This window comes from Euphorbia lathyris, chromosome 4 (assembly GCF_963576675.1).
Source record: "Euphorbia lathyris chromosome 4, ddEupLath1.1, whole genome shotgun sequence".
Classification (NCBI taxonomy): Eukaryota; Viridiplantae; Streptophyta; class Magnoliopsida; order Malpighiales; family Euphorbiaceae; genus Euphorbia; species Euphorbia lathyris.
Genome location: NC_088913.1, coordinates 59666835 through 59738923, shown reverse-complemented (window position 1 = coordinate 59738923; position 72089 = coordinate 59666835). Strand labels below are relative to the sequence as shown.

At 36.6% G+C, this 72089-nt stretch overlaps 3 protein-coding genes and 1 long non-coding RNA gene across 4 annotated transcripts in view; 3 read left to right on the top strand and 1 right to left on the bottom strand.

Annotated features, from left to right (window-relative positions):
• Positions 1-17310: 17310 nt before the first annotated feature.
• Positions 17311-21778, top strand: LOC136225711 (phenylalanine ammonia-lyase G1). Its single transcript, XM_066013819.1, has 2 exons — positions 17311-17789; positions 19895-21778. The coding sequence occupies exons 1-2, from the start codon at positions 17413-17415 to the stop codon at positions 21642-21644; spliced, it is 2127 nt and encodes a 708-aa protein (XP_065869891.1). The 5' UTR covers positions 17311-17412; the 3' UTR covers positions 21645-21778.
• A 16396-nt stretch (positions 21779-38174) lies between these two features.
• Positions 38175-42546, top strand: LOC136226361 (adenosine kinase 2). Its single transcript, XM_066014809.1, has 12 exons — positions 38175-38344; positions 39215-39268; positions 39403-39449; positions 39558-39589; positions 39688-39789; positions 39870-39937; positions 40731-40807; positions 40898-40995; positions 41074-41144; positions 41221-41287; positions 41370-41553; positions 42123-42546. Exons 1-12 carry the CDS (start codon positions 38262-38264, stop codon positions 42263-42265), a joined length of 1026 nt encoding a protein of 341 aa, XP_065870881.1. The 5' UTR covers positions 38175-38261; the 3' UTR covers positions 42266-42546.
• Positions 42547-56171: 13625 nt separating this feature from the next.
• On the bottom strand, positions 56172-57631 carry LOC136227613 (uncharacterized). The gene is made up of 2 exons (XR_010688146.1): positions 57382-57631; positions 56172-56324 (listed from the first exon to the last, which is right to left on the bottom strand). It is a non-coding gene; the product is annotated as an uncharacterized lncRNA (long non-coding RNA).
• Positions 57632-68866: 11235 nt separating this feature from the next.
• LOC136226354 (ABC transporter G family member 24-like) overlaps positions 68867-72089 on the top strand; it is an 8356-nt gene continuing 5133 nt past the window's right edge. The window contains exons 1-7 of the mRNA XM_066014803.1: positions 68867-69381; positions 69531-69607; positions 70571-70840; positions 71142-71205; positions 71295-71441; positions 71632-71666; positions 71826-71899. Of these exons, the coding sequence (XP_065870875.1) occupies positions 69149-69381; positions 69531-69607; positions 70571-70840; positions 71142-71205; positions 71295-71441; positions 71632-71666; positions 71826-71899 (900 nt within the window). The 5' untranslated portion in view covers positions 68867-69148. The remainder of the gene's footprint in view (positions 69382-69530; positions 69608-70570; positions 70841-71141; positions 71206-71294; positions 71442-71631; positions 71667-71825; positions 71900-72089) is intronic.

Genomic DNA, 72089 nt, shown 5'->3' with positions numbered 1-72089 from the left:
CGATGTTGAATTCTGATAGAAGCAACAACCATCGGGCCAGCTTTCCGGTTAAGGACGGAGTTCGGTACAGATACTTCACGGGGTCCATCCGGAAGATGATGATCACCTTGTAAGATTGAAAATAGTGCCGCAGCTTTTTCGTTAGCCACACTACTGCTACGCACGTCTTTTCGATCATATTATACTTGAGCTCGTATTCCAGGAAATTTTTACTCAGATAATACACTGCATGCTCTACCCTTGTGTCCCCTTCTTGGGCCAGCATTGCCCTAATTGATCGCTCCTCGATCGCTACATACAAGAGAAACGGTTTTCCGAGTTTAGGTGGTCTTAAAATAGGTGGATTAGTCTGATAAGTCCGGATGCTTTCCAATGCTTGCTGGCACTTATCGTTCTAGACCGTCGGTTGATCTTTCCGTAACAGTTTAAAGATTGGCTCACGTATCGTGGTGAGTCGTGCTATGAACGGACTAATATACTGAACCTGCCCTAGGAACCTCTCACTTCTTTCTCATTCTTCGGTGCCGACATTTCCTGTATGGCTTTTACTTTGTCAGGATCCACCTCAATCCCCTTGTTACTGATCATATAGCCTAAGATTTTCCCTGATGAAACGCCAAAGAAGCACTTCTTCGGGTTCAACCTTAGTTTGAACTCTTCGATTCGGGCCAAAAACTTCTCAAGTGCCGCGAAATGCCCCTCTCTTGTATCTGATTTGACCATCATGTCATCCACATAGACCTCCACCTCTTTGTGTATCATGTCATGGAACAGTGCCATAGCCATTCGCTGGTAAGTTGCCCCGGCGTTTTTCAAACCAAACGGCATAACTCTATAGCAGTATGTTCCCCACTCAATAGTGAACGCGATTTTTGCTTTGTGCTTATCAGCCATCTGAACCTGCATGTAGCCCATGAAACCATCCACATTTGTGTGTAAGACACTTGATGCCGCGCTGTCAATCAATACGTCGATGTGAGGTAATGCAAACTCATCTTTGGGGCAAGCCTTGTTGAGATCTCTGTAATCGACGCACATTCGCACTTTGCCATCTTTCTTTACGATTGGCACTACATTTGCCACCCACGGAGGATAGTCGATTACTTCGATAAAACCTGCCTCTAACTGTTTCTTCACTTCCTCTTTGATCTTATCTGCCCACTCTGGCCTCATGCGTCGGAGCTTTTGCTTTACGAGTTTAGCATCGGGGTATGTTGGAATACGGTGAGCTACGATGGATTTATCAATTCCTAGCATGTCCTCGTATGTCCAAGCAAACACTATTTCATATTTTTTTATTATTCTCTCAAATTCTTTCCTCTCTTCAGTAGTTAATTCTTGAGCAATTTGTATAAGTTTAGGATTTTCATTCGTGCCAAGATTGAAAGTTGACATTTCTATTGTATTGATTTCAAAAGTAGGCATGTTATATGAATGAGAATGCATGGAATGATCAGAATCAACATCAAGCAAGTAAGCAAAATCAGGATTCATTTCATTGATAGTTTTGGCGAGTACATCATCAGATTCAAACAAAGCGGTAATATAGTTGTCAACATCGGGGTTCTCGGGGTTCTCATGGGCCTTTGAGGTGCTTGGTTCATCCACGGCAAAGCCATCAATTACGGACGAGGATACGCTAAGGCAGCGAAGCTGGCTATTAACTTTTTTTTTCTTTTTAATTATGAATAACGAAAAAAAATAAAAAAAGAAAAAAAATCGCTCCCACGGTTGCCTCTGCAGTGATAACTTGCTCCTTACCATTCAAATCTAACATCATGATTTCCTCTATGAAGCAGCTTGCCTTTCCTTTGCCCCAGTCGGTAACATCATTGAAGATCTCAAAGCCTGGCAGGATCTTTCCTTCGGCCCCTCGGTCTGACCTCGTCATAACAGCGATTTCCGACTCTTTATCAGACTCATCCCAGATATTGATTGGAGCTCTCTGATTGATACCTTCCTCATCTGAGGAACTTCCCCAAATATCCACGACCATCAGATCCATCACGTGAGGGACGTTCGGATTTACGTAGGAAGGGTCTGATGATCCATATCGAGCCCAGCCTATAAGCTCGTCATAATCCTTCAAGAACACCCTGCTCAACCTCTTTGCTACAAGTGGAATAACACCCTTTCGGATGCACATGAGTTGCTCCTGATCGCTCAAGGTGACCTGACACGAGGCATACTTGAACCTCCATCTTCTTGCGTAATCCACGAATGCTTCCTCGGGAAACTGTTTGATCCTTTCTAATTCTTCCAACGACCCTGTCCACGGAATTTATGTCTCATATCTCCGTATAAAGGCCTCCATGAGGGATCCCCAGTCCCCTTTTGTCTTCCCCGAGAGCATTCGGTGCCACATCGAAGCTTCCCTCGTGAGTGCCTTTGGGAAATGCTGAATCAACTCACTTCGATAGAGTCCTGTGTCATACATGTAGGCCCAGAAATGGTTTATGTGATTGATGGGGTTCTCATCTCCCTTGTACTTAACCATGGTTAATATCGCCTCAGGTGTCTCCTCATCGGGTGACTCAGGCATTTCCTCCGGATGTCCCCATGCAGTGTATTTCTTGATGAACCTCTTAGTCATTTCAGCCCAATTCACCTTAACGTTCATCGAAAGAGACATATACCACACCAGTGATTCTCCTGCCAACGAGTTGCAAAATAAACTCCTACTTTCCTCCTTTTTGAAGCCCAAGGGACCCATAACGGACAGATAAAAATGCAGGTGCTCCATGGGGTCCTTGCCTTCATTATACTTGCTGACAGTTGGCAACAGGCGTCTGATAAGTCCAATTTGCATCGTGCTATGTTTCACCACCCATGCTTTGGCTTTTCTATACTTCATCAAAAACAAGCTTGACATCAATGACCAATCATGCTTAGTCGATTCAGGTAGCAACTGAAACCACCTCAAAGGTTCGCCCACCAGTGACAGATAGAACCAAGGAGCGACATCTTCCACCTTGTATGGCTCCCTAAACATAGCGCACATATACCCGAACAAATGGGCTTCAGGGTCTTCTATCCCACTGAACAAACTTAACACGGGCCTGACCCTCTGAGATGACACCTCTTCGGATTTTCCTTAGTCATTTATAACTTCCTCGGTTAGTCCTTCTCCTAAGACGGATACATACAACCCACTTCCCACATTTGTCTTTTCATCGGAGTCCAACAACTCCTCTTCTTCCTCCCCGAAAGGTTCTACTATCAAGCTTCCTTCTAGCCCAGATCCGATCATGCTTACCCTATGATTAGGCAATGGATTACGCCTAGTGGAAGGGTTTGCTGATGATGGATCAGCTGTCTTCTTTTCCTCTCGCTTTCTCTTTCCCAAACTACTTGTCACGTAATCCTGATAGTCATCCTCGCTCCTAAAACGGGGACCATTGTTCACACCATTCTTGACACGTTTACTACCACTCTTGTCATCTTTCATTGCCAACCTAGCTAGCTGGACTAAAATTGCAGTCAACTGATCGTTGATGTCATTTACGACTCTTTCCAACCCCGCTATTCTCTCATCTGGCGTAGACATACTGCCGACGGGGATGATTCAGAACTGACTATCTGTAGCTGATCAAACTGTCTGACTAACCGACTATTCTCACGGAATCACGATCTATTAATGGTGACGTCTGCGCGAGCGATACCCATTAGCATGTATGCATGATTTTATATGCATGATTCGTGGTGTGTGCGTTTATTATTTACGGATATATAAGATAAGAAGAACAAACGTTAGTCTAAGTACATGTATCATAACATCTCTCTTCCACCCTTATTCCTCCACGCACTCGATGGTCCAAGTCTCTTTCCTAGGATTTTGGCATGGGCTCACATTGCGGTCCATGGGATGCGTGATGTCGTCGATTATTGCGAAAAAATAAATCATTCATCAAACAATACAATTCGTTTTAAAGTATCAGCGTTCGGTGACTAAGGTGCTGTTTGATATAACTGAAAATTAAGTGCTGAAAAAATAAGTACTGAATTTTAAGTGCTGAATATTTTAAGTGCTGATAATATTGAGTGATATAACTATTATAAAAATATTAGTTGATAATGTTTAACTTAAAATGTTAAGTTAAATATTTTGACTTACCAAAATAAGTGATTTTTAACTTAATTTATTAATTTAAGTGGTGGAGAAATAATTGTTATCAAACACATTTAAAATAAATAAGTGCTTAATATCTTAATTTAAGTCATTAAGTGGCTTATCAAACAAGACCTAAGATATCGACCAAATTGGATTGCCCTTCCGAATAACTCGTCTTTTGTTATTTCGCGAGACGCATTAGTCCGGGTTTTGACTCCCTTTCGAGCGTATCTCGGATTTAGATGTGGTACGAGTTATTCTTTTGGTTGAATCGTTCGTTATTGACAATGATTCGTCCCCCTTTTATTTGCGTGGGTTCGTGTCTCGATTTTTGGATTACGACGGGATCTTTTGGATCTATCGAGAGACGTAACCACGTGTTTATCTAGTGACGGTATCACTTTTGGATTTTATTTTAGGGAACGGAATCATCACGTAACGTGTTTGTTTCTAGCGTCAAAAATCCGCTTGCTCGTTTTGGCTACGTGAAAAGACGGCGAATCTTATTCGAGCGCACGACAATCTTTCGCTAACAACAAATCTTTATCTCTTCCAATTTACGGGATATAACATCCCAGCGTGGTTATAGAAAATCAACGTTTCGTTTAATTGCATGCTTATTCGAAGCAAGGATATTACCGTTTTTTTCATTTAGCCACGAATTAAGCAAACATATAGATCGGGCCATATTTCTTCTAGTTTTGGTAACGGTCGAAATGATCGAGCCATTAGTCAAACCCATAGTCTTGTCCATATGGTGCAATTATGCGGTTTAGCTTAATTCGGCTTCGTGATTTTGAGCGGCGTATATACCAGTTTGAGGCACGTATTTAACGACGTTGGTTCATTTTCTTTAACTACTCTCGGGATTGACATATATCATAGATACTGAATGACTTTGGTCGTTTTTATTCTCTTTTATTTTTTTTAGTCACTTTTGCGGATACGTCCATTTCTCCTTAGAACAACGCAAGGTGTAACGTAAGAGCTTGTTTTTAATTCGGAAGGGACTGGCGACGTTCACGAAACTCTTTATGTTACAACGGGGTCGTTCAAAACAGAAATGTTCTTCGTTTTCGTTTTCTCATAATCTCGTTTTAAACCAATGTATTTAAAGAATGTGATTAACGGCTACCGTTAATATAGTCTTTTGAATCGAGATATAACTATCCTTAATACCAAACTGACTTGTACTAATACGCGCTTACATCACAACGTATTTCCTGAACATGTGCCTTCTTCGGGACATGAAAAGGGACCAGGCGGGCCGCACAAGTTCATTCATACGAGATGATTAAGTCGTCTTTAGTTCAACTCGTTTCGATGTTTTGGGGTAGTTTATATATTGGTTCAAGAGTATATATTAACGTATCGTTTTGTTTTCTTTACGTATTTTAGGATTAGACACGTATCATGGCAATTTGAAAACACGAATTGATTCATTCATCACATCACAAATGGTAACGGGTAATCCTAAGGAAAACTTCTAAGGCTACTATATGCTGACACGGCTGATCGCGGGACCTCACAGGACCGCACGAATTCACCCCTATCGAATGGATGGGGACCCTTTGGCGCCTTACTGTAAGGGGGAACTTACACTAGCCTCTTTCGAGCGACGAATGGACTCTCGCTAGAGGTTTCGCGAAAATTACCCAAAACGTTTGCAATAATGCTTATGAATGCATATGAAAAGAAATAATATGATTCGTCCCTGTTATGGGCTTAATACACGCCTTCCGAAATTAAATTTCTCTACTTCCCCAGCAGAGTCGCCACTTGTAGGTGCCACGGCCTCGCCCGGAAGACCCGGGGGGTGGACACTGTTGACGAAAGATGCTGTGATTGGCGCTGAAAGCAACCAATCGCGGAATCAAGCTGCTCGATAGGGCCGGAGCTCGGAGTATGGAAGAGTCGCCACCCACAAATGGGAAATGAACACTGATCCCTTACGGGAGACCGGTGAGGGTTCGGAAAATTTGGGTACGAGCCGAGAAGGCTAGCTCCTTTCCGGAGAAAGGCTACTAGGCACCCCGACATCGCCCGGTTCTGAACCACCGGCCTCCTACTTAGCATGTTAGGCGCTAACGGACTAATCGCATATTTCTTTAAGTTTAAAATTCATTTGAAACCTTTTCTTTCTTGTTTTGAAAACCGTTTTAAGCATATATTATTGAAAGCCACTTTAGTAAAGAATCACCCATTTGCATAAATTTAGAATATGTAGAAGAAGGAGGGAGGTAGAAGAATTGAAGAATTACAACATGAAATGTACTTTGAGCTACACACTAAGTCTAAACTAATCTTCACTCCCCAAAAACGTGTTTATTTACATGGTTCGTGCCTTAATCGTCGTTGGAACGATTTAGGTACGTTTCAAAACCCTGTTGGCTAATTTGCTTATTACTCGAATCGACGTTGGAACGACTCGAGTGCTTGAAAACATGCAAAATGTACATTCAACCGAAAACATGATTAAGCATACAAGTCCATTTTATTCTTGTATAAAAACCGTTTAAAGCACAAAACGATTCAAAACTCTATCCTTTACAAAAATCGATTTTAATTACAAGGTTCGCTTGATCCGTCGTTGGAACGGATTAAGGTTTCAAAACATGACGTTTAGAAAACCATTAGGAACCGAAAAGAAGTTAAAAAAAACTCCTATTTACATTTTTGAAAGTCTTCAAATGCCTTTAATTTACATAATCTAATTGAAATCTTTTTTATGGCTCATTTTTCCCATTTTCACTCACTTTAATCCTTACTTGGACATAATTACAACAATGAACAAATTAAATTCAAAAACCCCTCACCATAATACTTTTGAAATATATATACATTTTGGTAAAAAATTGTATTTATACCTATAGATTAAAAATGAGGTAAATAAAAGACGCATATACTATGATAGTTAATAAGTAAAAATAATAATGAAAACAATACTTTAATTAAGAACAAGTAAAAACAATGAAAAAGGTTCATAAAGAATAAGAAAATAACTTTTAATCCCAAAATAACTATTATGATAAATATATAGAAAATAACTCTCCCCAAATATACATTAAATACAAATAATAGAAAATACTATTTAATGACCCAAAAGTATCTATTAATTAATTATCCCCCAAAGTAATAACTAATATAATTCTAATAGACCAAAAAACTATATATATATATATATATATATATATATATATATATATATATATATATATAATTTTACAAAGCTAAGTTAATACAAACAATATTTAAATAGGAAATAAATAGACTTATGATAACTAATTATTAGTTATATACCCCTAAAAATAATTTTAATAAATATATTACATAACCATACATATATATATAAGGGACCAAATATCAAAAAGTTAAGAAAAATGGCTTAAAAGGGGATTTTTAAGTTTCAGCAGCTTTACCGACGGAAAATCCGTCGCTAAACTGCTCTTAGTGACAGAAAAGACAAATTTACAGAAACAGTCATTGAACTTTCCAGATTTATTAAAAAGCTTTGGATCTACTCTATTCTATCGTTTTGGTCCCCGAACTACCCAAAGCGGGTCATAGTCTATAGCGGAGCCTCCCAAAACGATGTTTTTATATCAAAACGTTAATTAAGAAAAACACGTTTAAATTCTTTATTTACAACGTTTTAGTCCCGAACTACCCTTAAACCGGGTCACGGTTCGTATTGGGACTCAAAACGAGGTTTTCTATTTCAAAACAAAACCAAACGTTTATTTAATACGAGACGGAAATTAAATAAATACGAAAGAATAAATAAAGGTGAAATAAATAACTAGAATTATAAATAAAATAAATAAATAAACAAAACTATAAATAAAATAAATAAATTAAACGAGTCTAATCATCGGATAATACCTCAAGATCGGTATTGATAGTCGAAGTCGGTTGATTCCACGAGTTTTCGGTTTTTTGTGTTTTTTTTTGTCCAAAATTTAACTTTTATCAAAATTTTAATTTTTTTAGATAAAATTTTTTTTCCCAAAAAATTTTACTTTCTCTCTCTAAAAATCCAATTTTTAGTGAGAGAGGCTCCCCCCTGAATGCATGGGGATCCGTGCCTTTTATAGGCACGGATCCCTAGGTTGAGCGTACATGCCCGAAGGCGTCGGGCATGTACACTCAACCTCGTTGGGCGATGCTCAACATTGGTTGAGCGTCGCCCGACGTGGGTTGGGCGACGCCCAACGCGGGCTGCGTGTCGCCTAGCCATCGTTGGGCGATGCCCAACGACTGTCGGGCGATCCCCCCACGACGTTGGGCAACGCCCAACCCCGTCGGGCGAGCGCTCGATTCGTCGGGCGTCGCGCTCAGCGTTTGCGGGATTTTTCTTACGAAAATTTTTATTATTTTTTAAATAAATGGAATCAACTGCTTTGACCTTTCATCACGGGTTTTCGTCACAGGTCCTCCGACTCGGTGTCTACAGCGGGCATCATTATCGGATTCAAGGGTAGGTTGAGAAGCTCCAATGGTTTGGCTAGAAACAACTTTAGTGCACCTTACCCCGCCATCTTTTCCGCCTAGTCCACCTTAGCGTCACTAGGCTCCTCAGTGACCTCCTTCCCGTTCTCCTATACCAAACAAGGCACGATCATATCCTCATCATGTACGCTAGATGCCTTCCTCGACCTCTTAGAATACACCTCATCCAACTTCTTCTGATGCCTTATTTTCCTCTTCTTCTTCTTCTTCCGCTCCTCTCCACCATGTAGGGATATGAGATCATCCTCGACATATAATGATGCCCCTCTAGAAACAATCAGCTTTTCCTTATTCCCCTTAACTTTTGAAGTTATCACATCTTTATTTTCCTCGACAGCATTATCACTATCCCCTAGATAAGCATCCAGTAACTTCACATCATCATCATTATCATTATCATCCACCACTTCTCACTTTCTCACCTTGGTCCATACCAAAGTCCCTACAGTAAAAAAAAAAAAGAATCCATAGTTCAATGGGAGAAAGGAACATACCATCTTCAATGTCATCATCACTCTCGAAGCCCTCACTTGGGGATTCCAGCATCTCCCCAACAAAGTCTCCTAGATTGGGTTCCGGGGAAAAAGCAATAACCCCCCAGCTAGGTTCTCCAGCCCAACTAAATGGCTCCCATTCTTCATCCAACTATGCACGTCAGTCGGCCATAGTTGACCTCTAGGTAGGCATGCGTCCCCCTAGGAGGAATTGCCAAAACATTTGACTCTTCACCCATTTCAATATAAAGGATTGGTCTGGTTGAACTCCTCTCTCCTTCAAATCAATCATGCACTCTGCCTGGGGAGTACGGTTGCAAGACCGAAACTCAAAGGAATTTATGACTTGGTCCTTCGATGTAGCGACGTATACGGGTTTGCATAATGTGATAAAAACTATAAAACCAAACTGAACCACTTAAAAATTCAGTTTTTGGTTTTATTATCATTCGATCCAAAGTTGGTTGATTTTTTAAGATATATCGATGTTCAATTTGGTTCGATTGAAGAAAAAATATTTAAAATCCAAACCAAACCGATTATATATACAAATTATACCATGATGTCGTTTATAATAGATTAGTAAGATATGGTTTTTTCAAATAAAGTGTAAATATAAATTATTCTTAAGTGAAATTTATTTCTATCTCTATAAATTGATGTTTCCTAAATGCTTATTACGCACTCTTACTAATCCTAGAGGCTAGACCTAATGAAAAATTATAAAGACTTTCCTTGTTAGGTTGTTATTTGCTTGGTCAATAAAATCCCTAGTTTTAAGGGATATTTTCTATTTTAAATATCTTAGTTGTTCCATGTGTTTAGGGTTCTTTGTTTCATCATATTCCTTATTTTACGTTAGCTTCAGTTTCTGTAAGAGCTATTTATTTAGCTGCTGCTTTATTATTCAGAGATCAATTAAATAACATAGCAACAATTCTTCTCTTTTTTATCTTTTTTTTTAATTATCCGTTCTCAACATTTGGTATCAGAGCCTCCTGAAAGGGCCTAATTAAAGTGTGAAGCAGCAGTCTTCACAAAGTATGACGGCAGAAAGTTCATTTGTGCAAGCAGCAGTCCCACGTTTTGATGGACACTATGATCATTGGTCGATGCTCATGGAAAACTTCTTATGTTCAAAGGAGTATTGGGGCTTAATAGAGTTTGGAGTTCCTGCAGCAACAGAACGTGGCGTTATTATAGATGGACAATAGAAAAACATTGAAGATCAAAAACTGAAAGATTTGAAAGTTAAGAACTATCTATTTCAAGCATTAGATCGTTCAATCCTGGAGACAATCCTTAACAAGGATTCAACAAAGAGCATATGGGATTCTATGAAACAAAAATATCAAGGATCCACTCAAGTCAAGCATGCATAGTTGCAAGCACTTCACAAAGAGTTTGAAGTTCTCCATATAAAGGAAGGAGAATCGGTGACGAGTATTTTGCACGAACCCTCACCATAACCAATAAGATGGAAGCAAATGGAGAAAACAAATGAGATGTTGTTGTTGAAAAAAAATTGAGATCTATGACTCCAAAATTTAACTATGTCATAGGTTCATTTGAGGAGTCGAAAGATATTGACAACTTAACCATTAATGAATTACAAAGTAGCCTAACATCGTATGAGTCCTCCTGTTAAAGAAGAACATACTTTGCAAATCACTCATGGAGAACAATCAGTAGGAAGGGGTCGTGACCGTGGAAGTTTCAGAGGCAGAAGTCATGGAAGAGGCAGACAAAACTTTGACAAAAGCACAGTGGAATGCTACTATTGTCAAAAACTGGGGCATTTCCAATGGGAATGTAAAAGCAAGGAAAAGGAGACCAATTATGCAGAAGCTCAAGAAGAGATGTTGTTGATGGCATACCCTTTGAACAGCAGCGACAAAAGTGAAGATTTATGGTTTCTTGACTCTGGATGCATCAATCATATGTGTGGGATAAAAGAATACTTCTCATATCTAAATGAGAATTTCCGAGATTCAGTGAAGTTGGGAAACAACTCAAGCATGGTTGTAATGGGAAAGGGTAATGTCAGGCTACAAGTGAATAAAATGGCACATATCATCACTGGAGTTTTATATGTTCTAGAGCTGAAGAACAATTTGCTAAGCATTGGGCAACTGCAAGAAAAGGGGCTTGCTATTCTCTTTCAACATGGAATGTGCAAAGTGTTTCATAATGAAAAGGGGTTGATCATGGATACAAACATGTCTACAAATAAAATGTTTGTGCTACATGTTATATCTCAGCCTTTAAAATCAGCTTGCTTCAACACAATTACAGAGGATATGGGGAAGCCTTGGCATTGGAGATATGGGCACTTGAGTTTTACAAGGTTGAAAACTCTCCAACAAAAAAATGGTGCAGGATTTACCTCAATTTTAGTCCCCCTCAAGGTTGTGCAAAGACTATCTGATAGGAAAGCAGCAAAGAGATTCTTTTCCAAAGGAGTAATTGGCGAACTTCACAAATTCTTCAACTTTTACATTCTGATATTTATGGACCAATCAAACCTATGTCCAACAGCAAGAAAAGGTATCTGCTCACCTTTACTGATGACTTTAGTAGAAAAACATGGGTTTTCTTTTTGATAGAAAAATCAGAAGCTTTTGATGCTTTTAAGCGATTCAAAATTCATGTTGAAAAGGAGACAAACACATATATTAGAGGCCTGTACACAGATCGAGGAGGGGAGTTTACATCACATGAATTTAATAAATTTTGTGATGTAAATGGCATACAAAGACAGTTGACAACCGCATATACGCTGCAACAAAATGGAGTCGCGGAGCGCAAAACTAGAACCATTATGAATATGGTACGTAGCATGCTATCAGAAAAGAAGATCCCAAAGACCTTTTGGCCTGAAGCAGTCAATTGGACGGTCCACGTCTTGAATCGAAGTCCCATATTAGCTGTAAGAAATAAGACTCCTTAAGAAGCTTAGAGCGGATTCACACCTTCTATTGCATATTTTCGATTTTTTGGTTGTATCTCTTATGTTCATGTTCCTGACAGTAAACGAACAAAGTTAGATGATAAAAGCTTGGTTTGTGTTTTGTTGGGGGTTAGTGAGGAGTCAAAGGCTTATCATCTTTATGATCCTACTTCATAAAGGATCATAATAAGTAGTGATGGTGTGTTCAAAGAAGATAAGAGCTGGGATTGGGACAAGAAATATGAAGAAGCAATCGAGTGCGACTTGGATTGGGGTGACAAAAAAGATGATCCAGCTACAATGAATGTCAATGAAGATTAAAGTGAGTCTGAGGTTGATACAGCTGAAGAAGAAGCAGAGGAAGAGGATAATATTTCCTCTGAATCTTTGCCTGAATGTTCTTCTAGTTCAAATGAAGTGAGGAACAGGAGACCACCAGCTTGGATGCAAGCTACACATCAGGAGATGGAATTTCAGAAGAAGATAATGAAGTTCAATTTGCCATGTTTGCTGTTGCTGATCCTATTTATTTTGAAGATGCAATACAAAATGAAAAATGGAGAAAGGCGATATGGATGTGGAAATTGAAGCAATAAATAGGAACAACACATGGGTATTAATGGAATTACCTGAAGGAGCAAAGAAAGTGGGAGTGAAATGGGTCTACAAAACAAAAAATTTAGAAAGTGGAGAAGTGGACAAATACAAAGCACGACTTATAGTGAAGGGATATTCTCAGCAGTATGGGGTAGAATACTGAATTGAAACAATCTGTTTGGTGGTGGCTGTTACAGCTCAAAGAGGATGGGCCATTTATCAACTAAATGTAAAGTCTGCGTTTCTTTATGGTGAGTTGAAAGAAGACATTTTAGTTGAGCAACCTTGTGGTTATGTGCAAAAGGGGAATGAACATAAAGTTTACAAATTAAAGAAGGCACTTTATGGGCTTAAGCAAGCTCCACGCGTTTGGTATAGTCGTATATAAGCCTACTTTATGAAAGAAGGATTTGAGAAATGTGATGATAAGCATACACTTTTCATCAAAGTTGGAGCAGCGGGTAAAATCTTAATTATTAGTTTGTATATTGATGATCTTATTATCACTAGAAATGATAATGTGATGGTTTCTGAGTTTAAAAACTCGATGAAAAATGAATTTGAAATGACGGATCTTGGCAAAATGAGATGTTTTCTTGGTCTTGAAGTCTTACAAAAAATCAAGTGGTGTGTTCATTAGCCAGAAGAAATATGCTTTGGAGGTGTTGAAATGTTTTGGAATGGAGAAAAACAATTCAGTTCTCAATCTGATTGTTCCAAGTTGTAAACTCGGCAAGGATGAAGGGGGTATAAAGGTAGACAAGACCTATTTCAAGCAAGTGGTTGGTAGTCTAATGTACCTCACAGCCACCCGACCCGATATAATGTTTGTTGTGAGTCTTATTAGCAGGTACATGGAGAATCCCACTGAACTTCATGTATTGGCAGCAAAGAGAGTGTTGCGGTATGTGAAAGGAACACTTGATTTTGTCATCTTCTACAAGAAGGGAGGAAATAATGAATTGATTGCCTACACGGACAGCGATTATGCAGGAGACTTGGAGGATCGTAAAAGCACTTCAGGTTCTGTTTTCATCTTAAGTTCAGCTATTGTGTCCTGACTATCAAAGAAGCAAGATGTTGTCAGTTTATCCACAACGGAGGCTGAATTCATTGTTGCATCTATATGTGCTTGCCAGGCAATATGGATGAGAAGAGTGTTAGACAAACTTGGTTTGTCTCAATGAAAAACAACTGTTGTTTATTGTGATAGCAGCTCGACAATTAAGTTGTCTAAAAATCATGTCATGCATGGTCGTTGCAAGCATATAGATGTGCATTTTCATTTTCTTCAAGAACTTACAAAAGCAGGTACTATTGAGTTGAAACACTGCAGCTCACAAGATCAATTAGCTGATGTAATGACCAAACCAATGAAGCAAGATGTTTTTATGAAGATGGGAACATGGTTAGGAGTGTGCTCTGAATCTGTTATAAACTGATGTTTTATGACATTCAGTTTAAGGGAGGAAATGTTAGGTTGTTATTTGCTTGGTCAATAAAATCCCTAGTTGTAAGGGATATTTGCTGTTTTAAATATCTTAGTTGTTCCATGTGTTTAGGATTTTTTGTTTCATCAGATTCCTTATTTTATGTTAGAGTCATTTTCTGTAAAAGCTATTTATTTAGCTGCTACTTTATTATTCAGAGATCAATTAAATAACATATCAATAATTCTTCTCTTTTTATCTCTTCTTTAATTATCCGTTCTCAACATTCTTGCATTTTCCTCTTCTTCCTGCATTTTCTTTTTCCTTTTGTCATATATTCTTTGATTTTTTCATTTTTTCATTTTGTTCTCCTTTTTCTTCGACATTCAATTCAAGGCGTAACCAATGAGGATCTTGCCCTAGCTTTCTTCCTGGCCCCTTTCTAATTCTGTTATAATTTATGAATAATTTATATATTTATTTTGTATGATAAGAAATGTACAAAAATATATGATTTTAAAATTATTATATAAATTTGGTTAATTCCTTTAAAACCAAACTGAACTAAAATTTTCAGTTCGGTGTTATTTTGGTTTATATTTTATTCAGTTTGCATCGGTTCTGAATTTTTTACTAATTCGCGGGTCGATTTTGTACCGATGCATGGACCTATCTCTAGCCTCTTTGTACAATTCACTAAGGGTAACATCGACTTTAACAAAATCTGAATAGGCGAACAATTCTTTGGTATAATGATCCATTATAGGAAAGAAGGTACATATGCTTGTAACTGACCATGGTCTTGAGCTTCCTAGGTTTCTCAATAAAATGACCCTTATTGCCTTCACTATAATCACTAGACCAGCAAATGTTCAACTCCGAGGAAAGTTTGGACATTTTCGACTAAAGAAACCCTAACTAAAGATTCTCACTCAACACACAAGCAACAAAAGGAAAAAGAGAGATATACAGTAAAAAAGACACAATGAGAAACTAACCTACTTTATAGCCCCATCGAAAAGTTGGTTAATAAAATCTTCTATGATCCAAGTTTTTTGAGCCACCTATAAAGGTGAAAGGGTTTCTTCTCACTCAGCTCGAGAAAATACACATTTCATTGTCAGGCTACCACCAATTCTTTCAAATTACAATCATCAATTACCCAAAAAATGGCGGTTTCCCTGGGAGAAACATACATCAGATGGAATGTATTAAATTTCTAATTCGCGTGTAATGATTAGAAATGCACCATTGAAGGGATATCTATTTTAGACCCAATACTTTAAAGGCCCAAGCACAAATGGGCCCATGGCTCTCGAAGGCTCATCCAACAATGAACCCAGGTGCCTCGTCAACTTTCACACCACCTTACTTAAGGAAAATAAGATAATCTCTTTTTAGGGCATATTTAATTCTCTTACAGTATCTTTTCCTTTATTAACTTTGGCATCAGAGTATACCTAGGGCCCCACCCCAATACATGTCATCTGAAGATCAAATCAACGACCGAGCTCTTGGGCCAGATCCAATAATATTTATTGTATTATTTATTAATTTGAAGTTTAATTATATAACATATAAATGAAATTTCGAATAACTTGTAATGTGTTAATATATTCTACTTTACGAGATTTTCCGACGATATATTATAAGATCAGAATAGATAAAAATTTAATGAAAAATTAAAATTCAAAGTAAGTCATATTAAAGCTTTTAATCTCACATCATTCCACATTTCTAAAATGTAGAGAGGGTAAAGGGTTTATGAGTTAAAGTCATTTACAAAACTTTATATAGTAACTAGAGGAAATGCTCTGGATTGAGGGTTTTTTTTAGGGTTAACAAAGTAAGGTAAGTGTATGAATATGTAGGTGTTTGTTTTGAGGTGTAAAAAGTTAGATATGGTTATTCATAATAAGTGATGGGTTAAAATGAATAGATTTCTCAATATTCCAATTTGATGGATTTTCATGATTCTATAGATATGGTTATTCATGGTAAGTGGGGTTAAAATAGGTTTCACAATATTCCAATTTGAGGGATTTTTATGGTACTATATTTTTATGTTACCTTTTATATATTTTCTTAGTTTCTAAACTTAATATAATAATTTCATAACAAAGAATGATTAAAATTTTATATATAATCTTACTTTCATTTCAACCGTAACTATCATTTATCTTATATCTTATTACTAAACACAACAACATATTTCATAATTCATTACCGTACTTTCCTTGATTTACACTACCTTACTATATTTTAATAACACATCATCCAAATAAGGCCAAATAAACTTGAAGGTACACATGCATGTCGTAATCGTCGTGAATATCATATCAAAATGAGCTCTTTTAAAACCTACCAACTTCTACTCCGACAGGTATCTTTTTATTTTCTCAACAATGAATTAAAAAAAAATTTGTACAATTTAATTCGAAAAACGTTTTGTATTGTTATATTAAAGGATAAATTCTCATTAATAAGAATTAATTTATGATTAATTCAACAACTAATTGAAAAAACGTTTCCAGTAGTCTCTTTTTATACTCATATTCTTCTTCAATTCGAACAAAGTAGGAAACACAATTCAAAAACATCTTGTTTTGTTTGAATCCATTTTGCTTTCTGTAAATTTTTCCGTTTCATTTGTTCGTTCCTTTTATTTCCGGTGATAATCTCTACACGTGGTTAGAATTCGCAGAATATAACTTACTCTTCTTCTGCTTATCTAAATCATGGGAAGGTTTATTATATTGAGCATTTCATACAATTTTATTACTAATTTGTAGTTTCATAATTTCAATCGTTTTTATTATTTATATTGTTTTTTCTCTTCTAGATTAAGATTGCTAACATATAATAAGGATAAAACTTTGAGAAAATATATGATAGGGAAGAAAAAAAATAAAAAAAAAATGGTGGTTGGTAAGTTGAGAGGAGGGGGTGAGAGGGATGACGTAGAGCTTATGTGCCTCTTTCTCACCAACCTTTTTTTCTGAATTTCTCTTTCAATCTCATTGACAAGTAAACCTTTCCCTTCCAAAAAAAATTGAACCCCCCCACTTACCATATTATAATCCACGTGTACAAATCCTACCCATCTAATGACATAAAGATCCAACGGTCCCCTCTATTTTCCAACTAACCCATCGGCCTACCCACCCAACACTCAATAACCCACCTTACTCTATTTAAAGCAACCATTTTTTGCTGAAATAACTCAGGAAATTTTTTGGGTCACCTCAAATTTCCTTCCAAATAAATTTACATCCCCCAAAAAAAAAAAAAAAAAAAAAATTAAATTCATATTGATCAGAAATGGAAATTTGCAATGATGAGAAAAATGGCTCAGTGCAGGTCCATAGTAGTGACCCATTGAACTGGGGTATGGCTGCTGAGTCTCTAAAAGGTAGCCATCTTGATGAGGTGAAGCGCATGGTTGAGGAATATAGGAAGCCAATGGTTAAGATTGGTGGTCAGAGTTTAACCATAGGTCAAGTCACCGGAATTGCCAACGGTGGTGGTGTGGTGGTTGAGTTATCGGAGGATGCTCGTGCCGGCGTTAAGGCTAGCAGTGATTGGGTCATGGAAAGTATGAATAAAGGGACTGATAGTTATGGTGTCACCACTGGCTTCGGTGCTACTTCTCATAGAAGAACTAAACAAGGCGGTGCCCTCCAAAGAGAGCTTATCAGGTACTTTTTTTTTTCTTTTTTTCTTTTATAACATGATTTCATTTATATCAATTCAGTAATTGTTACTTATTCATTAAATGTATCTAACAATATTAATAATCTTGCAATTGAATTTATTAAGAGAATGATTGGTTTGCATCGTTAATCATTTTGTAAATAATTGACTCTTACGTATAATACACGTGATTATAATGCCAATTATAATTTTTCTTCACAAATTGAGGGTTGTTGGCAGGTTAGTGACCTGCCATTTTTACAAAAATTAGTTTAGGTGAACTCACATATTTGGACGAACTATATATCTTAATTTTATTAATCTAATATAATATTATATAAATAGAGAGAGGAAGTATATATTTAAAGGATCATGCTCCTCCACTCCCCTAGAATAGTTGCAATTATATGGGTTTATATTTATATGTGACTATATTGTTTTTTTTTTTGTTTGTTAGCTAGGTTGTTTTAATTATAAGGAAAAGATATGGTGTGATTGCCTTATCAAAATAATAATAATAATCAATTGAAATCGACCTTTGTAAAAATTAAATAAATTACTATAATAAAAAATATAAAAATAACAAATATTTCGTTTGATAAAATAATAAAAAAAAAAATTATAACAATCTGACTTATTGATTTTCTAAAGCATCATATTTGTTGGATCTGTCGAGATCATTTAATTATTAAGAATATCCAGTCAAAATCCGTGCACTAGACATATTATGATCATAGTATAAAAATTAAAACAAAATGTTTAATTGAGACTGTACAAAAATACAATACTGAAAAAGGAAAAAAAATACGACTCTACTGAATTGCAAATTATTAAAGCACCTTTGTTTCATGCTTCTAGAAACTTGATGGTTAATGTAACAATAAACACTTAAAATAGATATATATATATTTTCGTTCTTTATTGCTTTTTTTTTAACCCATTCTTTATTGCTTTTTGTTTATTATTGTTATTATTTTGATAATGTTATTATTATTAGTAGTATTATTATTATTATTATAGTGTTGTTATATAATTATTGTTATTATAATTATTATTATTGATAAAAATAGAAAATGCGTACACGTTTTATATATATGATTATCTTAGCATATATGGCACTCTCTCTGTTTTAGAGTTTTTCTATTTTATAATACATGTCATTTTAACATGATCAATACATATTAAGTCATTGTCTTTTTGCTATAAAACTTGAGTTTATCGAAAGTAATTTATTATAAAATAAATAAATAGTGGAATCAATAAATAAGGAACAGCAAAATCTTATTTTTAATATTCTTAATTTATATGCAACTATATGTAATATAAATAATATAAATTAGATGGAGTATAATGAGAGATAGAACTCCAAAATATATGTAAAATAATAGTAAAAAGAAAGAAATAACAAATTCCTATGTCTAATTTGTAGTAGTTATAAAAGGAAGTTTTTGCTTAAAATTAATAATCATCCAAATTATTATGTTTATTCATATGGCAAGCCAACCAATTAATACTGTTTTATTTTTACTAATTACTCCATATTCGAGAGATACAGCTTGGATAGATCCACATCTTTTATTTCTTAGAAATACAATTAGTTGCTTAATCTATAATTAATCAATTATTTTTTCCATCTACGATCCAATAAAAATGCTATTATTTCTTAAATAATAATGACTCAATTTTTAATGTACTACAAAGAAAGAATCATGTGATGATTCATCTATTCTCTCAAATTGGAATCTAAGGTCAAACAAGTTGCAAACATTTTCACATTGTCTGTCTAAAAAAAATTGCTCACAGATTATTAAAATATACAACACGTTTTTTTCAATTAGTTTTTTTGTATATAGATAAAAAGTAGTTAACGCTTAGTTAATTAGTTATACGTTTAAGTAGTTATAGTGGGGCCTCCTATAATATATGTGGATTCATGTTACACGTGTCGAAATATGTATAGGTGGTCCTTCAAGTGACATGGAAAACCGGATGCTTCTAATAATTTGGAGTATTACTCACTGTGTAATTCTCTCGTCAGTTTAATTTTTCCTTTCAATTCGTGTTTCTTATTTCTGATAAAGATATGGTTCTCGGAATATTGTTTAACCAGGTTTTTGAATGCTGGAATATTTGGAAACGGCACCGAATCAAACCACATATTGCCTCATTCAGCAACTAGAGCAGCCATGCTTGTGAGAATCAACACCTTATTACAAGGTTATTCAGGCATAAGATTTGAAATTTTAGAAGCACTTACCAAATTTATCAATCACAACATTACTCCATGTTTGCCATTAAGAGGCACAATTACTGCCTCTGGTGATCTTGTCCCACTATCATACATTGCGGGGCTTCTTATCGGGCGGCCCAATTCGAGGTCCGTCGGGCCCGACGGACAATCCTTGGATGCAGCTGAAGCCTTTAAACTAGCTGGATTGAATGGTGGATTTTTTGAACTTCAGCCTAAAGAAGGTCTAGCTCTAGTAAATGGTACAGCAGTTGGTTCTGGATTAGCCTCTATGGTACTCTTTGAGGCTAATGTGCTTGGAATTTTATCAGAAGTTTTATCAGCAATTTTTGCAGAAGTTATGCAAGGAAAACCCGAATTTACGGACCATTTGACACATAAATTAAAGCATCATCCAGGCCAGATTGAAGCTGCTGCAATAATGGAACATATTTTGGATGGAAGTTCATATGTTAAAGCGGCTCAGAAAGTACATGAAGTTGATCCTTTACAGAAGCCTAAACAAGACCGTTACGCGCTCCGAACATCTCCTCAATGGCTAGGCCCTCAGATTGAAGTGATCAGATCAGCAACGAAAATGATCGAACGCGAAATCAACTCTGTCAATGATAATCCATTGATTGATGTGTCTAGAAACAAGGCTTTACATGGTGGAAACTTTCAGGGTACCCCAATTGGTGTTTCTATGGATAACACTCGTTTAGCTATTGCTTCTATAGGCAAACTCATGTTTGCTCAGTTTTCTGAGCTTGTTAATGACTTCTACAACAATGGATTGCCCTCGAATCTCACCGGTGGATCCAATCCAAGCTTGGATTACGGATTCAAAGGGTCCGAAATCGCTATGGCTTCTTATTGTTCTGAGCTTCAGTTTCTTGCTAATCCTGTAACCAATCATGTTCAAAGTGCTGAACAGCATAACCAAGATGTCAACTCATTAGGCCTGATTTCCGCCCGGAAAACAGCTGAAGCTGTTGATATATTGAAGCTGATGTCCTCAACATACTTGGTTGCTTTATGCCAAGCTATTGATTTGAGGCACTTGGAAGAAAACCTGAAGAACACTGTCAAGAACACAGTAAGCCAAGTTGCAAAAAGAGTTCTAACAATGGGATCAAACGGGGAGCTTCATCCGTCGAGATTCTGCGAAAAAGAGCTCATCAAAGTTGTCGATAGAGAATATGTTTTCGCCTACATAGATGATCCTTGCAGCGCTACCTATCCCTTGATGCAAAAGTTGAGACAAGTACTAGTTGAACACGCCTTGGTGAATGGCGAAAAGGAGAAGAACTCGAGCACTTCGATATTCCACAAGATCGCTTCGTTTGAGGAGGAAGTAAAGGCTGTATTGCCTAAAGAAGTCGAAAACGCCAGAGTGGAATATGAGAATGGGAATACTGGTATTGAGAACAGGATAAAGGAATGCAGGTCATATCCATTGTACAAGTTTGTGAGGGAAGAATTGGGTACTAGCTTGCTCACCGGAGAGAAAATTCGGTCGCCCGGGGAGGAATGTGACAAGGTATTTTCTGCAATGTGTGCTGGTAAAATCATTGATCCAATGCTTGAATGTTTGAAGGAGTGGAATGGTGCTCCTCTGCCTATCTGCTAAGATGATATACTGTTTTGTTTTTATGATTGTTTTATTTTTAAAAGGTCAATTTGTAACTTAAAACTGTAATATCAAAATTGTATGTCTCCATATGTTGTTTCATTTTCTTTAATCCATAAAAGGATATTTCTTTCTTTCTTTGTATTGTGAATTGAGTACAAATTTATAACAAGAAATGGAATCATTTCAACTATTCATAAAATTAGAATCTTACATCTAATATATTGATAGTGTTGTGCCCTTAGCAAGGGAGTAGGAGAATGGTGTACAAGGCGCTCTCCCGCACAGGGCCCAATTTTTTTATTATACAAATCTAAATAAATTTATTGTTATTAATTATTACGTGAAAAATTAAGTGAATGTTAATTTATCCAAAAAATTAAAGCTCTAAGAGTCTTAAGATGCCCAATTTTTTATTATTATTATGCAATATCTAATTTAATTATTTTTATTATATTTATTATGTTAAAAATCAAGTTAAAAGTATTTTGGTGTTTCATTTTGTAAAAACATTATATGAAAGTATTATTTTTTTTTAATTAACATGATCCATTTTTTTTCATTTAGCACAGGGCCCCGAAAATGTTTAAGACGGCCTTGGCCCTTAGATTTGCTTAATACAAGTTCTTGTCATCCCAGTAGTGATCTTCAAAAGTTGCTTGTAGAAGCGCAAAGCTGTCCCGTGATTGAATTGCCAAGGTTTCTCATATTTATAGAGGAGGTAATAGATTTGTAATCAACATTGTTAACTTAGATGTGAGTTTCGTCTTGGTTTGCACTCTTTACGGACATCAACATATGAGATTTTGTTGTTATTTTCAAGATCCGTCTTTGTCAGAATGTAGTGTTTGGCTACTGCTGAGGGGATGATCAAGGAGTCATTTGTCACCCTGTCTGCCAGATTTTATTGTTCTGCCCTTGTCGTCTATCTCTTATGGTTCTGTTGTTTTAAAAGATTATTTCTATTAATTTTCAATTTTTTTTGATCTAAATTCTAATAACTCGCTTTAAAAGGATTAAATTTGATATTATATGTGAATAAGATATGCGAGTTAATGTGTAAAGATGAAAATATTGAGGTCATATTCTCACACTAACGGATCATATTTATATATGTTTAATATATCACAAGTCCTCTAAACTTGATAAAAAAAAATGATTGATCCTTTAAACTTATTGAGTGTTTTGTTAACCTATAAACTTGCTTAAAGTAATTTATTGAATCCTGAATTGGTTGAAAATAGACTTGTTCATGGACTGGGGGCCCAATCGGACTTGACATATATTTGCTTTGACCAAGCCCAGCCCAACCCGCATTATATTCACATCGGACTCAGGCCAGGCTGGGTTTAGTTAAAGATTCTAATTCCCAAGCTCAGTCCAGCCCGTCCAACTAATATATAAATTAAAAATAAAATTAATTATAATTATAAAAAATAAAAATTCAACTAAAAATTAATAAATTAATGTTCCATCTATTGTACTGTTTTATTTGGTACTGTTCAAACTTAAATCTGTTTTCAATTTAGTTTTAACAAAAGAAACCAATTTTTTCATAAATTAATAATCTTAATAGTTCAAATAGTCGCTCAAAAAATTAATAGTTGATTTCATTTTCTTAACAGATAAACAACATCTAATAGAAATTATGAACTCTTTTTTTGGAGGAAGAAATTATTAACCGTTACTTTATATATATCCAAATGGATGGGCCGGGCTGGACTAACTCGGGTTTTTGAAACAAATCTCAAATCTAATTCATTTTATATGCGGGTTTGTACGGGTTCGGATCGGATCAGACCAAATTATGAATATATGTATCCAAGCCCAACTCATGGAAGACGGACTGGGCGGGCCAACAAATCTATTAATAGGTCTAGTTGAAAGTGGTATGTTGGTATCTATTGTCTTCCTAAACTTACATAAAATAACATATTTTAAATTTGTTAAAAAAGCCAATTATTTTTTGGACCAAGTTCAATGGGCTATTGATGCATTAAGCCTGTCATAAAGATAATGTCCAAATTTGCCCTTTTTATTTTTGGGAAAGTGTGGATTTACTCTTAATGTATGAAATAATACAATTTGTCCCTAACGTTTCTAAACGAAGTCAATTTTACCGTTATCTAACAGAAAATTTAAACAAATCAGTTTACTGTGATTTGACTCGCTATTTAACTGTTACATCAGACCTATCAATTATCAATTATGTATAAAATATATATTCCGTTACTAATACACTTACAAACAACATTCCAAATGTCAAAATTTAAGTATGCCAAATACAACTTAATCACACACAAAAACTGCTTAAAATGTTTATTATGTTATTAAAACAGTTATAAACAATATCTCAAAATGCATAAAAGTGTTTTTATTTATCGACAAATTTGATTGGAAGATCCAATATGATAGTTGAATAACGGACAAACCACTCCGTTTAAATTTTCTATTAAGTATGAGTAAAATTGTTCTTGTTTGGTAGTGTTGTGGCAAAATTACACCATTTCATACGTTAAGTGCAAATTTACACATCCAAAAATGATAAGGACAAATTTGAATTTTATCTCTATTATAAATAATATTATAATTATCTTATTTATTCACTAACCTTTCCTAAATTACTAGATTTTTTTCTAGTTTGATCTTTAATCAATAAACTCAAATATCCAGACAATATAATTGGTCTTCATTTTAATTTTTTCATCCCCCCACCCCCATTCTAAAATGCTCTCATCAAAGATTTTCAAAAAAATAAATAAAAATTTAAAAATCTCTTGTATAACAGAGACACATGAAACGAATTTCTTCGTACTACAAACAGTTCCAAATACATATATTTATAGTATGTTAACTAACAGATATAAGCACAATTACTATTTTTTTTTTTTTTTACAAAAGAAATCAACTTTTATTTATAACTTTGTGAAGCATCTCGAGCGAGAGTACTTTCAATGAATACATGAATAAAATAATGAATGAAAGAATTAGCATAGGAACGAGCGTTTCGTGCCATAAGATGGGCCACTTCGTTCGCTAACCTTGGAATAAAAAACACTCTAAAACTAGTGTGATCTCGTAGTAGGGCTCTCACATCGGCGATTGTGTTACCGAATTCCGTAATATCCCTACCTGTTGAATGAATACTATCAGTAACTACCTTTGCGTCAGATTCAAAGATGACGTGCTGGTAGCCAAGATTGTGGATCCATTCCATGCTTCTCTGAAGTGCTATTGCCTTAGCCAATCTGACTGTGATCAATCCGTTCGTGTGAGCACTAAAACCGGCAATAAAAGAACCTTCGCTGTCCCGTAGTACTGCTCCCATGCCAAACGCCAAATCTTCCTTGAATAATGCCGCGTTTACATTGCATTTAGTCCATCCGGAGTCCGGGCGGCTCCACTTAATCTGCCGTGGTAGAGCTTGAGGAATGGTTCTGAGCAATGTCTGATGGCTAGGTCCAATTCCTGCAAGGTTGTAACTCACAGTTGCATCTGGTTGGGTCAGTGTCCGTGTAAAACTGAGTCGCCCCTGCTGTTCTGTACTGGTGTGTAGTGGTGACAGCCCTCGTGTTCGATCGACGCGTTCATCAGGCGGTTCTGTGCTTCGGGGTCGGCCTTCATTGGTGTTCGTCGGCGATAGATCAGGGGCATTAGTGCTGCTCCTTTGCAGCAAATGGAGAGGCGGTTCTGTGCTTCGTGAACTGCTGGGAATGCCGATTCCCAGGTTCCTGTTCTGTCGCCCCCGTTCTGCAGTATGCCGTCTAGGGCCTCGGTAACCACCTATCAGCAACGCAGCAGCAACAGAACTACCGGCGGGTGCCGTTATCTCATGCGATGGGTGCTCAAAGTGACGTGGTCGGTTTTGTGCAGAACCCACCTCTTGTAAGCCTTCGGTACCTGCAAAACAAGAGCGTTAGGTAGTGAACTTCCGTCAATTCTTGGGTTTGGGACTTGCAGGGGCTGATAAGGTACAGACAGCTCCCTTGGGTCACCCGAGCTTCCCGCGGCACCTCCCGTTGCCTCCCTACTCACCTCCCTTGAGTCAGCGGCTGCCCTACCCGGTTCAGAAAGCAGTCCGCCCCCGTCTCTACTTGCTTGGGCGTCCTTCCACTATCTAACAAGATCAAAAGCTGATCTAGTCACTTCCGAGGGCAATTTAACCAGCTGGTTCCACAACATGTTATTCCTTGCTAGCCATATAGCCCAAAGGACAACCACCTTTTTCTCAGCTATATCGACATTATGATTCTTAAACAGGTGCGTTACGCAATCTTCAATCCTCTCCCACTCCTCTCCAGGTGGGTCAAGATTATAGCTCACCCAACAGTCATGTGCATAGCCACAACCAGAAAATAGGTGCCAACCATGCTCAATATCATTTGGGCAAAGAATACAGTGTGTTGCTATAGGTACTCTCCTAGCAGCTAGCGTGGTTCTGAGTGGTAAGAATCCCGACATTAGCTTCCATACAAACATCTTGATTTTTGGAGGAATCTTAAAATCCCAAACCCGCTTCCATGTAACTTCCTCCAACACCCTTCCCCAACACACTACTTGAAGCTTGTAACCCGATTTGACCTTGTATAAGCCATTCGGGGTGTAGTGCCAGACAATCTTATCCGGTCTAGCTCCGTTGGGACCACCATGTTACTCACAACTTCCACTACATCAGCATTAAATACTTCTCTTAGTTTTCCCTGGTTCCAAATCCTAGTGCCCGGGATGAATAGATCTGCTACGGTCTCCTCACTATTTCCACAATTTTGCACGGGGCCAACAAGTAGTCTATTCGTGTTCCAGATCCAAGTGTCTGCATGAGCCTGTACCTGGTCCCCTCGTCCAATACACCATCTCAATCCTTCCTTTAGCACACTGATCGAGCTCTAAACACTCCTCCAAACGAAACTAGGATTGTTCCCCAATTTGGAGGTAAGGATAGTTCCTCTAGGGTAGTATTTAGCTTTGAACATTCTACTCACCAAAGTGTTAGGCTCATCAATCAATTTCCATCCCTGTTTTCCTAACATAGCAAGGTTGAATTCTCTCAGGTCCCGAAATCCCAAGCCTCCCTTTTTCTTCTCTGTGCACATGCTTCCCCACTCAGCCCAGTGTATTCGTTTACTACCATCTTCCTTTTTACCCCACCAGAACGAGTTCATCATCCTTTGTAGCTCATCACATGTCGACCTTGGTAATAGAAAGGTGCTCATACAGAACGTAGGTAGGACCCGAGCTACAAATTTCAATAGGATCTCCTTGCGTGCTGTCGACAGGAACCTGAATGTCCAATTATTAAGGCGTTTCGCCAAGCGCTCCTTTAAGAAACCAAAAATTGCACATTTGGACCTGCCAATTAAAGAAGGCAACCCTATGTATCTGCCCGTATCCAGCACAGCATATACCTGCAGTGAATTCTTTAATCCAATTCGCTGATCTTCCTTCACATTAGCGCTAAAGAAAATTCCAGATTTACTTAAGTTGACCTCCTGACCTCACATTGTTTCATATTCCCGGAGTATACCCTTGATCTGGTTACATTCCTCCGATGTAGCCTTAAAGAATAGGAAACTGTCATCAGCAAAAAACAGATGTGTGATGCTAGGAGCTCTAGGGCTTATCCTGCACCCTTCCAACAAACCCTGTCTTTCAGCTCTGCAAATCAATTAGGATAACACCTCCGCACACAATAGGAACAAGTATGGAGATAGAGGGTCCCCTTGGCGAAGGCCTCTACCAGGCTTAATTGGTCCCACAATTTCAGAGTTGACAATAAAAGAATAGGAGACAGAGCTAACATAGAGCATAATCCAGTTGACCCATTGTGAGCAGAAGCCTATTCGAATCCTGACTTCCTTCAAGAAGCTCCAATTAACCCTATCATAGGCCTTGCTAATGTCAATTTTGAGGGCCACCTCTCCCTTGGCACCTCTATTCTTTCTCTTCATGTGATGGATGACTTTAAAGGCTATCTGCACACTATCAATTAGGGACCTTCCAGGGACAAAAGCAGATTGGGTCTCAGAAATTACCATAGGGAGTACCCCTTTCAGTCGATTAGCAAGGACCTTAGCCAGAATTTTATACACAACGTTGCACAACGAAATTGGCCTGAGCTCGGTCATCCTCCTTGGATTTTTTGCACTTTGGGATGAGCGTGACAAGGGTATCATTTAGCTGGTCAGGGAATTTAGCCGAATTCAGCCATGACGTACAGGCTTCAAATATGTCCTCTCCAATCAAATGCCAATAGTGTTGATAGAAGCCAGGTCCGAGACCATCCGGCCCTAGGGACTTATCAGGATGCATTTGTTTGACAGCACAGGTAAACTCCTCAAATGTAAAAGATCTGGTGAGGTCCTCATTCATTTCAAAATTCATAGAAGGCGATAAAACACTCACATCGATAGCCTGAGCTCGCAATTCACACTGGAAGAGATGGGTTAAATATTGGCGCACCACCTCTCTCATGCCTGCATTATCACTAACTTCTACTCCATTCTCATCACAAGTGCCTGAATGCGGTTTGTTTGCTTTCGTGCATTAACACGGGCATGGAAATACTTTGTGTTCAAATCACCCTCCTTCAACCAGAATACCTTCGCCCTCTGGCGCCAATAAGTCTCCTCTTACTCAAGTAGCACGTTCAATCTTCTTCTGGCAAGGTTACACAGCTTAATTGACTCAGGATCAGACAAATCTCGACGCCTTTGCAACATCGCTTTACAACCCGCAATGTCCCTCATGAACTTGCCCTTAAAATTCCGCCCCTATCTATCCATATCCCTGCAGCAAGCCTGAAGTCGTGACGGCAAGGTCAACTGTGCACTCATGTTCCAACTGCCCGCAACTACATCGTCAAAATCCACCTCCTTGATCCAAGCCCGATCAAATCTAAATCGGTGGTTGATTCTCTTCTGAACAGAGCCCGAGGGCTTTAAAAGAATTGGTGAGTGGTCGGAGTATGCTGTAACCAGATTAGTTACCTCAAAGTGTTCAAAACGCGAACACCAATTGAGTGACCCAAACGCCCTGTCCAACTTCTCACGAACCCAAGTGTCAGAACCCCTACCTCTTTCCCAGGTAAATAAACTACCCTTCATTTGCAATTCAACCAGAGCAGCTGAAGCAATAGTATCCATGAACTGTGTAATCAGGGCTTGCGGGTACTATAGACCTCCCAGCTTCTCATCCTACGCGAGAATGCAATTGAAATCTCCAATGATAGCCCATGGCATCCGAGAATCTCCAGTCAGACTGCCTAGCAGGTCCCAGGATTCTGTCTGTCTATGTCTGTCGGCATACCCATAGAACGCAATCAGTCTCCAGTCTCCCAGAACAGCATCTTTAACAATAGCCTCAACATGGTGATCAGAAAATGATTTAATCTCCATGCTCTGAGAGTGCTTCCACATCATTGCAAGGCCTCCACTATGCCCTCTAGCTTCAACCATAAAACACCCCTCAAATTTAAACTTCTGCCTAATCACTTCCATCCTTGTCTTATTTACAAGCGTTTCAATTAAAAAAACAAAACTTGGGCGGTGAGCCTTCATCAGCTCACCTAGAGCCTGAACTACCCGGGGGTTGCCTAGACCCCGACAGTTCCAACTAAGACAACTCATTCTCCCTGGCGGACCTGCATCTCAAGTCTCGCTGATTCCAGGTCCAAAAGGGCTGATTTATCCACACCTTGTGTAGAAGAATTGGCCTCTGAATTGTTCATGATGTTAGGGTCAATCTCATTGAGAACATTAGTCGAGCATTCCTCCTCTCTCCTCCTCTTTTTTGCCTCCAACAGTTCCATTTCTACATCTTCATTCAGAGCTGTGTTGACCCCCTTTTGTTTCTCATTCTCGTTCCCTATATTGCTCTGCTCTAAGGGCCCCTATCGTCTCCCTCCCCTCCCGGTATCCCATCTACCATTCTGATTACCAACCTTGTCAGTCAATTTGCTTCCACTAGGTTCTCTTAACCATCTCGAGCACGAAGCCAGTCTCCCCATTCTCTAGTGATATCCTGTGGTGCCAGCCGAAATAACTGCTCATAAAATCTGTCAGTGTGCCCCAAGTGGCCACAGATGTAGAAAAAATTACAAAAACGCTCATACCTGAATTTGATCAGTGACCATTTTGTCTCAGACCTTTTAATTTTCTTGCAACATTTGAGCGGGATGCGAGTATTGATCGCCACCCTAATGCGCATAAAATACCGCCTGCTGCTACTGTTATTGTTGGGATCAAGATACTTCCCTATATAGTTGCCAACCTGCTTACCAATACCCTCTGACATACATCCAATCAGTAGCTCATAAATTTGGACCCAAATGTCTACAGAGCTAAGTTCTAGTTGTTCCGGTCTATCCCTTGGCTTCCAATTCACAAGTACCAACATGTTGTTATCAAACGACCACGGCCCCCCTGTGAGGATGCGTTCTTTATCCACCCTGTGAAAGAACTAAAAAAGGAACAAGTTTGCCTGGACCTCAGATATAGCAATCCCACGCCCCGGTCTCTAGACGTCCGCGAGCTTAGATTTCATAGCATTGAACTTGACCGGTTTATCAGTCAGAAAGTGCCCTACCATGACCAATCCTTCCTCTACAATAGGTGGTCCTTCCTGGGCTGTAGTAGACCAGTCAAAAGAATCCCCCTCATCTCCTACCAGATTCAATCCCTCAAAAGCTTTCTCCATTCTGAAAAAGCCTCAAGATACATGATCCACGCTCATTAGAAACAGAAGAAAGAGCCCGCAGACTCAAACCCCAATCAGTAAATGTGCAACACAGCCCGAACACACACTCCTTACACCAGCCCTGATCAATCGCACTCTAAGATAGGAATATCAAAAAACCCCAAGGGATCACGGGAAAAAACCCCCAAAATAGAACCCAACGGCAATACAAGAACCACAATGAAACAAGAACACAGATTATTCTGAGTAAGATAGAGAGCACATGCAAAACCAGCACACACAATACTTCGCATCAATACAGAAACCAAATCGCAGGCATATGCACTTCGGTGATAAGCAGAATCGAAAAAGGCAAAACAGAAAGGAACCAGTCCAAGATAGAATGAGCTCACTTACTAGAACTGACCGTCGACCGCCACAAGAAGGAGCGCCGGTGCCGCCGATACTCTCACCACCGAATGGGGAAGAGACACTCTCACAGGCTAGGGTTGGTTGTCACCGTCGCTGTCGCATTCACGATTTTTCTAGAGAGAACAAAAAGAGATCGATGCCTAAACCAAAACTTAATTAGCAAAATTTAATTATTTCTATATTTTTTATTTATATTACTATTTTTTTAACAGGGAATCAATAGATTAAATAACCGAATCATGACAGAGAGTGTCCTGCAGCCAAAGTGGAGCAGAAAAAGACTTAAATTTGCTAGCATTGGATAGGGCATGATGTACAATGACATGTGCATGTTCGCTAACCTTAGAGTGAAAGACACTTGGAAATCGTGCTTGTAATCTAAAATAATTTTACAAATCCTGAATAATACTACCAAAGACCGACCTATCAAGCACATCAGCATTGACTACAGATAAAGAATCAGTTTCAAATAGAACATTGACACAATTTAAATCATAGGACTAATAAATAGCCTCTTGAAGTGCAAGGGCCTCAATGATACACACTTCACTAATAAACGGCAGTAACCGACATTGACAAGCCATAAAGGACCCATCCGAAGATCAAAACAACATTCCCAAACCACTACAGTTGGCCCTTTGAAAATTAGCCGCATCACAATTGCATTTAACAGAGCCTGCAGGAGGCCGGGACCAACGTACATGATGTTTGGAGCTCCCTAGCATAGCAGTTTCAGCGACAGTAAGATCAGGGCAAGCAGCGACTTCATGACGGCATTTGGACCTCGTGGGAGATCGACTATGCCTTCTGGTCACAACAGCAGGCTTTCCGACGTCCCCTGATGAAGGTCTAGACGAGACAATATACGGGATACTTGTAGCAGACGGTGCGGGCCGAGGTCAGGAATTTCCGAACGATAGGGCTGGATGACCAGGCATAGGTAGGGGACGACCAGCCCCTTGCGGCGTTGCATGGGCCAGAGCCAAACTGCCAGATGATGTAGCACTCGAACCAGTAGGACCCGACCCCGCATGAAGCTGATTGGCACCTCTAGGCACAGCCGACTGAGATAGATGTCGTTCTGTCAGGACCCGAGCGGCGACTGAGACGGCCTGGTTTGGTAGCTGAAGTCTGCTCTCCCACACCACTTGATTCCGCTGGCTCCAAATTGCCCATAGAGTCATAGGAATCGAACAGGAGATCTTCATGGACGAAAACACCTGCAAAATAGCATCTGTTAGATAATCGAGCTGGAATATATTCGTCCTGATAGCGGTTATATTCCAGCATTCATGCGCATAAACACATCCCACAAAGATATGGTAATCATGCTCTACATCTGCATGACAAAACGGACAATGAATATGGATCGATACACCACGTGCTGCCAATCTATACCTGGTTGCCAAAAAACCTGCAACCAACTTCCACAAAAACAATTTGGCCCTCGGAGGGATATGTAACTTTCATAACCTCTCCCATCCCACATGTCCTGCTTCCCTCCTATCCTCCACAGACAAAGCCTTATACCCTGATTTGCTAGTATAGATTCCACCCTTCATGAAATTCCACATCATCCCACCATCCACGTCTCTATAGGGTAAAATTATCTTACAAACTTCCCTAGCATCCGACTCAGATAGTAGTGACTCAATTTTTCCCATATCCCAGACTTTTCTGCCAAGAATAAAGAGATCAGCGACCTTAATATCCCTATGTGACACCCTAGCGACTTCCTGGACCATAAACAGAGTGAAGATATTTAACCAAGGGTCCTTCCAAACTGAAATAGACTCACCATCCCCAACCCTCCACCTCACACCCAACTTTAAAACTCTAATGGCTCTCCAAACACTCCCACAAACAAAACTAGGATTATTGCCCAATTTGGAAGAAAGGAAACGTACTTTAGGGAAATATTTAGCCTTGAAAAGCTTACCCACCAATGTGTTTGAACTAATAATAAGTTTCCACCCCTATTTACCTAGCAAAGCTAGATTAAAGTTATGCATATCTCTAAACCTTAAACCCCCATCTCTCTTATCCTGACTCAGTCGTGCCCACCCATGCCAATAGATCGACCTCCTACCCCTTGGTTTCATACCCCACCAGAAGGAGTTCATAATCCTCTCCAACTCCAGGCATAAAGATTTAGGCAAGATAAACACACTCGTGCAAAAAATGGGTAAAGATTGAGCCACGACTTTAATTAATACATATTTACCTGCCGTTGATAGGAACTGAAAACTCCAAGTACTCAACATTTTCCTCAACCTATCATTGAACAAGCTAAAAATAGTCACTTTTGACTTCCCGATCAGAGACGGAAGATCAAGGTAACGACCAGCATCAAGAGGTTGAGACACATGGATCGAGGAGCACACCTCCCTATGTATCTCTGAATTGATATTTAAGGATGAAGAATATACGTGATTTCTGCAAATTAACAACCTGACCAGAAGGTACCTCACACTCAGCTAGGATTTCCCCCACCTTATAACATTCTTCCATAGAAGCCCTGAAAAACATAAAACTATCATCCACAAAGAAAATGTGAGTTATGACATGGGCTCCCCTAACAATCTGGCAACCATGAACTGACCCCTTCAGTTGCAGCCTTACTAATCAGCTTGGAAAGGACCTCAGCACACATGATAAAAAGGTAAGGCGAAAGCGAATCTCCCTGCCTCAAGCCTTTGCCCTATTTTATAGGACCCACAAACCTGCTACTAACCGATACCGAGTACTCCACAGTAGTGACATAGAGGATTATCCATTCAACCCAACCAAAGAGAAGCCTAATTTGATCATAACATGATGGAGGAAAGTCCAATCAACCCTATTATAAGCCTTCCTTATATCCAATTTCAGGGCTATCTCACCCAACTTTCCTCTAGATTTCCTCTTCATATGACTTAAGGATTCAAAGGCTATCATGATACTATCAGTTATTGACCTTCTAGGATAAAATCAGATTGGTTCTCTGATACTAGGCAGGGCAACACACCTTTTAGTCTATTAGCTAACACTTTAGCAATAAACTTGTAAAGGACATTACAAAGGGATATGGGCCTAAAATCCTTCATTGTCTAATGATTATCAATCTTCGGAATTAAAACAATAATCGTATCATTCAGATTTGACGGGAATTTGATAGGGGTCAAAACCCCCAATATTTTAGTACGGTTTTAGGAATTATTTTGTATCTTTTATTATCTTTTTATTTGCTTTAATAGTAATTTATCATTGTTTTGTCAATTTTAGGTTTTGAATTACCTTTTTAGTATTTTATTAAATATTCCTAATTTTTGTCAAGTATTTTATCACTTTTGATAAATTAATCTCTATATGTTATTTTGAGCTTTATCTGTACCCAAAATTAAGAAATTAACCTACAAAAAATAAATCAAATTTGACTTGGTAATTAAAAAGGATTTTTGGTAGGATAATTAATTAATTTTGGGTGAATTATCTAAATAATATTTTATGAGATTCTGCGTAGATTTTTAGAGATAAAGGTGAAGATTTTTAAAGATCAGAATCATGATGCTTTTTCTGACCATATTCACTGGACTCGACCTTTCTGACCAGATTCATTGAATCAGCTCAAGAGTTCAAATTCAAATGAAAATCCTTCATAATATTTTGGCAGATTTTTAGGGATTATCTTTGGGTTTTTTGTATTTAAATAATTGGATTTTCCATCCCCAGAGATTATTAGATAATGTTTTAAGAGTTAGTTTCTCATTAGAATAGCTTTTTATTAATTAGTGTTTCATTGGAATAACTTTTTATCAATTAGTCTTTCATTAGAAATAAGTTTTATTAATTAGTTTTTCATTAGAATAGCTTTTAGTTTTTCATTATAAATAGTTCCATTTGTTAGGAATAAAAGGTTAGCCAATTTAGTAGTTAGACAATTTGTAAATTAGAGAGAGTAGAGAATTATTTTGTAATCAGTTTTTCATCAATCAATTTTTAGTTTTTAGATCCTTTCATTTTATAAAAGACCATAGCCTCCATCCTTGAAGAATCATCTTCCTCCTTTCGTCAGCCATTGAAGACCCTTCAAGCTCCGCGTTCCCCGATGATTATTCAAGGCTCCATCCTTCAAGTCCTAGAAAGACGTCTACATTAGTCGACAGGTTCCCTGAAAGGGATTTCTTCTCTTTTATATTCTGTTTGCCTCTAATCCATTCTATGAATCCTAGGCTAATTGTATCATCGTGACAAATACTTTCTTCATCTTTAATATTAGTTCAAGTTCTTATTTTGTTCGATTGATTGTTTTATTTAATCTTTGTCTTACGCTTTGCCTTTTTGGTTTAACTTATTCATAATTCCAAACAATTACTTGGCGCATATTGCGAGCTGAATCTGACCTAGTAAGAGCCTATCAGATTGACGACCTTATAGAAGATTAAGCCCAAATTTTTTAGACTTAGAGCTAGTTTCGGCCTTACAAGGGAATCACGCGCTAGGAACCATAGAAGGATAAGTAGGGTTAATCGTCTTAGGCACAAGTGACTCAGATTAGGTTAACAATTGGTTGATAAAATAGATTGAATTTGATATTATCGTATCACCACGCTTCACCTCAGGTTAATTACATTATTTAAGGATCACTTAGGAGTAGAATAACTTAATTAGGAGTAGTTTAACTTAAACAAACTCAATCTCAAACCCCTCATAGCCTATATAACACTAGAAACCTAGTAGTTTGGTACTTGTGGAATAAATCCTGTGGATTCGATACCTAGACTTGTCTAGATTATTACGTGGTAGCGACGGGGTACACTTATCCCTTAGTGAGTCTCGTTGGGCGTTAGCTCCGAGGCGCATCAGAACTCCCCACGCTCCAAATACCCAATACAAGAACTAACAACCTCTGACCCAATGATATCCCAGAAAAACTGAAAGAAACCCAGATTCAACCTGTTAGGGCTCGACGATTTATCAGGGTGCATTTGAAACATGGAAATTTTAAACTCAGAGGCTCAACAAGATTTTTACTTTTGATAGATGTCCTTGTTTGTTTTCTACATTGACAAGCATTACACAAGTGATTCTTTTCAAATTTCAGAGTTGGCAAACCTTCAACTAGTTGCTTTCTTGCTAATTTGGCCAGAAGGTCCATGCTTACATGACCAAGTCTTCTGTGCCATAGCCAGGAATTTTCTTCCTTTGAGACAAGACAAATATCTTTTGAAAACTTATTTTCTAAAGCATGAAAACATTATCTATTCTAGGAGGAGTAACGATTATAAATTTGTCTTATTATCGATGATTTGACATCTAGAGACATTGAAGGTAACCCTTCTGTCTTTGTCACAGAGCTGAGCCATGCTTAGTAAGTTGAACTTCAAGCCTCTGACTAGGGAGACTTCTTTAATAGCAGGGTTGGTTCCGATGGATCCAAATCCTACTATCATTCCTTTTTTGTCATCTCCAAAACTTACAGTACCACCTCTTTTACGTTCGAGTGTGATGGATTGAGTTTCCTCACCAGTCATATGCCTTGAGCATGTGCTGTCTATATACCATATTTGTTTACTACTGTACACATCTCAGGCCAACCTGTATCAATATCAAGGCTTCTTAGGTACCCAAGTCTTTTTGGGTCCTTTGTGGTTAGTTATGACATGTTTAGTATTATCATATTTAGTATATCCATTTATATGCCAACAATCCTTAGTGGTGTGGCCATACTTTCCCAAAGTCACATTGGACATTCCTCTGTAGATTCCATCTTTTCTACTAGAAGAATTACTTCCAGTGTACTAGCGATGGTGGCTATTTTGATTCGAAGTTAAGTGACTCTAAATAGATGTAATATCCTTCTGAAGGCTTTTAGATTCCTTCTGAACCTCAAAGACAAACTTATGCATAATTTTTAAGTTTTCATCTTGCCTAGTATTGTCCTTAAGGAGATGTCGGTTTAGTTGTTTGCTTCACGGTTTATAAAAAGGTGAAGCAAACTAAGTGTAATTTCCCTTCGCAGATTCTCAAAACCGTGAAGCATTAGAGAAACTGTGAATTCGCAAATCACTCATTGCTTCATTCTTTGAGAAACTGCGAAGGGAAAGCATAATTCACAGGTATGAATTTGTTTCACGGTTTTTCCTAATCTGTGAAGATATGGCTTCACAGTTTGCGAAATACGCGAAGCAAATTCATATTTGCGAACTCGTTTTCTGTGCAAAATGAACTATTCCCTACCATTTTGAAGTATTTCTAAGTATCATTTCGCAAAATATAGCTATAAACTAACGAAAAAACACAATAAAAGACTAAACCCTAACACTTAGATGCAAAAACAGAAAAACGATAAGTGAGAACCCCAAACTAAGTCGAAAAAGCATAAATGCAGTAGATACATGCATTCTTGCTGGTTTTTACCATTGAAATCGAAGAGAATAAACTAAAAAAAGGAGAAAAAGAAATGAAGTTCGCAGGTGTTAAAAAGCACAGGAAGAAAAAGGTAGAAAAGCGTCTAAGTTGTTATATATATGTAGGGGTATTATGATTAGTTTCTAAATGAAAAAATCTAGATATGTAATGTGTTTTGTAATGAGCAATGTTTTGAAAACCGGACCAGACGTTGAACCGGTGAGACAACTGGTTCAAAATTTAATAGGTTCAACCGGTTGAACCAAACTGGTTCAACCGGATAACAATATATATATATATATATATAAAATCATGTTTCATTCAACATAAAATTAAAAATTTCATGCATATAATAAACAATTCTTATGTTAACATATTAATTAAAAATTAAAAATGCATGCAGATAATATAAAAATTCACACATTATAACCAATTTTTAATTTAACACATTAATTAAAAATTCACACATCGAAAATCAAACCCATAATTTAACACAATAAATTAAATTAAAATTAAATAGACTGTTCTACTGTCTAATTTTTTAGTTTTTTCTTTAATTCAATATTTTTTTTCAAAAGTTGGCAAAATACCAGGTTCAACCGGGTTTACTGGTTCAATACTGGTTCGAAATTCGACCCAATTTGATGCGGTCTGATATAGTTAAACCTGTATAGTTAAAACCAGACCAAATACTTGACTGATTTGCGGTTCGACCGGCCGGTCCGATCCGATTTTTAAAATATTGGTGATGAGTTTAAATATATAAATAAACTTTCCAATTTTGAGCCGATTTTAATTTTCACTTATTTATTCGAGAGTTTGGAGATTAATGGGAAGTGTTGATCTATAACGTGATCTAATCGAGCTAAATGAACCTGAAATTTCAAGTACATATTAGGATGCGAATTTCCAGTTAAACCCATTACTTAAACCCAAGGGCTAAAGTAGACAAATGCGACGTCGGGGGTTGGTGCTGATGTCGACAGTTTACCAACACCCACTCATTCTATAAAATCGAGCCCGTTTCTGTTTTCAAGATCTACTATATAGTCAGCAATTCAGGATCCCTCTCATAACACTTGCTATTATCACTTCATCTCTGCTTCTATTCTTCCTAATCTAATGGCGTTCGAAGGAATTCTCTTGGGCATGGGCAATCCTCTCTTGGACATATCTGCCGTTGTCGAAGAAGATTTTCTTCAAAAGTGAGTTTCGATCTTTCATTTCTCCTTTACATTTGTACGTCTTCCTGACTCCAGATCTGTATTCATTTTTTGCTTCGTTTGCTCTTTGTTACTTAGTGTCTTCTAGCTTGCATTTTTATTTATTTCATTTCTATTTGTTGTGTTTTACTTAACATTCAATAGAAGATCTGTATATATTGACTGTATTTTTTGGTTTCAAAGTCAGATCTGTAGCTTACTACTAGTCCTGTGTATGATGTACTGTATGGTTGTGCTTTAAACCAAAAGTTATACGAATCTTATTTGCCCAGTGTAGATGAATTTGTAGCATCTGCTTTTTCTTTGCGAGATCCAAATTACTGTTCGTTCAAATGGTTGCATTTAGACTTCAAGGAACGATATGCCTGTTCAGGCTCGGTTTAAGCTGGACGCATCCGATCTGCATTCAGCTCACGAGCCCATTGAGAGCCAAATCTTTCTACATTAACTTTTAGTTGCTAGCCAGATTTTAATATTTATTGGAATATGCTGGGCTTATCATTGTTATAGCTCTATAATACTTATTTTGATTTGGCATGCTAATAAACTTACTTTCATGCCTTAACATAATAAAGTAAGCCTGATCATGAGCCTAAATGAGCTGACTCTGCATTTGCTTAAGTTTGGCTCACTTGTTAAATGAGCTTCTAAATTATGCTCGAGTATTACTATCCTGTACATACGGGCGAGCTTGAAGGAGCGTATCTACCAAGCCATACAGAAACAGCTTGCTTCATTTACATCCTTAGTGATTACCTTTAGTCCTGTAGTTTTGCTCCATCCACATTTCTTGCATTTGCCTGTGTTTCTGAAATTCGTATTCCTAATCGTCTGACTTGATTCTCTTAATAGATATGATGTCAAGCTTAACAATGCTATCCTTGCTGAAGAGAAGCATTTGCCAATGTAAGCACTTGCTTTCGTTAGATTATCATTTTTTTACTACAGTAATTATATTGCTGAAACATAAATTATTTAATTCCACTACTGAGAAATGCCATAATTTTTTTTATTGATGCTTAAAGAATTCCATTTTGAAGGTACGAGGAGATGGCTAACAAAAGCAATGTAGAATATATTGCTGGAGGTGAAATTAGATTACAATGTTTTTGAAGTTGATTATGTTGGATTACTGTATAATTAGACTTATTGATATTGTAAGCTAATTGATATTTCTTTGTCATGTTATGTATAGGTGCTACTCAAAATTCAATCAAAGTAGCTCAGGTTTGCTTCTGTTATCATGTAGCACCATAGATGTTATGGATATGCTACTGTTACAATTTACTTATCATTCTGTGCACCCCAATCTTTTGTTTTTGCAGTGGATGCTTCAAATTCCTGGTTCAACAAGCTATATTGGCTGCATTGGAAAGGATAAATTTGGAGAGGAAATGAAGAAAGAATGTACGCAAGCTGGTGTTAAAGTAATTACTATATATCTTCTATTTACAATTTTTGGGATATTATATGTTGTGAAGGATGTGATATATTATCCATTTTTCAGGTTCATTATTATGAGGACGAGACTGCTCCAACAGGGACATGTGCTGTCTGTGTTGTTGGTGGTGAGAGGTCGGTTTGACCTTATTAGTTTATATTTATGATTTGCAATTGAATATCTTTTACTCTGTTGGCTCTTTTTTCTTATATTTTCTTAATAGTTGACATGTCCATGTTTTAAGTGGTTCATAGTTTCAAACTTTTCCATTTTTCTTCTCTACCAGGTGTAAATTTTGAACCTACTCATGATTGATGAAAAAAATCTGGTTGAATAGTTTATTGGATATAACAAACCCGTTGTAAGTTAGGAAGTCCCATTGAGTTTGAAAGTGCTTTGTGTTTTCTGGAAAATGAGCTGCTTCATTGAAGTTGACCAAACTTGAAATCTCTTTATTAGTATATCCTACATTTATTTTGTTAATATGGAGTAAATGTTTTTACTCTTTCATGCTTTATGTGTGGCCGATATGACTTTCTTGAATTTATGGTGAAATGCAGTATTACTGTTTGTTCATTGTTGGTGTTCGCCCTATCAAAGAAGAGAAAAGTAGAAGGTCCATATTGATGGTTTACAATTGTTTGAAATTAAATGCACATTGAGATTTTGACCATGAATTGTCAGCTTGTTTTGTGGTATTGTACCTTACCATGTGAATATAATTTAGTTAATTTTTGCATCTCTCTATGCCAGTATAATTAGAAGTTTTTTTAATCCTGAATTCAGGAGGTCATCCCAAAACAGTGATCCATATTGCATCATCGAAATGTGGAAATGAAAAAATCTGTATACTATAATAGAAACAATCTATTTGCCTGATTTATTTTGCTAATATTTTGCTGGTTTAAAAATTGATTGTTTTTGCAGATCACTAATTGCAAATTTATCTGCTGCAAATTGCTACAAGTCTGAGCATTTGAAGAGACCAGAAAATTGGGCACTCGGTAATTTTTCTTGAAGTTAATTGTTTTGTTCGTGTAGTTGTTGGCTTGTCATCTTGTTGATCTAACCTGTATACAACTCTTATTGAACAGTTGAGAAAGCAAAATATTTCTACATTGCTGGTTTTTTCCTTACCGTATCTCCAGAAACCATTCAACTTGTTGCTGAACATGCAGCTGCAAATAACAAGGTAAAGCTTTTTTCTTCTTTCATTTATATTCGTATTGTACTGTTTCAAATGTCAGAGGTTTTACACGCTCATTTGCAGGTTTTTACAATGAATCTCTCTGCTCCATTCATCTGCGAATTCTTCAAGGATGTCCAAGTGAAAGTTCTACCGTAAGCTTTCTGTCCTCTTCTTCTTCAACTATGGTTTCTTTTGGTAGTTCAATGCTTATGTGTCTTTCTTATGCAGTTATGTAGATTATGTATTTGGAAATGAGACTGAAGCTAGGACATTCTCAAAGGTCCATGGATGGAACGTAAGTTCTATTTTAGTATTTGTTTAAGCAGATAATTACATTACTTCATGAAATTAATTTGTTTGGATACTCTGTTTCCCAGACTGATAATGTAGAGGAGATTGCTATTAAGATCTCTCAGTTGCCTAAGGCATCAGGGACACATAAAAGAATTACTGTTATTACTCAAGGTGCGGACCCTGTTGTGATTGCTGAGGATGGGAAGGTGAAATTATTCCCTGTAATCTTGTTGCCAAAGGAGAAGCTGGTTGATACCAATGGAGCAGGTACATCCTCTCATTGTTCCATTATTATAACAAATTCACATTGGGTTGAAGGATCAACTTGGATCAATTTGCTGGAAAATGAACTTTAAGTATCAATCTAGTCCACATTGCACTTTTTGGTCAAATTAGTTAAAATTTACACGTCAACATATGGTTTGTGATATGTTTTGTGTCAACTTTTTTATGCCGATGCTTGTAAATTTGGACTAATTTGATAAAAAGGTAAAGTTAAAGGAGCAAATTGATACATGAAGTTAATTTGAAAGCAAATTGCAAGCCAAGTTGAAGGGCCAACTTGATGCTTTGTTTGTTCATATTGATAGCATGTGAATTTAGATACAGATAGTGCATCTATTTGGCTTGCTGCATGTTTATATCTTGCATAGTGATATAAGGTCCGTGGATATCAGAGTTTAAGATTGTGAACCCAGCTGTTGTTAGTTTCAATGATATGCTACAACAGACTCGTTCGATGCATAGGAAAATAAAAGTGTACTAATCACACTAGTTGTAATTAACCCTAATATTTGTTGATTAATACTAATCACACTAGCTGTATGTTTGGGCAGGGGATGCATTTGTTGGCGGATTTTTGTCACAGCTGGTGCAGGAGAAGCCTATTGAAGACTGTGTAAAAGCTGCAACCTATGCAGCAAATGTGATTATCCAGAGGTCAGGCTGCACTTATCCAGAGAAGCCTGATTTCTGTTAAGGGTCATTTCTCTACTGTCCCTTTTGCGGCGGCCACATTATTTACTCCTGAACCCAATCATTTGGTAGAGGATTTTCTTATTTTCAGCATTTGTAACGTATGTGCTATAGAGATCCTTGTCCCTTCCACGGATGAGGAAATTTATGGTGTCTTAAAAGAGAGTTCATAATTTTCATCACTCCGGTTTTGGTTCGGATGAGTATGGTATTCTTTGAATTGAGATTCAATAACAGATGTGATAGTGAAATTTATATTTATGCGGTTAGAAATATTTCTTCTCATTGCTGATTTCAATGCTTTTTTTTTTTTTTTTTTTTTTTTAAGAAATGAAGGTATTATATGGTATTTGATTTATTGAAAATAGTCACGTAAGCATATAGATGAAAGTTGGTCTGAAGGTGGTCGCATCCATGTTCCTCATGTTTTGAGAAAAACTTTGGTGGTTAGGCAATTTTTATCGATGGAAGTCAACTACTAGATTTTGTAAATTAGATAAACATATATTTGCCAATGAGGGTTGGTCCGAGTGGTAAGGCGTTGAACCTCTGTAAATTCCACTAAATGTTCAATTGTTTGTTTTTTTAATTCGTGATTGATGTTAATATTAAATCATACATTTAAGGCAGCCCGGTGCACAATGCGTTCCCACTAAGCGAGGGTTCATGGAGGGGTCTCACCACAAGGGTGTATTGGGGGCAAGTCTTCCTCTGCGGTTTTTTTTGGCAAGAGGCCATTCCTAACACTCGAGCCCGTGTTTAGGAAGGGAATATGATAGGTTTGACTTCTAAATGAGGAATTAAACATGTATTACAATTGATATGAGAGGCAATATACACCCAATCTTGTTTTAAAAAGAAGTTATACATATGGGACTAACTCGGGGCTTACTTAGGAAGATTTTGGTCATAATAAAGGGTACTTGCCTCTTATAAGCAACACATCCCCTTTTGACGGCGTTTGTCTCTCGATGATCCATATATGCAGGTTATGTCCGAAACACCCTAAGACTTCTTGAAATGATTCAAGACATGTATGAAAACAAGCCTAACTGGAGGGGTGCCTCTTATAAGGAATTGTTTTAGGGAATTCTGGGAGTAATGCATCCGCAAAATCAATCAACGTCATATGTATACATTTTTTTTTTATATTAATCATTTTCCCTATTGTGGTATGCAAAACGATTTTTATTAGTTAGGTGTATTACTCTCGAAGTACCGTAAAATTTATCCCTAATGTTTGTCTTCTTAGGCAAGTCCTCTCTCTTGTGCTTGAGACCCATGTTTCTTGACATGCATTTAAGGACACAAACAAGGAAGGACACATTATTATTACAGAAAACAAAAAAACTTGCGAAGATCATATTATTATACAATTCTTATTTTCATAGACAAAAATATTATTTAAGACTAATTTTTGTAACATTTCTTGATTCCGCCATTAATTTAAAATTTTACCTGCATTGAATTATTTACTAACAGTTTGGCTAATAGATATACTAAAAGGTAAATGAATCCAAGTCTTTGTTCATTCCACTTAATCCACGGGGCTACAAATTTAGATACGCTTCCACATTTGATAAATTAACATGAATATTCAATTTAGTGAGTATATTGAAGAATCTATAGATGTGTATACAAGTCCCACTACAGGACTATGTTAATAATAATCAGACAACTAAGGATATTATGCATATACATGTACTTACAAATAAAACATACAAATTAAGAAAATGAAAGCATCGAGATGAAATTTAAGAAAAAAGAAAAAGAGAATTAAGGTAATATTTGTTTAGGAGGAGAAACAGATTGTTTAAGGTCCTCAATAACAGCAGAGTTAGAGTTAGAGGTAGAAATTCCTTCAGCCTTGTTTTTGCAATATTCAGCGCAACCTTGAGCACATGCATCTAAGCTTCCACGCGTTTGTTGAAGACATGATGGCATACAATTCTTTCCACAATCACTAAGTTCTGCCTTCACTTTTTCATCTTTACATCTTCCTTTTGTAATCATTATTACTAATGTCAACATTAGGATTATCCTCCATTTGCAATTCATTTCCTATCTTAACTTCTTCTTTTCTTTTGGTAGATTTACAAAAAAATTATGGAAATTTGTTCTCAATCTTAGAGATAGATATATATAGTAGAATATCAAAGATTCTAAGTCTTGAATTTCAAACATACAAGAGAAGAATATGGCCCTCCTCTTGTATTCTATAATTCTTAGAGCAAAATTAGGCATAGTTAGTGGTTCACAGCTTTGTTTAAAAAAAAAATCACAACTTTCTATTTTCTAATAATTTAGAATTATTTAAATATGATAAATAAAGAGTAAATAGTTATTTACTTTTTATTTATCACATTAGTGAGTTTTAGTATTAGTAAAAATATATTACAATGTGTGTAACACCATCTGTTGTCCTCAAAGTAGACTCTAGCAAGTGCACTAGATATAAGTAATATTTCAGTAAGTAAAGTATCGTCTCCTTAGGGATTGATGAATAATTTTAACAGAAAAACCTTATAGAACAGGGTGTTCGTAGTGACTTAACTTCTTTCTTTAGTTGAAAAATGGTTTTCGTGTGATTGATTTGGAATGGCTAAAATCTAACGACTTTAACTAGTGTGATCAGAATTTGATGGTTGTTTCTATAAGAAGGTGGAACAGGCTAAGCTACGGCAGGAACGGGCTACTGAAAGTACCACTTTCGTCTATTTATTCATGAATGAAATATGGTGAGGTCAAAGTCTCTACTTTAGACTCACTTAAGTCAACTTTCGTGTGTTCTTAAGATTCTAAGATTTACTACAGCTTTAAGCGTCCTTAAAGTTGGTTCTTTCTTGCATTAAGAATGAAACAACGTTTCATCTTTTAGAAAACCCTTGATACAAACCCCTTGTATTCCTACTTCGGGTTTTGTATGTTTAATGAGAGATACATGACAATGAAAGCAGTTCCCCATCATTCATTAACATTGAGATATACATACTAAAGCATGCATTTTGAAGCATCATTAAACACCACATACCATAACATCATTCATTCATAAAAAAAACTAAGATAACTTATAGTACCAGCCCTTAGCCGGCCTAGCCCATTCAAATGACTACTCACTCATGTCGAAGAGTGAACAACCTGAAGTTGAGCAATGATACTCCATCAATGGAGTTCTTGAAGTTCTTAGAGAGCTTTTGGCTCTCCAAAATTATCCGAAAAAGGAAGTGTGTGCCTTCCCTCCACTATTGTTCTATATTTAAAGGAGGGAGGCTTCGAGAATTAATAATCATAATATATTACAAAAAGGATTGTTCTTTAAAAAGGGTGAATTGTTCTTTCATCCAAATGGGTGGTAACTTGTTGACACTTGAACACTCAAGGTCAGAAACTTCATATCATCATGTTGCTTTAGGTCGCCTATTCCTGATTCCGCTCCCTGTCCTCGCTGTCCTCGCCACTTCGCAGCTTTATCCGCTGGTTCGAAGGTTGCTTTCACCTTTTTCCTGCAAAACAGGCTGCACGACAGCTGTTTTGACTTCTCTATTCAAGATCTGCATAAAACCCTTTTTAGTCCTTAATTTATGCAACCCTAAGCCTTAATTAGCCCCATTTATATCACATAAGGTATGTTTTATTAGGATCAATTATATGCCTATCACCATCTCCATGCAATTTAGTATCAAATTGATGCGAGGAAGGGGATTTGATTAAGTATGACAATAAGTACGGGGTTTGCAGATACGTGACATTATTTGACCCTGCATAAAAGGATATGAGATGAGTATGAGATCCAAAAAAATTACCCATGATCGGTATGAGATCACCCTCTAGAATACCCGATATCTGCCATATATTTGGACACATAAAATTTTATTCTCTTTAATGTCGATGAATGTGGAGGCCGAATGGAGAAAAAAAAATGAAGATTGTCGTTTTTTGGTAAGAGGAGGAAAGCTAATACCCGAAAGCAACAGAAAAGGTTAGATCAATATATCAAAGGTAACCCCATATACAATCGTCCCAGATGATGTCCTGGATGCCTACAAGAAGCACACCACATGATCCAAAGGAAGATTCCCCTGCGAAATTCTCTATCTAGTCCGTTGTTCGATTACCTTCTCGATAAGTATAGACAAAATTCAGTACCCAGTCCTGATCACTCAACTTTTGACATCTATTAATAATCCATGAAAATGGATGCTTTTGATAGATTTTCTTATTCATGAATCTCGGAACAGTCTGTGAGTCAAGCTTCGCTATCACTTTTCTAAACCCTTTTTTACACACCTGCTCAATGCCAAAGACTACACTCCAAACTTCAGCAAGGAAGGTTGAACAGATACCAATATTTGCCGTGAATCCTACCAACCAATTTCCCTTGCAGTCTCTGACGATACCACACGCTGAGAGGCCATGCCAAGATTTCCTTTGCAAGCTCTATTAGTGCTTAATTTCACCCAGCTCCACTCTGGGAGGTGCCATCGATCGGACTTGGATTAACGAGGCGTTTGATATTCTATTGGGATAGCGATAATGATAAAGGTTGGGATAGAGATAAGGATAAATGAGTGGGATAAAGATAAAAATATGATAGTGGAGAATTATTATTCAATGTTTGGTACGTGGCATAGGGATAGAAATAAAATAATACATTTTACTATTTTAACTTTATTTAAACTACATAACATTAATTTGAGGGATAAGATTGACTTTTCCATCCTATTAAAATCGCAGGAGCTTATCCCACCTCATTATACCACCCCCCTCTTGGGTATAGGATTTTAGGGATAAAAGACTTATCTCTCATTTGTCTCACTCTTATATCTCCAAAACAAACACGAAATAACTTATCTCGTGTTTTTTTATCCCTATCCCACCTCCTATATCCCTTTTAACAAACACCCCGTAAAAACTTTGTGCATCTACTTGATTGCTTGCTATACCACGTAATCAGTTGTTTCAACATTAGGTAAACGATTATGGAAAACATTTTCATTCCTCTATTTCAAGGCCCAGCAAGCAATAATAGCAAACAAGTTAAGTTACACGGAAGAACAATTATGATGACAAGAAGGGACATTTATTTCCACAAATTCATAATCTGCTGACAATCTCGTACAATGTTGTATCAAAATGAACATTTTATTTTCATTTTTAGTGTATTTTAATTTCATGACAATTTGATGGATTTAGAATGTTTGTTAAATTTATGGATGGTTATTAAATTTATATTTTGTTTAATTTGTAATTTATTTATTTTATGCAATGCTCTTAAGTAAGAGTACTGACGTGTACCCGCGATTTAAATGGAAAAAGTATGAGATTTAAGAAGTATATTTGTTAGGGTAATGAAACGGGTACAAATAACTAAAAAATGAACGGGTAAGAGTTTGGAATGGAAAAAAAAACTTATAATCTTTTTTAAGTGGAATTGTTTGGGAAAGGCTTGTGATTTGATTTAAAACGTGAGTCTACTTCCACTAGAAGTTGCCTAAATTAATAGTGTACTAGTTTAGACTTAGACTGCAGTGAACATGTTTCAAGCCCGGTCAAATCCGACCCATGTACTTATCTAAATTGTTATATATATTCATTGCAGAGAGATTGACAAAGAAATTTGTATAACGGAAAATCATACGTATCAATTTTTTTACATAAGAGTATATTTATATCTGCTAAAAAAAGGAGTACATTTATAGTTTACTACGTAGAAAAACACTAAATTGTGAAGAACTCTCCAAAGATAACAAAATGTGAAAAAAAAAACAAAAAAAAAACAAAAATTAAATTTGATATTTGTAATTGATTTGGAGATGTTTGGGAAAGAGAGGAATCGAATGGTTGACAATGTACTTCAACAAAATTTGGAGAAACAATAGGATGCCACCAGAATGGAGGAAAAATATCCTAATCCCTTTGTATAAGAACAAAAGCGATGTCCAAGATTGTGTCAACTATTGAGGAATCAAATTAATGAGTCACACTATGAAACTTTGGGAGCGAGTGATCTAACAAAGGCTAAGGATGACGGTGAAGATCTCGGAAAACCAGTTTGGCTTTATGTCAAGAAGATCAACTATGGAAGCCATCCATCTAATGAGACAATTAATGGAGCACTATCGGAATAAGAAGAAAGACTTGCATATGGTTTTCATTGACTTGGAGAAGACATATGATAAGATACCAAGGAAAGTACTTTGGTGAACCTTAATAAGAAAAGACATTTCGCAAAAATATATTGACATCATAAAGCACATATATGAGGGAGCGTGCACGAGTGTACGTACCAGTGTTGGAAAGACCGAAGAGTTCCATATTACGATTGGAGTGCATCAAGGTTCCGCACTTAGCCCATTTCTTTTTGCCATCATTATGGATGAACTAACAAGTTCACTTCAAGATGGTATACCATGGTGCATGTTGTTTGCAGATGATATTGTGTTGGTTGATGAGACGAAAGAAGGCGTGAAGAGGAAGTTAGAACTATGGAGTCAAACTTTGGAATCTAGAGGCTTTAAGTTGAGCCGAAGTAAGACAAAATATTTGGAGTGTAAGTTTAGCAGCGATAGGAGTAGGGAGGCGGGGGACAATCACCTTGGATGAGAGAGTTGTCCAAGCCTCGGATCGCTTCCGGTGTTTAGGGTCTATTATCCAAATGGATGGAGAAGTAGATGGAGATGTTGATCATAAGATTAAATCTGGTTGGACGAAGTGGAAGAGTGCTACGGTTTCTTTTGTGATCCCGGCATGCCTAATAGATTGAAGGAAAAATTTTACCGTATGATAATTAGACCAACATTGTTATATGGTACGGAGTATTGGGCAGTGAAACACTGTCATATTCATAAGATGTCGGTGATGGAGATGCATATGTTGAGATGAATGTGTGGTCATACGAGAAAGGATCGGGTGAGTAATGAAATAGTTAGGACAAAAGTAGGGGTTACATCTATTGAGAATAAAATGAGGGAAAACGGACTAAGGTGGTTTGGTCATGTAAGGCGAAGAACGCTTGATCCGCCGGTTAGGAAGACTGAAGAGTGGCAAATGGATGTAATAGTGAGGGTAGGGGAATACCTAAGCAAACTTGGAAGAGGGTAATCAAGAGTGATATGAGTTTATTGGGGATTGAGGAAAATATGGTAGTGGATAGGAGGGAAAGAATTTATGTCGCCGACACGACTTGATTTCACGGTTTTATATGATGGTTCATGTTAACCGATCCCGAATCATTTTGGAACTAAGACTTTGTTGTTGTTATTTGTAATTGATTTGGTACAACTTATCAAATAAATCCATAGTGGACAATTTCATTATTTTAGCCTAATGTTATCATCTAAAGTAACTAATAATGTAGCTAATAATAATTGATTAAATTAAGAAAACTTGTTAAATTATTAGTTAATTGGTTCTTGTTCGGTAATTAATTAGAAATCCTTTTTGATAACTTGAAATTAATTAACTCATGTTTTTTTTTTTTCTGATAAAACAACTCATGGTTACCCAATATTAATTAGTTAAAACCCAATGGTTATAATTGTTTCAGTTACTAAAATTGTAGAGTTAGTAGGTTAAAAAGAAGCTAAAGATTTAATTAGCTTGAAGAACATGTTTAATTAATATAACAACATACCTAATTAATCCTTGTTGGCTAAACAATCTAAACAATAAAACAGTTTTATATGTATAAATAGGGTGCTAATTAAATGTTGATAATTAATCTCAAGTTCCAAAATAAAGTAGAAGAAATGAAGATTAAAACAGTAGTTATTTTGGTAATAATGTTGATAACAATGACAAAGGCTCAAATTCCAAATGACATAATATTAATAAAGGCATGTGTAAAGGATTGCTTGCCAATGTGTATGCAGGCGACTACTGGATCTCCAGAAGATTGTGAAAATGCATGCAATTTGTTTTGCAGTACAGTTCCTGCTACAAATCTTCCAATTGCTCTTCAAAATTCTAAAATATTTAGAAATAATTGATGTTTATCACAAATTCTAATTTCTTCTATATATTTGTTGATTTAATCATGTATTATTTCTGTGATTGTTTTTTTTTTTTTAATTTTATCACCAACATTTGAGGGCGAGCTTTGGTGCAACGGTAAAACGTTGTTGTCATGTGACCAAAGGTCACAGGTTCGAGTCCGCAGTACACCCTTGTGGTGCGGGGACGGTAGTGCACCGGGGTCACTTTTATTGATAATTGCAATAAAGTTCAGCCCAGGGGACCCCCGACTCATCCTTGAGTAATATTGGTTCCGTATTTGATAGCCCTTCCTAATTTTAGTTTATCTTGGTGTTTTTGTATTATAATTTCAATATTTTAAAATGGTTGAGTTGGTTAAAAGATATTTTTATCATAAGAGGTACTAATTTCAAATCCCTTAGACCTCACTTTTGAGATTAAAAAAAACTTAATTTTTAAATTAAATTATAGTTTATGAAAACTATAAAAAAATTTAATTAAAATAAAAAAATAGAAATTGTTTAATTTTTAAGAAATTAGTGTTCAAACCCGTTGAACCTCATTTTTTTTTCATTAAAAGCTTTTATTTATCTATTTGATTTTGTTTCCTAAATAACTTCTTAACTTTTACGTACTATTTTTTTACTAAATCAATTTTTACACTTTTGAGACTAAAAAAATTAATTTTTAAATTAAATTATACTTTATGAAATCCTTAGGGCAAGCTTTATTAAGATTCGTGAACTCGACACACATACGATACTTTCCAGAAGCTTTCTTTACAAGTAAAACATTAGAAAGCCACATCGGATATTAAACCGGTCTAATGAAACTTATGACTTTGCGCTTGTCGATTTCTTCTCGTATGGCCTTTTGCTTGTCCCTAGCATGGAGCGGGGGCTTTTGCTCGATGGGGGCCATGTCAGGACTAATGCATGTTTGGTTGGCACCCCCGTGATGTCTGCCATGGTCCAAGCGAATATATCTGCATGGTCCTTAAGTGCTTGGGGTACCTACAATTCTAACACCATATGAATGAGTGTCCCTAGCTGGACTACCTTGCCTTCCGCCATTGTGAATGGCGCTAGGAGCTCTAAGGATTGTGGCGTGTAGGTACGAAAGTCATCAAACCTTCCTATGGTGTCGATGACAAGGGTCGTGCACTCTGTCGTTGTGGACGCCTAGTGGATTTCTTTGACCAGCTGAATGTCCCCTTGGATGGTCATCTTGCCTTGGTCGATGGGGAGGGAGATAGCCAGGTCACAGATGTTGACTGATGCATTGACGTTTGCCAAGAGGGGTCGCCCCCAGGATTGTGTTATACGCTAGAGGATGTTGATGACAACCTAATCTGCATGCACTTCGATTGCCTTGGCACCCTCCTTGCAAACCACGCTCAGAGATATAGTCCCCAAGACTAGTACCTTGATGTCGGAGTGTCTGACTAACGGAAAAGTCCCTTCTCAGATCCTTTTCTTGGCTTTGAGGGCTTTCCAAGCCAAGAGGTTGACCGAGCTGCCCGTTTCTACCAGGATGCAGTGGACCATGAAGTTATTGATGGGTAAGGACACGATGAGGGCTTCACTGTGGACCATTCGCAATGGGGGGCTGACCGCTAGTGTTTCTCTATGTGGCCCCTTAAGTTTCTTTGGACTGGGGTGAGGGAGGGACGGTGCCCCTTCTTAAATGGCATTGATCGCACCTTGGTATCGGGGTCGTTTGGCCGGCGGGTCTTCTTGTCGATGAGGGCATCGCGTGTGGAGTCTTCCTCCTTTCGCTGCGTGACATTGATGAACCCTGTAAGAGGAGTTTCTCGCATTCGCGGGAATAGTGTTTTCATTCCTCCGTGGTGTGACCGATGCGCTTATGGAATTCGCAGAACTTTTCCCAACTGTAAAACATATCCTTGCTAATATTAAAATTTCACACCCCGACCTTGATCGTTTAACTTTTCTGAACCGCATATAACACATCTTCCGCATACATCTTACTTTTTTGCAACCGAGTGATTACTTAACTACATTTTAAGCAAGTGAATGGGGCTATCAGAACATGTTAAGGCTATATAGACACTTTGAAAGTTCAGAGGGCCAATCAATCTTCTTGAACAAGTCTAATGGACAAATGATGTATTAAACAAAGTAAGAAATACTCCCTTAGTTTAATTATAATTGTCGTTTTAAGAAATTTTTTTGTTCAAATTATTTGACATTTTATAATTTTCAATGAGCATTAAATGTGTTTTTTCTCAACGTTGTCCTCATATAATGAAAGGAAAAACATTTATAAAGAAATTTAAACATTAACTAGTTTTTGACCTGTGCGATGCACGGATTCATCTTAATATATAAATATTAACAAAAATATAATTTAATAATTACAATTAATGATATAAAGGTGTTATATAAATTAAATATTATTATTTTATTTTCACATTTAATTTAAATAATCTTTTTATAGATAAATATAATAATATAACTAAAGTTAATATATTATATATTATATTATATTTTTTATCAGTAAAAAATAATGAAGTGACACCTCAGCTCCATCGTTACTGTTTTATATTATATATAGATATGCATTGAATTAGAGAGATTTTAGGGATTAATTTAAATTATGTAGAGCTTTTAGATATAGATATTCAGAGAATTAGAGAGATTTTAGGGATTAATTTACATTCTGTAGAACTCTTAGATATAGTATATAAATTAAATATTATTATTTTATTTTCACATTTAATTTAAATAATCTTTTTATAGATAAATATAATAATATAATTAAAATTAATATATTATATATTATATTTTTTATCAGTAAAAAATAATGAAATGACACCTCAGCTCCATCGTTACTGTTTTATATTATATATAGATATGCAGAAAATTAGAGAGATTTTAGGGATTAATTTAAATTATGTAGAACTTTTAGATATAAACTAGTTTTTGGCCCGTGCGATGCACGGATTCATCTTAACATATAAATATTAACAAAAATATAATCTAATAATTACAATTAATGATATAAAGGTGCTTTATAAATTAAATATTATTAGTTTATTTTCATTTTCACTTTAAATAATCTTTTTTATAGATAAATAAATATAATAATATAATTAAAAATTAATATATTATATATTCTATTATATTTTTTATCACTAAAAAAGGAGGAAGTGACACTTCAACTCCATCGTTACTGTTTTATATTATATATATATAGATATGCAGAGAATTAGAGAGATTTTAGGGATTAATTTAAATTCTGCAGAACTCTTAGATATAGTACAGATAAAATAATCTTTTTATATATAAATATAATAATATAATTAAAATTATATATTATATATTATTGTATTTTTTATCACAAAAAAATGAGGAAGTGACACCTCAGCTCCATCATTAATGTTTTATATTATATATAGATATGTAGAGAATTAAAGAGATTTTAGGGATTAATTTAAATTATGCAAAACTCTTAAATATAGTACGGATAAAAAAATCTTTTTATAGATAAATATAATAATATAATTAAAATCAGTATATTATATATTCTATTATATTTTTTTATCACTAAAAAAAGGAATTTTATTGTAGAGTCCGGGTCTTCCAACAAATACAAAGGACCTGCCATACAAAATGTAACATGTGTCGATAAATTTACCAACTCGGTAATTTAAAAAAGAACCTTATAATCATTAACGTTTTTCAATCTAACTTTCCTACTCCTTCTTCACTATTCTCTTCCAATATGTACTTATCTTCATCCTCTGCCAATCAGTTCTAAGACTCTGTTTCTATAAACTCAGCAATTTAAAAAACCCTTTTAATCATACGGACATAAAACATAATTTCACCTAAGATTCTCAAAGACGTTGAAGCTTCTTTCTCTCTCGTTTTCCATAACTTCAAGATTCTTTTCACCTTTTTGTGTTTTTAGTTGATGTGGTTCAAATTTAGGAATCATTTTTCAAAAACTCAGAGTATTGATCTGTGATTCCAGCGACCGATTGCATTTTAGGATTGTTTATTTTATGAATTTTATTTTGAAGTTCCGCAGACTTGTGATTGGATTGAAGTATTTTGAAGTTCCGCAGACTTGTGATTGGATTGAGTGCTTCTTTAATTTTAAGATTTTGATATGGTGAATAGCTAGTCTGATCTATAAGGTTAACAGCAGAATAAATTTTAGCCTTCGTTCTATCAAGTCGTCACCGTTCTCCACCAGATAGAGAGAGAAAGTACACCTGAACTACAATCTGCCGAACGATGTTGCTGGTGGAGATTGGTAGACTGCCGATCGGCGGACCTAGATGTTGCTGGCGGACAACGAAGATGAGTTGATGGAAACAGAGTCACTGAACTGATTCGGAGAGGATGAAGTACATGAATCAGAAACTATGGAATTGGATAGGAAGAGAGTAGTGAAGAAGATGGATTAGGAAAGTTAGATTGTAAAACGTTAATGATTGAAAGGTTTTTTTAATTGCTGAGTTGGTAAATTTATAGACACATGTAGCATTTTGTATGGCAGGTCCTTTGTATTTGTTGGAAGACCCGGATTCTGCAATAAATTTCCCTAACAAAATAGGAAGTGACACTTCAGCTCCATCTATCAATTATTGACAGCAAACAATAAAAAGTTAAACATAAATAGGCTTTTAATTTATATTAACTTGTTATTTTATAATCTAGCTATAAATCTAAATTTTATATTTTTTTTAAGTTTTACTTTTAATTCTATAACATGAAAAAATATTTAAAAAGTATTCAAAATGTCACCGAATTAGAATCATAATGGTAGTTCAAGAAAGTTAAAAAAATTGTTCAAATGTGAAAAACTTGGTTAAAATATAAAACAATAATACTAAAAAGTCATAAAAGTAACTAATTTTAACATCTTGAGAATTGTTGTTCCTATTTAAAGAATTTAATTTTTTTTTTTACAATTGTGTGGATGTGTATAATAACCACAAACATTGTATAATCAACAACTAAATATAATTTCTCACCCAATCTCAACCAACAAATTCGAAACTTTAACAATCAATAATGGAATTTATGAATGCCAATATTTTTAGATTCCTATTTATATAGGTAAACCTTTATATATGAAAGTACCTCATTTAACATACATGAAATAGAACATCCAGAAAATCAGATATATAAAGCATAACTCAGCAAGCCATATTGCTTGTCAATATAATAGATATGTTGTTTTGAAAACAAAGAAAAAACAAATCAACAATAAAACAATCATAAATCAAAAGAAATGGAATTTGAGAATCATAGCAAAGATTCAGCAATGAAACACAATTGTATGCATCTAATTAAGAGATTTTTTTAAGGAAAAAAAAACACAAAACGAACATATGTACTCATATTAATTGAATCGAAATATACATATCAATATCAAAACATTTCAAAGAAACTAAAAAAAATGAGAATAATGAAACAAACTGAAAAGAAAAAAAAGAAATTATAAAGCAACCAATTTTAAAGATATAAAGACATCATTAATCCTCCAAGCAACTAATTTTAAAGATAAAATCACACCACTAAAACCAAAGTTGAAGTAAATTAGAATAAAAAAGAAGCAAAAATCATCATCAATGACTTTAAAAAATATATGCCGAAATTCCAGAGGTATAACCAAATAGAATTAAGTGTGTCAGTTGTTTGTTTTCTCTTGGCAACATGATATATGCATCATTGTCTCAATATACCTGTTTGTTTTCTGTTGGCAACATGATATATGCATCATTGTCTCAATATAACCTGTTTGTTCCCTATAACTATCTTATCCCGAATCTAAACTTGATTCAAAATAGGCACCAAACAGAGATCGACTGGGTTGAACAGATAGAGAAGAAGGAGGGATGTTGTCACACCCGACTCTAAATGACCTCAATCGGCATCGGGCATGAAATAGAAAGATCATAATCAATACTTAGGAGTCTCAAATTTAACCCAAATATCATTATATTACAATTGAACTACCAAAGTTCTAACCATAATTCTCACAATAAGCAGCCAACTTTCAAACCCCGCCTAAACGGTCGATAACCTTCTCAATATCCTGTACTTTCTCACCTAAAAACATTAAAACATTTGAAAAGGGTGAGACAAAAATCTCAATAAGAAACTATCAGCTATAAAAACCAACTTTATTTAACATAGCTACATATATACATTTATAAAGGGATTTAATCAAAACCTTATAAAATATACTCAAAACGTAAAGTCATAATATAGTCAAAGGATTAAACCAAAATCCAAAAAAATATATATAATCTTGTATTCATTCTTGAGTTCAAAACTCAAAACCTTATACAATATTGTAATCAAATAAGTGTTTTATCAAACCAACTCGTATTTAATCAAACGTAAAACCTTATATCAAAATCAATCATAACCGAAAACATAATCCAAATGAACTTAAAACATTGTATCCATTCTCGAGTTTCTCCCCTTAAGTATCAATCCATAACCACATATATAAGCGAGATGTCTCTTAACATTGCCTATCCCATATGGTCTTACCCGACACTTCTTTGCCATACCCAATAGGTCTTTCAAACTGTGTACACAGGCCAAGTCCCTCACTGAACATGGTCTTCAAATATGGAACCACCGATCCGGATAGCTCTCGATGGATATAAAATCATAAAATCATAAAATCATAACGTGCTCAAATATCCTTTCACAATCAAATTCCAAACTATTTCATAACCTAAAATCATTTGGCTTCAATTAGCCCTTTTATATGATAAAAATCATATTTGGACTTCAATCCAAAATAATAACAATAATAACCGCAACAGATTTCTCAATCCAAGCACAATTCGTAAGAAATCATCAAATTCATTTTGTTCAATATAGATTTATATTGAAACCCAAAACATATATGTATATATGTAAATCAACCAAATTAAGCCTTAAATCAACATAATCAAGTAAAATCTGAAATTCATATAGAAGCATAGTGAATAGCTTCATTTGAACCATAATTTCACAATAAAAAGTAAAATCGTGAAAACCCCATTTTTATAAAATTCCTGCATAACCCGAAAATATCAATTTCTGAAAATTCTTTGATATAAATAAATCCATATAAATAAAACTCAAAATATAGTTGATAGTTACTTACCTTGGCTACTAATTGAAAACCACAAACCCGTTCAATTCGCCTCTAAACTCTGTCTAAGCCATTTCCCTCCAAACACTACCGAAACTCAAAAACTCTTCGGCTAGGACTTAGATCTATGTATAAGGATACTATGGTTCCAATTTCAAATGATTCGGATGGTCGAATCTCCGTAAATCAAAGAAACGGTGGAAAAACGGTTCAGGAACGGCAAAGAACACGAAGAGGCAGAGAATGAAAAGAAAAAAGAAAAAGAAAATAAAGATGATGAGCATCATCTCTGAATCCGTTTTAACATATATCCAAATTTGGATAAAATCCCGTTTGATCCTCCATCTTTATATAATCTTTTAAAAATTATTCTAAACTTTTAATTTACACCTAAAATCCTCAAATTAACTCCAAACTTTTTCTATAACACCAAATAAAAATCATACACCTAATAATTATCATATATACTAATATCAAAATATAAATTCTCGAAATTTAGTCACGGACGTGACAGATGTGACACATAAAATAAAGTAAAACTATACCTTTAAAATGAGAAGATACAACCCAATCCACTGAACCTTCTTCCAGAAATTGTAATCCTAAAAAAACAAACACATTAGATAACTGAGACAAAAAAAAAAGCAATAGTCAACAATAAAATTTTAATAGAGCAAGTTAATATACAATATTGGCATATTGCAGAGTTTCCACCAGGCAAATCAGTTTCTAAGCCATTAAAATCTAAATGAGCAATTAAAAGTGCAACAATCGAATATAGAGAGAGGATCACACAAAAACATAGAAACATATATACAGAAACATAGAAACATATATACAGCAAGCAACAGAATCCATAACAAAAAGAAAAATGAATTCACCGAAAAAAAAGAGATAGCTAATCAACCTAAATTAAGGTAGTGAGGTAATGAGATTGATTTCAATTATACTTCTTCTAGGTTGCTTAATTATTTATTTCCCATACTTATCCTTTTTTCCTTTGATTAGTTACTCTTTCATCTCTATCTTATTTTCTTCGTTGTTATCTCTTTTTTTTTTTTGGTAAGAAGGAAAGAAAAAAAACAAACAAACAAAAACCTAACCCGGGATCAGTCTAGGAAGACTGGCCCCAATCATATCCTCAAGAAGAGAAGGTAACAGAAAAGAAGGAGGAACGGAAAGGGTAGAAACACCTAACATCCCCCCATGCCCAGCAGCTGCCAAGCGATCCGCCACGTGGTTTTGCTCCCTATAAATATGGGAGAAGGTAAGAGAATCGAAGGCAGGATGAAGCCTCAAGATGACTTTAATGAGATTCTGACTCTTAAGACAAACAGCCTGTCTATCCAAAATCCTATTGATAGCCTCCAAATTGTCAGACTCCACCGAAAGTCTTTTAACACCCATGCGAATGGCGAGTTTAATGCCAGACAAGATCCCCCAGAGCTCTGCAGTAAAGGAGGAGCCCGTACCTAAGTTATGGGTAAACCCAGCCAGCCAGGCGCCACCAGCATCCCGAAGAACTCCACCAGCAGCAATTCTGCCATTACTAAGGCAGGAGCCATCCGTATTCAACTTGACAACCCCTTCCCTGGGCTTCCTCCAACCAACTAACTAGACCTCTTTAACCGGGGAGGGGTGAACCAGGGGCTCTCCTTCAAAACTCTTTGTAACAACAGAGAGTTTTTTCGAGAAGTAAAACCGGAGGTCAGGAATAAAGACAGTCTTCTCAGCAAATAACTCTTCATTCCTCCATTTCCACATTTGGTGACAAATAATAGCGAAGAGAATAGCCCCGTGCTCCATACTGGCCAACAAATTCCCATTAACGCCTTTAGAGAACCAGTCAATATCAGAGAACCCCATAAAGGAAGGAAGGATGTGGTGAGGAAGGACCCCTTCCCAAAACTTTCTACTATTCGGGCAATCCCTCAAAGCATGGCACAAGGTTTCCACATGGCCGCTGCATCTGCTACAGGCACCAGATACAGCCAAGTGCCTTTTGTGTCTATCTGCATTCGTGAGGAGCATGTCTTTGACTCCCAGCCATAGGAAACTCCTAATGCGGTAGGGGACTTTGAGGGCCCAAATGGACTTCCAAATTTCCAAAGGAGGATCAGCCCTATTAGGGGTAAAAGCTTCATAGGCCGATTTGCAAGAATAAGAACCATTATTAGTTAAGGCCCAGCAGTGTCTGTCCTTATCCTCCTCCTGATTACTAATCTTCACACCTCTAATATTAAGGAGGGTCTCCAGGCTAAGAAAGGAGTCGAACTTAGACCAGATCCAGTCTCCCTCCGAGTCCACCACATCAGCAATTCTCCAGGAGAGGAGATCATTCGGCGGAGGGGCGATGCAACCTCAATCAACGGTTTGTCACCAATCCAGGTGTCATACCAGAAACTAATGGATCTCCCATTACCCACCTCCAAGCCAATCCCCGTACAGAACTCAGCAAAAACAGCACTAAGCCCTTTTCAGAGGAAGGAACAGCTGACAACCCTCTCCTTCGGGCCACCAAAGATTCTATCTTTCCTATACTTGCCGCACAGAAGACGAACCCAAAGGGAGGAGGGGGATTGCCATATTCTCCAAAGAAGCTTCATTAACAGGACTTTATTATTGTCCTTAGCTTGCCTTATACTAAGACCCCCCCTGCTCTTAGGCTGGCAGGCTTCCTTCCAAGGGACCAGGTGAATCTTCCTCCCATCCCCAGACTCTCCCCACAGAAAACGCCGATTAATTTTATCAAGGTCGTTGAGGACCGGCTCAGGAAGCTTACAGGCTTGCATGATGTGATTTGGAGCAGCGCAGTTGATAGACTGGATTAAAGTAATGAGTGTGTGATAATTAATTATGATTGAAATTTAAAAACTAAATTTTATCTGGATTGATTATGTTTAGATAAATACAATAGTTCTTGAATAATATTAATTATGAAAATAATCTAAAATACGCATTTGGTTTAAGGATAAGGGATTTCGTTCAAATCGAAGAGATAATAAGGTAATATATTTTAATAAATAATATTAAATAAAATTAATCGGTAAAAAATAAGAAAGTGACATTTCAGCTCCATCGTTATAGTTTTATAATACATATAAACTGTGACTAAGTATAAATTATTTATAATCTGATATGACACTTTGGTTCTATTACTACTATTTTATATTATATATAGATTTTTTAGAGCAATTTTTGCATGGTTAACGAATAAAGTGCTATATTTTTTTAGGGAATTACATAGAAAACAAATAAAGCTTGGTTTATTATAATTAACTCATATTTCATTTTATGTAATTCAATGAATAAATATTTGTATGATGATGAATATAACAATGCCGTGACTGGGACTCTAACTCCTTCATAAATATAAATAATATAATAATGAATATTCAACATTATGTTTTTTTTCTTTTTTTGCATATTTTAGAATTAATTAAAAATGTAGTTTAAATAGGATATTTATCATCATATTCTGGCATTAGTTATAACATATTTTACGGTTGGTTAAAAAAGTATTTTAAATAGAGTTGGATATTGATCATATCCATTACGGTTATATTAAATCTAATTTCAAGAAAACATTAATATATTTTACTAATATTAGCAAAAATGAAAGAAAAAAGATAAATAAAAAATAATCAACAAAAATCGAGTAGCTGACATCTCAGCTCCATCGTTACTGTTTTATAGTATATATAGATATAGATTACAAAAGGGTGATATGATAATATTTAACCATTTTTATAAGTTAATTAATATGTTTCTTAATATTTATATACAAACGTAATAGAGGGAATAATTAAGCAAAGAAAATTAATAATTAATTGAAGCAATTAATACAAACTCAAAATTCAAAGAGGTGGGACAAATTTTATTCTACGTTAAGTGCACACTCTTATATAAATAATTAAAAATATATAATTAATTGTATAATATTAATATTTTATAAGTGACTTGCAACCTAATATTAAATATATTAGGCAAAAAGCATAACTAACTTCCTAAATTTTCACTGTTCTAAAAATCAAGTCTTTGATCAATTTTTTTTTTTTTACATTGAATCTTTGATCATTGATTTTGTTATTGATCATTCTCTTATTTAACTTTTCTATCGAGTATGAGATCATATATTATTAGGACGATTTAACCTGTTGACGTAGACAAATAAAAATAAGATTTTTTTTACTAGAAGATATAAACATTAAAAACTAAAAAGAAATTATAGATTTTAATTTCGAGTAGGTTCTTCCAAGTTCGATTTCTAGCTTAGGAAAAAACCTACTGAAAGTCGATTTATGTATTTTTTACTTTTTACTCTCTTTCCCCTAATCAAGAAGCTTATTCTTTTATTTGTCTACATGAAAGCAAAAATATCCACATCAGCAGATTAAATCTCTTAATGACGCTTGTTGCTCGTTCAAATTCGATGAAAAAGTTAAATAAAGATCTGATTTTCATAACATAATCAATGATTAAGAGTTAAATGTAAAAAATAATTAATTAGAGATTTAATCCTTAAAACACTCAAAATTCATGGACTTAATTATATTTTTTTGCCAATATATTATTCCTCCTACGCTGGTAATGAAATTTAATGCAATGCTGATTATAGTAAATAGAGCTCTTAAAATTCTATTTATTGAAAGTATTTAGCTAAGATATAACCGAAAGCTAACTTGAAACTTATTGTCCCTCAATTAATTAATATTTTATTATCTTAACTGGTTATTAATAACTAGAGAAACTTTAATAGCTCTTGTACATATTTCATTAATTAATTTGATAAAAAAAAATAGATAGCACTACTTGATAATGAGATAAATTCATTTTTCTTTTCCTTTTCTACCAAAAAAAAGATAATGAGATAAATAAATAGAGTAAATAAAACAGAAACCAATATAGAGAGGATTATAATAAAAATAAAAATAGAGAGGAATAGATTCAAGATTTCAAAGGGAGATCATATGTATAAATAAACAACTATAACTAATGTGTTTTGTGACATAAATTTGGAAGCTAAAAGTTAATTATATTTAGAGATTTTTTAATTAGATGCATCAATTAAATAAAACAAAACTCACAATATGACTTTTATTTTCTGTATATTTTTTAGACACATGGATCCTCTAGTTTAAGTTTAGAGAAAAAAAAAAACAAACCAAATGTACACCTGAGATTTATGTTTTAAAAATATTTGAAAAACTAATTCAAGTCATATGAGTGTATATGAATTAATATACAAGTAGATTAAAGAAATAAAAATATAATATCAATTTTCATAAAATAATAATTTAAGTAATTAAATTAAGGCATAATACCCATTTGGATCCCTAAACTAAGACTTTAAAGTCAATTAGGACCTTAAACTGTCAAAATCATCAATTAGGCCCCTAAACTAACAAAAAAACATCAATTGAGTCCCATTCTATACAAAAATCTTCAATTGAGGCCTTATCGAAAATCATTCGATTGAGTAGTTTTAGACATTTTTCTCTAAACCCATTTTGAACCAACACAAATATTATTACAGTTTATATCAAATAGTCCCAGTTTCTGATTTTAGGATATGACGATGACTCAATTGGTGATTCTTATTTAATTAACCTAATTGATGTTTTTGATAGTTTTTTTTTTTTTTTGAGAAAAATGCCATATATTAATGTCTGAACGCATCGTTACAAATGAGTGGCCATACTATATCCGGACAATCCCCGTATAGTACTAAACGATTCTGAAGATCGCTAGCCCACTTAGCTAATTTATGAGCTACCCGGTTTCCCTCCCTCCTGATGAAAATAAATGAGCACGACCTGAATGTTCCCGCCAGTTCTAAGGCATCCAAGTACTGGAAGTGGAGAGCCGATTCCGGAATTGGGCCTTTTGTGAGGGTATCAATGACAATCTTCGCGTCTGATTCGACCAGGATCTCCTCCATGTTGCTGTGCCGAGCTAAGAGTAGACTTTCTTGATTGCATAGAGTTCAGCAGCCTCCACCGAGAGACACGGCGGTGACGGAATGCCTGCGGATAACACAACATGTCCCTGTGCGTTTCGAGCTACGACCCCGAAGCTTGCGGATAGGCCATTACCCTCCCTTGCGGCGTCACAATTGAATTTTGTGATTCCAGCGGGAGGGGGACACCACACCTTGTAAGCCTCCAAGGGTACGTTGCTCGGACTTGCAGTTTCCATCTCCGCATTTCTGTTAGCCCATTCCTGGTGGAAGACTTTTGCCTTGGCAACTAGCACAGCAGTCTCAATGCTCTTTCCTTCATGTATCAATAGGTTCCTGTTAAACCATAGCCACCAAAGCAAGATAATCCCAAACTCACATTCAATTATGCTCGACTTTTCCACGCAATTCTGAAACCAATCCATTGAGGAGAACGCCTCTAGTTTATCCCAACGAACTGCAAGACCAGCTGCCTTCCATACTCTCGTTGCCGCCGGATAGTGGAGAAAAACGTGAGCCAATGTTTCCTCACGAGCTGAACATGCGATACATGACGTATCGTTATTAATTCCTCGACTCCGCAGGACGGTTGAACTCGGCAGAACCCCATTTAGTAGACGTCAGGCGAAGTGCAGAACCTTTGGCGACACATTGATTTTCCAGAAATGCTTCCACAGGTCTATCATAGTCGAGGAGGATGTTTCTGTCTGGTTTCCTTCGTGCCGTCGTCGTTCAATAAATTTGTAACATGATTTAATCGTGAATCTGCCGTGCGGTGTCCCGCGCCAATAGTAGCCATCACTAATTCCAGATTTACTAATCCGAATCTTCAGGATCTCTGCAATATCAGAAGGAACAAACATGTTATTAATTAAATCGACGTTCCAGTTCAGGCCATCCGGCTGGATGATTTCTCGCACCAACTCCGGCTTAGGAGATGTGAGTGCTACCAGCGGCCTTCGGGCGTTTAAAGACGGGATCCAGCTATCATGCCATATGCATATTTGCTCCCCATCTCCGACTCTCCACATAGTACCATCCTGTACAATATCTCGAGCCGCCCATAGGCTTCTCCAAAGGTAACTCGGGTTGCCACCTAGCTGCGAGTCAAGCATGTCTGATCGTGGGAAATATTTGGCCTTCAGGATTGTCGAACAGAGTGAACCCGCTCTCTGTCTTAATCGCCAGAGTTGCTTAGCAAGCAAAGCCACATTAAATGACTTCAACCATCTGAAGCCCACCCCTCCCTCCTCTTTAGCGCGACACACATTTTCCCAAGCCACCCAGTAAATAGGTCGTTTCTGCACCGAACCACCCCACCAAAAACGGCTAATCAAACCTTGAATTTATGAGCATAGCGAATCAGGTAAGAGGAAGCAGGACATCACATAGGTAGGGATTGACTGGATTACCGCCTTGATTAACACTTCTTTTCCCCCAGCCGATAGGAATCGCTCCTCCCATCCTTTCATACATCGGTGTATCCTGTCTTTTATCAGCGAAAACACTTCCTTTTTACTTCTCCCAATGAGTGTGGGAAGACCAAGATACCGTGGTAGTGCCCCAGTCTCCCTAACATTCAATGCTCCCGTGATATCCATCCTTCTGTCCGCCGGCACTCCGGAGCTAAAGAAAATTTTGGATTTCTCAAAATTAATTGCCTGCCCAGAACACTTCTCATATTCCTTCAGGATATGCCGAAATGACTGAATCTCCATCAGAGACGCCCTACCGAATATCAGAGAATCATCCGCAAAGAAGAGGTGGGAAATGCACGGGCTACCACGCGAGATTCTCAGCCCATGTAACTTACCTGACAGCTCAGCTCTCCTGATATTAGCAGATAATGCTTCTGCACAAATCATAAATAAATACGGAAAAATGGGGTCTCCTTGCCGTAGCCCTCTTAGCGGTCGCAACCAACCCTTAGGCTGACCATTAATTAGGAAACACATTGAGACAGACGTCACACACATCATCATGAGCCTAATAAAATGAGCCGGGAAGTCCATTCTGTGCAACATGCCTTCCAGGAAGCTCCATTCGATTCTATCATACGCCTTACTCATATCAAGTTTCAGCGCAAAGTGCCCTTTGGCCCCTTTTAATCTCGTCTTCATATTGTGGAACACCTCAAAGGCTATCATGGCATTATAAGTGATCAATCTACCTGGTACGAAAGCCGTTTGTGTTTCCGAGATAATACTTGGCAGCACCAATTTCATTCTATTAGCTAAGACCTTTGAAATTATTTTGTACAGAACATTGCATAAGGCTATCGGTCTGAGCTCCTGCATAACCACTGGGTTTTTAACTTTAGGGATCAAAGTTATGTAGGTGTGATTTAAGCCCTCAGGCAGTCGTGCAGAATTCAAGCAATTTAGTACCATTTCAATAATATCATCACCAACCACATGCCAATAACGTTGGTAGAAGAGTGGAGGCATACCGTCCGGTCCAGGAGCTTTGGTCGGGTGCATTTGCTTGAGAGCTGCATATATTTCATCCCTAGAGAAGTCTGCGGATAATGTTTGTCTTTGAGTTTCGTGGAGGCGAGCATCGACAGCCTCGATAAATTCCTCCGATTGATCCTGATGTTCGCTGCCGAAGAGATCAGAGAAATAGTCATCCACTACCTGCGCAATAGCCTTAGTTCCCGTCCGCCAAGTGCCATTCTTATCTCTTAATTTCTCCAATCTGTTGTTTCTTCGCCTCGCAGAGCATTTTGCATGGAAAAAATTTGTATTACCGTCGCCAAGTCTTAGCCAGTCCAACTTAGCCCGCTGGCTCCATTTTATCTCCTCCTGCAACTGCAGTTCCGCCACCTCTGCTGCCAGTCTATTTTCTGCTAACATATTCGAAGGATCAGCCTTACACTGTATTGCTTTTAGTTCCGCTTGCATTCGGTTTAACTTGTTTCTCACCTGGCGAAAAACCCGAGAGCTCCACTGTCTTAACTTACTTGTGACATTTTGAATTTTGTTCTGAACCTGTAGGCCTGCACTCCCCTACCTCCATTCAGTCTCAATTACGCTATTGTATGTACTCTCACGGGTCCACATAGCCTCGAAACGGAAAATTCTCCTTGGGTGTCCTTGTATTGGACCCTCATCATCTCCTCTAATCAGGATCAGATTATGATCTGACGAAACACGAGTGAGAGTGTGTACCCGCGTTGCCGAAAAAAGTCCAATCCAGTTCTGATCGGCCACTGCTCGGTCTAGCCTCTCCCAGATCGCTCTTGACCCCTGTCTTCTGTTGCACCAAGTAAATTCAGCCCCCACATAGCCCAAATCAAAAAGCCCGCAGTCATCAAGGCACCCATGAAAATCTGCCATATCGCTATTATTTTTGTCTCTTCCCCCTTTCTTTTCTGATAACCAGAGGATCTCGTTGAAATCCCCAAACCCTAAGAGCGGTGTGGAATCCAAATCGCTAATATGCCGGATAAGGTCCCAAGTATGTCTTTTATTCGAGCGCTCCGGCCATCCATAAATACCCATACCATGCCATATCAGATTAGAGTTAGAGTTCACAGTGAAATAAATACAGTGAGCTGAGTATCGTGTTATGTGAATATCAATGCTCTTCTTCCAAGCCAGCACAAGGCCACCACTCATTCCCAAAGCATCAACAAAAAATAAATTGAAATCTGAGAAGGCTTTAACTAAATGATTACCATTCGTCCTCTTCATACGAGTCTCCATCAAGAAGACCACATCTGGGTAATTTTCCCTCACAAGTCGTTTGAGGGTTCGGAATGTCCACGGATTACCCAAACCTTGGACATTCCAACTCAGAATTTTCATAATGTAGGGTGGGCCCCTTGCTCGGGCGCCACCCTCTGGTCCTTACTGTAGTTAGCCTTCTTCTTTTCTGACTCCCAGTTCTCCAACTCATCCTCATCAAGATAATCCTCTCCCCTATGGCGTTTTGAGCCCACTGACACACCCTGCCCCACCAACGGGATCACCTGCCCGTAATTTGCCATTATCTGTTTGCCTCTAGCAAGGCGCTTCATTTTCAGTTTCTTCATGCTCCCTATTTGGTTGCCCACTGCAGCAAATATCAATCCCGCCTCCGGAGCAGGATTTTCCTTCAGGCTCCCTATTGCCTCCTTCTCACACAGCTGTAACGCCACATCTGTTAATGTTTGCGCTATTCCTGGCCGGTCAGCATTAGGAGCTTCTTCTTCCATACTGTCCTCCATCGACTCAATGTCTTCTTCCATATCAGTAGGTCCTCCAAGTAACTTCTTCGGAGGATCACCACTACCCTGGTCTCCTTCAGTTCCCCCCTGGCTGGCCTTTACTGCTTTTTCTAGGAAAATACAGCGCTTCGGATTCACTATCTTCTCCGAGCCGTCTGATTTCCTGTGGCTGCTCTCAGAATTACGCCTTTCATTAAAACCACAACTCACGGTGCGCAGTCGTGTTGGGGACACGCGGAGGCAAGGATCGTAGGGCCATTCTGAGTCATCCGGTCTATCAACTGGTTCCTCGCAATCTTCATGCACATGGCCTATACGTCCACAGAGGTAACAATAGTTGGGGAGCTTCTCGTATCTCACTGATACCCATGTGTCACTCTCAGTCCCTGTTGATAATTTAATACCTCTCACCAGTTTTTTGGATACATCAAGCTTTATGCGCACCTTTATATAGGTAGCCCAGTTTTCTATGCTTTCTTCATCAATACGTAAGACTTCTCCCACTCTTCCTGCTACCTTGGCTATTAATGTCGGTTGTCGATACTGTAATGGCATGTCTACCAACCGAATCCAGAACTCACACAAGTCCATATCCACTTGAGACAGCTGGGAGACCCCTTCCAGATTAGCTAGGATCACCAGGTGTCTATCATAGTGCCACGGCGATTCACGTAGCACCCGTTCCTTGTCTTTCATAGATTGAAATTCAATAATGAATAGTCCATCGCCACATTCATTAACTTTAAAACCCTTGTACGTACGCCAAATAGCATTAAAGGCATTTGACATTGATCGGATATTCAAGGGTTTGGACGACAGAAGCCGTCCAACGACTTTTTTTGCCACATTAGTGACCATCGGCAGCTCATCATCCTCTATAATCACTGCGTTTTCCTCCTCATCTGTCAGTTTCATCCGACGCCATTGCTTTTCAATCCCCTACATCGTCGCAACTGTCCTCCTCGTTATATGGAAGGAAATCACAAACACCCTAAACCTTGCACAGAAAGCAAAGTTCTTATCTCTCGTCTCGTTCCAAACTCCTCACGTAAACAACCCTTGTCAGCGCTACGTGAACACAGATACGATGCACCAGAACGGCAGTAGAACCTAGTCAATCGCACAGAGACGTCGCAGGTTAGGGTATCCGCATATTAGGGCTTTTTCACCAGCGATGTTTTTGATAGTTTAAACACCTAATCTATTAAATTAATTAAAAAAACATATATTTTTTTTCTAAAAAAGTATTCATTTATTTTACCAAATGCCTTAAATAACATTTTCATTACATCTAATTGCTCTTCTTTCCATCCTAAGCAAACCCAAAACACCACGCGGCACGAGACGACATGTTCGATTGCCGGCAATTGTTTTTATTTTTTTCCTTCTTTCTGTTGTTGTCTGTCTACGACTTTTCCTTCTTCCCAACCCCATTGACTTAGTTACTACTACTAGTAGTTTTGATTTCAATTAATCCAGTTCAACGTCAAATCTTCAATCCAGCTAAAACTTACCAATTGAATTTCTTTTCATTCTTTTCCATTTTTCCGATTTCTCAAACTTTCCTGTTTCTTTGACTACTTGTAACTTTTCTTCAAGACTGGATAGAAATGCGCGGAAAGAACCTCAAAGTATCTGCTTTCCGGTCAATGCTGTTAAGGGTCGTTTTTGTTTTCAGCTTTATACATTTGGTCTCGTCTCAGGATGTTGGAGACTATGATGAAATTCATAGTCCTGCTGTTCTTCCTCTTCTCACGCAGATTGTTTATAGCAGGATATCAAACCTAACTTTTGTTCTTAGTAAAGATATCACTAACCGCTCCAGTTTCTGCGTCAAGGACCCGTGAGTTCAACCTTTCTGTTTGTATTGGATTATAAATGTTGTAAAAACTGGTATTTGACATTTTAGACTTGGGATGGACAACATTTGATTTGATGATTGCATTTATTTTAAGCTTGATGGATAAGCTGAAAAGGATTACTTTGTTTCAGGGAAGCTGATTGGAACCAAGCATTCAATTTTTCTTCCAATTTGGATTTCTTGTCAGCTTGTATTCAGAAAACAGGAGGTATATTAAATAATCTCATTTACAGACAAAACAAGTAGAGCCCATACATAGCATTTGGTTTAAGTATGTGAAGCTTAATTTTTTAGTCTTTTGATTCCATTCGGCTGACACTAGTATAACTAGCTGCTAGATAGGTCCTTGAGCTTTGGTTTTTTTAACCCTTAAACTTAGTGTCTTGGGTTAGAAGATTGAAACCTTTGGGGCACTGTGTTGAATGCAAACATTTTGAGGATGATTTTACTTTGTAACAACAAGTCAAGAACTAAGATTTATGATCAATTAAGATTTCTTGAGTGAAAGGACATCTAGTCGCTTAAGCTAGGTCTAAAGTTCAGTTGTATACAATCACTTATATGGAAAATTTTAGGGTACTCACCAATGAATATATTTTTTCTTTCCACCAATCATGTCCATGTAGTGGTATTTAAAACAATTTTCATTGGCCGAGAGTATTACTCCGGGAGTACTGTAAAATTTCTCCACTTATATTCGGAGAGAAGCTACATAAGGGTGCCTGATCAAGATCAGATATGATCTTTATTCAGTTATTCTTGAAGCAAATATTGCACGACATTACATGTTGCACGATATTTATCATTAGATGGTCTATTTGCCTTAAGACTGTCATGCTTTCTAGTTAATATTATGAAGAGGTCCATTTATATGCCATTGATCCTGTGAAATGTTGAGGCTTTGTGTTTTCTCATAGGCTTGCTTAAAGATGATGAAAAGAATGAAAAGAAATCTATGATGCATATTATTCTTCATCTTATGCTCCTTATCCGTATGAAAATTTTCTATCTATTGTTCATGTTATGTTAACATATCCTATAGTTTTCTCATATTTGCAACATCTTATGCTATTTATCTGAAATAATTATCTGTTCTGTTCTGTTTGTATCATGTTAATATATTCTTAGATTCTCTCATTTTTTCTGGGTTATTCTTAATATTTTTAAACAGATGTCTCAAAGCGGATATGTACAGCAGCAGAAATGAAATTCTACTTCAATACTTTTTTTGAGCCATCAGAAATTGACAATTACCTGAAACCTAACAAGAACTGTAACTTAACCTCATGGCTTCCCGGTTGTGAGCCAGGATGGGCTTGCAGTGTTGGTGATGGTCAGCCAGTTGACCTTCAAAATTCGCAGGTTATTCCTGCAAGAACTCACAGCTGTCGGACTTGTTGTGAAGGGTTCTTCTGTCCTCATGGCCTGACATGCATGATTCGTAAGTAATTGAGCATCCTATGAATCCATTCTTGCAACTTCCATTTATCAATTCAGAGTTCTTTGAATTCTGACTAGCCTATTTGGAACTTCTTTATCATTTGCTTATTAGCAAATGATACAATGGAAGAACCATAACAGCATATATTTCCTCCATCGGCATTTAATTCACAAATTGCAATCTTTGCATCTCTAAGTATTCAAGTTCAGTGCTGCAATGTTGATGAGTATTTATGTGTGTATTTTCTAGTTATTACTGTCTGATATTTTTCTTCTGCTGCCAATGTTTTCTGTTCTTGAAGCTTGCCCACTAGGATCTTATTGCCCTCTTGCAAAACTCAATAAGACAACTGGTGTGTGTGAACCGTAAGTTCGGATTCTAGTTCTCCAAGTATCAGCCTATGGTGTATGCATCTGATTGACCTATGACGTCTAAAAATTATTAATCTATGCAGATATCATTATCAGCTTCCACCAGGTCAGCCAAACCATACTTGTGGAGGGGCAAACATATGGGCTGATGTTGGTAGCAGTAGTGAGATTTTCTGTTCAGCAGGATCATACTGTCCTTCAACAGTCCAGAAAAAATCTTGTAGTAGTGGGTATTATTTTTTCACCTAGTCCTTCATTATGTTTATGACTGTTAAATCTGCTTAAAGTCAATTTATGATTTTCATTTTTCAAGAAAGAAAGATGTAATATAAATATGCAGTTTTGATGAATATTCGAATAATCCTGCTTGTTCTTCATATTCATTTACTGATGCTATCTCATGTCTTCATGCAATTTCAGGCATTACTGCAGGATGGGTTCCACAGCTGAGCAAAGTATAGATTTTTTTTTCTCAAGTGTTATAAAAAAACCATTATTCTATTTGGTTACTGTGTGTGCTTGTTGTGCGCATGTGCTGCGTTTTGGCTTTGGGAAACATTCATGATAAATTTCTCATATATTACTTTCTGTGACCCTTGCCAATTTATTTGCAGGTTGCTTCAAATTAACTTCATGCAAAGCAAACTCTACGAATCAAAATATTCATGCATATGGAATTATGCTCTTAGTAAGTTCTTCCTTTTACATCTTAATCTGGCATATGCCAACTAATCTTGGTGCTTGTCTGTTATTTTTATTTTCTAATTGAGACCAATGATTTGAATCTTAATGATCCTATGACATATTAGGCTTATGCTTCCTAGAAACTCCTAATTTTGTTTCTGTTAGCTTATGTCTCGTATGACATTTGATATGAT

Bases quoted from the DNA above. Each gene is read 5' to 3' on its own strand.
- LOC136225711 (XM_066013819.1), top strand. From the start codon at position 17,413: ATGGAAATTTGCAATGATGAGAAAAATGGCTCAGTGCAGGTCCATAGT. The intron at 17,790-19,894 runs GTACTTTTTTTT...TTGTTTAACCAG, and splicing joins CTCCAAAGAGAGCTTATCAG to GTTTTTGAATGCTGGAATAT.
- LOC136226361 (XM_066014809.1), top strand. From the start codon at position 38,262: ATGGCGTTCGAAGGAATTCTCTTGGGCATGGGCAATCCTCTCTTGGAC. The intron at 38,345-39,214 runs GTGAGTTTCGAT...TTCTCTTAATAG, and splicing joins GAAGAAGATTTTCTTCAAAA to ATATGATGTCAAGCTTAACA. The intron at 39,590-39,687 runs GTTTGCTTCTGT...TTGTTTTTGCAG, and splicing joins ATTCAATCAAAGTAGCTCAG to TGGATGCTTCAAATTCCTGG.